Here is a 60,948-nt window from a genome sequence, read left to right on the forward strand (position 1 = left end):
GTCATCGACTATGGTCTTCTACCATCCGAAGCCTGCCCGGCTGGGCTGCAGGGGACTTGCACACGGCAGAAGCTGCTCGAGTTCCAGGCAGGCAGGCATGCGCCGCCAACATCGGCCCAGGCGGCGGCACGGGCAAGACCGCAAGACACAGGATGAACCTGCCAGCACCAGCACGAGACGGGATTGGACTTAGGCCCTGTTGGTTTGCTATTCTAGACTATTCTAGGAAAAGAATTTTACACGCATAGCGGGTTAAATGAATTCTATTTGCAAAATCCTCTTCAGAGATGGTGTAATTTTTCGCGACGAATTTAATGATAATAATTAATTCATAATTAAAAAATGATTATTGTAGCATTACTATAGCCAATCATGAATTAATTACCATCGTTAGATTCGTCGTGAAAAGTTACCCTATCTCTGAAAAGATTTTGCAAATATACTTAATTTAGTACTCCATATATACGATATTTTTTTTCTTCAGAAAATACGCGTGCTAATCACTAGTATGAACCAAACCACAAGGGCCCGCTCGGACTCTGAGGCGGCCGACATGGCGCGCCGCCACACGGCGACCAGGGCCGGGACACCCACCGCGGATCTTGGCCGCTCAAGTCCAATCGAACGGCTAATATATCACCTAGGGTGGACGATATTTGGTTTACCGTCCAGCCCGGACGGTATTTGATTTACCGTCCCCCGTTGGGTCAGTCCGCCTCGCGCCGTCGCCCACCTGGCCGCCACTCTCGACGCCGGCAACCACGCCGGCAAGTCCTCTGGAGTCTGGACCCGTATTGCGCCCCTCCATACAGTCCCTTCCGCCCGGCTCTGGAAGGCCATGCCCGCCAGGGCGGTCGCGCACCACACCTCGGCGCCATCCATTCGCGAGAACTGCGCAGAGCTCCAGAAGATGGGTTCAGGATGGCGCGTGGAGTGTTCTGCGTTCCCGCTCTCTCCTTGGTGTGTAATCTTCATCGACGCGGTGGCGCGGTTGCACGCCGACCACCACGAGATGCAGGGCGCGCCGGTGGTCGGTGGACTTGGCGGCGCAGCAAGATGGAACAAGCGCGGGCGAGGTCGTGATTCGTGAGGTGTGCTTCGAGGTGGCGGCGGGCGGGCACCATTGGTGACAAGAAGAAGCTTCAGCGGGTGCGTGGCGCCGTCGCCCGGAGGCCGGAGCGCCCTGCGCCGCCCTCGGCCCTCCTGACCTGTGCCGCGGGTGCTTCGTGCGTACGCGTCGTCCGCCTTGGCGCGGCACTGCGCGGCTGCCCGTGCGTGCGAGCACGGATCGCATCGCGCAAGCACTCTCGCCAACGGCGTCGTGCTGGTTCCTTCTGTATTTCCACCACGCGCGGGCGGAGGTGGACGGTGCCGGTGCTGTGTCGTTTCAGTCTTGGCAGAAGATCGATGATGATGCAAGCTGCCTATAGCCGACTTCAGTGGCTGGGATGGCACTACCTGTGATTGCTGTGTGTCTTGCTGAAACCTCTTCTCCTATCTCAGACCGATTTAATTTAATCTAGAAAAGAAAGTGCATCGATTAATTTAATTTCAATCTATGTAGTAACTAGCTGCTAAACTAGCGGTGCAAATTGAATAGCTGCTAACAAGTGATGCATCAGTACTGAATATAAGATGACTAAGTCAGATCAGATCAGATCAGAGACCTAGGATGCATGATGCATCCACGCGATGACTAAGTGATCAGCACTTCGTCCAAGCTAACGCTGAAAGCCTGAAACTCGGAATCCTTCAAGACCAGCCATGTCATATTATGTTGAATTCGGTTTTCCTCTGAATTTTCTTGCCACATCAGTTCTCGAACTTGTGTTGAGTCTGAGGTTTCTGATAGTGCAGTTACACAAGGTCATGTTGAATCCAATCATCGTTAGTTCTTAGTTCGATTCTCAATTTATGTTGAACTGCCAATGAACACGGAATTCGCCGCATGCGGCCAGCCAGCCTCGAAGCACAAAGCGGCGAACTCGGCGGCACTTGTCCCGTCTTGCCGCGCCGGCACACCGATAGGTCCTCCAGGGTGCACAACGCCGCAAGTCCGGCAGCGGGAAGCCGGGAACACCTCGGCGGCAGCGGCGCCTGGTCCGGCTGCAAGGTCAAGGTAGCCGGTTCGTCGCATACATGATCATCAGGCGCTCGTTGATCGCCTCGCTGTGGAACGCCTTCCAGGCCATCAGGTCCACCAGCACACGCTTCAGCTCGCGGTTGGCCGTCGGCGTCGAACCGCGCCATGGCGACGGCGGCTCGCAGTCGGCTGCCTCATCCGGAGTGGCAGGGGCACCGGGCCCGATGGACGGTCCATAGAAAGTAGAGGCCTCGCGGAGCTCCTGCCTCTGAGCGTTCACGTGGCGGAGCACACGAGTCACGACGGCGTGCCGGCGTTGTCGCCGTCGACGATGGTGGCGGACTGTCGGCTAGGGGGACGGTGTCGAGAGGCGGACCGAGACCAAGGGTGGACGGTAAATGAAATACCGTCCACCCCTGGATGCTGTCGTTGGATCTTACTTTTTTTTTTAGCGTACCGTTGGATCTTACTTGACCGGTCGAGATTGACTTGCTTTATCCACAACACCCCCCCCCCCCCCCCCCTCCTTTCCCCGCGCGCCACCCGCATGCCGGCAGCCGCGCAGCTCGCCGCGGCGATCATGGCGGGCGGATTCGTCCCGTGCCGCCTCAGAGCACGCCGCGCCTCTGCGGCGCGGCCATTCGTCCCGTGCCGTGCCGCCGGCTCCTCGAGGTCGACGTCGCGACGGGCACCTGGCGGATCGGAGCCGCTTCTGCCGCACGCGCGACCCCGGCAGGCAGCCGCCCGGTCGGCCGCAGGCGATGATCGCGTGCACGTTTTGCTCCTCGGTGTGATGGTGACGAACGCGGTCGAGGCAGCGCAAGTAGGTCCGCCAGTACGCGATGCACCTTGCGGCCGGCGTCGTACCGCGCCGCCACGGCGGCGTCCACACCTCCTTGGTGAATTGACCGCCGGCTTCAACCTGCCACCTGAATCTCAGTCTGGACATTGTTCACAAAGTCTGAAGCATTTTCAAGGAAGGTAGCACCTGTATGTAGTATGCCATTCAGATTCGATCATGTCTGATACAGAGCTGTAAGCGTATCGACAAGTAACCTTTGCTGTTATGAAATAGTCATACCAATCAAACAGCAATACCTGCTGCAATGGTTTCAAGCCTGTAGATGACTGTCAGTAACTCAGTGTATGAAAAGGCTGCATTTTGTTCGTAACTGGAGCCCAAATACCACCACTTTTACTTCCTCGCCACATTCTAAACACTGAAACTGAAGCTGGCACTAACACTAGGCTGCCCCACTTCCTTCGTAACTGTAAAGAGCAAGGCACAACCAGATCATAGCAGTTTCAACCGCCGTTTCAACGGACCAAAATGCATGGCCAACGTCAACACCCAACACACATCCCATGTTTATAAAATTCATAAGACTGACGAACTGCACAGAATCTAGCGTTTGGATGGAGTCGACGCGTTGCGCACGACTCACTTTTCGCTGCCATATTATTTCCTCAACGTGTGTGGATTCACTGCTTCTGATGGAACAACAGACCATGTTTTGAAATTGATCAAGACACATGGACACTAATTCAGTTTGGATTTATGAGACTGGCTGCTGAAGTGGACTAGGGAATGATGAGAATGGTCATGAGATGACTTGCAGAAACGCTGAATTGTGGGCAGTGATAGTGCATAACTACATGAAGAATTGAAGACTGTCCCGTTTGAAGTGCTCTGTTGCTAGAAATTCCTAAGTTTTCAATCGGCTCTGTTCTGCTAGCAACAAGCAGCAGTGCTTTTCTTTCACACCAAATCAGCACCAGCTACCAGTACTTTTCTCTCACAGTAAAACAGCTCCAGCCACCACCCACAGCCAGCCGAACAGAGAAATGTGATAGAACCATGTTTGTATGAACAGAATGGAATATGCATGTTTAGTGTTTGGTTAAAGTGATGAAACTACAAGCGAGCATTATTTTTTCACCATTGGATTGAGATCCCAAGGCACTTGGTCATCTTGCCCAAACCTATTTCCGTAGGGTGTATGCCTGGTCTGTTGAATATATATTCAAAATTATATATTGATTTTTGGTTTCAGGTCCTCTTTTTCGATTTGAAGTGATGGTTCAGAAAAATAAATAATCTAATTTGTAGAAAAGAAGAATACATTAAGCCGAGAAAAGTAACCCTTCAGGGCATGACCTTTGTTTTGTTTTTATCATGCTTGCACCACATCAAAATTGGGGTGAGATCCTTTCCAAAAAAAAAGAGGGGGTGGGGGTGGGGGGGGGGGGGGTGCAATCGTCAGGATAAACTTCACAGTTATTAGCCCTTCGTTTGTCCAAGGCCAAGCAACGAGTTTTGCTGCGTGCGGACCAATAGTTTCAGGAAATTGAATTCTCTTCTAGTCATCCCATTGTTCTGCTCGTTCTTCTATGCTGGGAGTGAGGTTATGGGCACGCAGACCACAATGTTTGTCTTAGGTTACAGCTAATGAGCTACACAACAAATATTCATGCTGCCTGGAAAATATACTGCATTCCAGATTTTGAGTTTACAGTTGCTCGAATCCCATGATTATTGATGTTGTCCAGTGTACAAAACCTCAAATCAAAAACAAAGCTTTACTCTTTTAACTGGGAGAAACTTGCAAGCATATTCGACCTTGAATTCGCCAGCTCTACAATCAATTCAAGCGCTGCATCAAAATAAGGGTACAGTTAAATCAAAACATATATGAGACTGGATAAGCTTCTGTAATAAAAATCAAACCTGTTTCAAATGAAATTTGGGCTGTTCGCAGTTTTGGAGAAACCAATGCTCCAAAGACTGATAGTGCTTTTGATCTCGCTTTTCGTACCTAAAGTACAAAATGGCCACAATGGGAATAGATAAATGTGAAAGTACAGGAAGTATAGTACAGCTTCCTTATTCACTATCCCAAAATGCAGCTTTATGATACCTCAGCAGCTATGTATTTAGTCTACTGAAATACATAATTTCTGTAGTATTGAAGTCATACCAACGACATCTTGAATCAAGCATACCAGGGGTGAAGTTCACCACTCAAGCACAAAAAACTTTTAGTTTTGGCATTTCCCATTACTAGCGATGTATCTTTTTGTTGCCTCCAAGCAACGTTTCACTATCTGATATCATAGCCTCAAGTTTCAAGAAATAGAGTTTTAGAAAAAAAACTTACATGACTGCTAGTGTCAGCACCAGTAGATGAATCTGATGTGGTTGCATCCCTTTCATGGTTTCCATCTTCATGACAAGAGGTTGAGTCAAGCAAATAGATTTAATCAGCGCATTTGCTACTTAACAGGGAGTAGAAATATGTCACACTCTAATACCCGGGGTAGTAGCTGATCCTCGATGCCTCAACTTTGGCTCAGTACTAGCTTGCTCAGTGACATCATAGGTGGAGTTACATTCTTCTTGCAAAGACAACTTCGATAGGGCAAAGTGTGGTTTCGACTCTGAAATATGATTGAAGAATATTTTACTAATTATGATTTAACAACTGTAGCAAACAGCTTGCACTTTATGTATCAATGTGCCCTTCTAGCTTTCTTTGAAGTAAACTTCAATGAAACAAACCAGGAACCAGATTCAAGAGAAAAGAAAAGTATTTCTAAAATCTAGTAGTGGTTCTTCAATGCTGATAGATAGTAATTTACCTGATGGTTCCAGGCCAGAATGATCAACAACTTGCAGCTTAGTGGCAGCAGACTGTTCTTTATGATCAAACAGTGTACTTGAAACACGTGATGGGCCCATAGAATGGCGAGCACTTGCCATATCGAGCCACCCCTAGGAACAAAAATATTCATGTTTAATCAGTACTGAAACAGCAAGATGACTTGGTGCATATTGATCTACAAGCCAAAAAAGCTAAAAATATGAAGGAGCACCACACAGATAGTGCCCAATGAACATCGCATAGAAGGAACTAGCTTTTGAATATTGTCGATAAAGATGTATGATTTGGATCTGGATTTCTTGCAGGGCACTACAATTAAGTAGGGATGCAGATGATAGTGCAACATATACACAATGCGAGGTAACTGAAAAAAAGGATAGAGCACTACGAATTCACACCAATCACAGAGTAACCACAGCTGATGTTAAAATGGTCTTACCAAAACATCATGAAACTATTGCTACATGCTAGGATGAGAGACATGTTCTACTTAAGGATTTGGCAATATTCATAAAAACACTTCTTTCTCGTTGAACTGATCGATTAGTACTTCACTGGAGTCAATGTATTTCGCTTAATCAACGATGCACCATAGATCGTGCAAGGCTGGACCGGACAACAATAGTAGCTAGTGGAGTACCTGACGAAGAGCGGAGGAGAGGGAGTCCATGAGGACGAGGTAGCCGTCCACCGAGTCCATGAATTGCAGGATCTCCTCGTCGTCGTCGCCTCGCGGCCGCCCGTGCTCCCCCATAGTGCCGTCGATCTCTCCCGCGCTTTCCACCCCAGGGGGGGATTCCACGAGCCGCAGATCCTCCGTTGCCGCCGCCATCCAGTCCCTGGATCCCGACGCACCAGAACCTAAACCCCTCGCACTGGCGAATCTAGGATCTGATGTTAGGGTGGTCCAACAAGGCAAAAAAAAAAAAATTAAATACCACAATGGCTTAGTAAAATGTCTTACAAATATCTTCAAACTCATAATTGCTAAACCTTTCTCTTAATTTAATGAGAGCCCCATTGAGTCTCACCAGACGTAGCCTTTCTCTTGATTTAACCCCTTTCCAGTTTGTAGTTCACCACATTCAATTGCTTTCAAGATATTTTGAAGATTAATATTTCGAATCATGTCACGACGCTTACTAGAAACCCCAACTATTAATTTTACCATGATTAATTGGGCTACCAATCTAGAAGACTAGAACTCGCAGGGCAACTGTGCAGGCAGCAAGATGGAAGCTAATTACCTTGCAGTCGCAGATCGCAGGCCGCGGCACGCGCTCCGCCTCCAGCCTCCGTGCGGCAGTGCCCTCCGCAGGCGCGGAGACGCCGCCCAGTCCTGACGCCGGCACGCCGCCGGCCGCCGCCCGCACCCGCGTGCTCCCGGTCCTGGGCGATGTGCGGGCGCCACCAGCCGCTAGCACCTAGCAGTAGCAGCTCGTAGCAGTCCTGGCTCGTAGCAGCGCTGCCCGGAACCTGCTGCCCGGCCGCCGCTCGCTGGCCGCTGGCCGCCGGCCGCCCGCAGCCCGCCCCCAAGCAGTGGCGGAGCCAGGCGGCTGGGTATGCCGAACATAAAAAAATTGAAGCTAATACATAATATAATGGACAAGTAAGTTATTACAACCATAATAAATTTATAATAATAATCTATGCCAACCTTTTTGGTGCTGGTGCTGGGGCGCTGGCGCTGGTGTGGCGAGGCACCTGTGGTCTGCCACTGCTGGAGTGCCGATTTGGGGGACAGGCCGAGGGCCGAGGGCCAAGAGCCGAGGGCTGGAGGTGCACTCGAGCGAACGCGGAGCCGGGGGACGAGGGCTCAGGGCGAGCCGTAAGCATAGAGACAGAGAGAGCAATTCTTTTGCATTTTAGACTTTTTAGATGGGCTTTGTTGACTTGGGACCGTAAGTTGTATATGATACTCTTTCCTTCTCAAAATAAGTGTAGTTTTTGGCTTTTAAATTTTATTCCACAAAGAGTACAATTTTAGCTTGTTACGAGATCCGTCTAATTAAAGCAATACCAAGTACCAAGAAAATATTGAATAAAAAAACATATAGAGCCAATCAGATATTACTTTTCTAGTTTTAATGTGTATACATTCATTGAGAATCCAGAAAACAAAATAAATAACATGATTTTCAATCACAATTAGTAGAAGTAATTAGGGATAACAAAGTCATTTCTTCGAATGAGTAATGCGTCTGAAATTTTCTAAAACTACACTCCTTGTAGGATGAAAGAGGTAGTATACATCTATGTATATGTATTAGTATTTTCCCCAAATCCTAGGTATGGCTACGCATACAGGGCATACCCTGGCGCCGCCACTGCCCCAAGGCCTAACCCTACGCGAGTCGAGTCGTGACTCGTGAGCAGCTCGCGAGGCCGCGAGGGAGCGGTCAGTCAGGTAAACGGCAAAACGAGGCTGATTGATTTGGCTTGGGCGCCAGAGCGGTGGGAGATCCCTTAAATTTCCAATCCAACTATCATATTAATATCATATTAAGAGAATACGTACTAGATAAGAAAAAAAGCTCCAACAATTTTTTAAAATCTTTTTTTTGTTCCCAATAATTATTAAGACAGCCTAATAATTTACTCCAACTCTCCCTAAATAAAAGGGAGTTGTGGCTCTTCCAATAAAATTGTTGGATTGAAAGAAGGTTATTAGGTGACTGCAAAAATAAGTCCCCCAACGATCTTAAAATTTTTATTGGGACATTTGCCAAAGGCCTGCTATCGTAGTGGTAGCATCGCTGGAGGCACTCCCCAGAGGTCCTGGGTTCGATCCCCTCGGGGGCGAATTTCAGCTCTGGGATTAAAAAAACTCCCTCGCTTGTCCCACGTCCAAAGCACTGTGGAGCCCGGTCTAACTCATAAGGCGACGGGCCCCCGTGTACGGGTGGGGCAGGGGTTCGGGGGTTTTCTTGGCCTGCTATGAGAAGGTCATTCTACCTCTCAAACAATGCCGTGGGGGCGGTCTCACCCCCGCAAGTCAAGTTTTTTTTATTGAGATATTTTCAATATCAATTATTAAAAAAGAATAATTGGGAAACTGCTAGCAATGCTCTTCGGTGCATCTCCAATTCTACGTGGACATAGTTGGACCTAAGGCCTCCTGCAGTGGCCGCACCTTCATCTCAGGTGGCAACGGAGGAATCGAGGCAACGACTGCAGCTAGCGCACCTTCGAGGAGAGAGAGAGGAACCACACGCAATCTTTGCACCGGTTCCTCACGACTAAAAAAGAACAGGCTTCACTGGTGGTGGCGCTGGATTGCCAGGGACGAGCGAGATGTGAGAGAAAAGAGTGGGGGAAGGTGCGCTGTGGGGTGCGGCCACCGGAGAAGGAGTCAGTTTTGGAAAAACCTACATGGCCCCGTGTTTCCTGGGTGCACCGCATCCACGACTGGAGAAGACCTAAGAAGAGTTACCTATTTAACCCCTAGGTGGGACCATAGATGTGCTGAGTGTTGACGCTTTAGATGAAAAAAAGCAATTGGGCCGTTTCATAGGGTGGGCTGGGCCCGCCCAGCCCACCCTCTAGATCTGCCTATGCTCGTAGCTCGGGTTAAATTGTCGTTGGGTACCCGGTACCCTTATTTAAATCCGTACCCGTAGTATTTGGGTAGGGTCTGGATTACCCATCTCAATTTAGATATGAGTAGGGTATATATAGATAATACACATTTCACCCACATATATACCAGTTAGTTAGTTTTTCTTTTCTATTCTAATGTGTTCCGCAGCTCCACTCTTGACGTGGGACCCACGTGTAAGTGTAGCTACACTGCTTTGCACAGAGTAGCTGTCGGTTATATTAAGTCATCTCCAACAAATCAATTTCGATAAAATTTTATAGTGTGAACGCTGTTTCAATTTTATAGTGTGAATAGCTATACTGTTTCAATTTCCATACTCGTTGGATAATTATCCACTCATTTGAAGATGGATTAATTAGGAATGAATAATTTATGGGTATGGACGTGGATAACCCATTACCTCTCCAAAAATAATGTGACTCGGACCGGCGGTTGTTGTTGGTGGTGGGTGGTGGTAGGGAGTGGTGCTGGCTGACCCATAGTCATAGGATTTGAGGTCGAGAATACCGTTGCTCGATCCGGAAATACCGATCCCGTTCCGAAAATGCGGGATCGTTTTCGTTTTCGTCTTGTAAAAACCTCTTACAAGGACCTTATCTCGTTACTCGACTCCGTACCTGTAACATCCTTGAAATTCACTAACCAAAATCTCTCGCTAAAAATCATTTTCAAAACATATTACAAAATTTATCTCTTGAGCTCGACTCTCTTACCATTTAAGCTCCATCTTATATCCATCTAATTATTTTCTCCCTTCAATCTATCAATGCACCAATCCTCTTCCTCCTAATACAATCTCTCTTGCTATCTCTCCTTCCTGTCTATTCCCACGTTCAGACCTCAAGCAAAATACACTTGAGAGCCAGCAAGCCAAGCAGCACGCACACACACACACTAGCATCAGAGTAATGCACGATTCAGCATGCAAGCGCGTTCATGCAAACCATATTGCTGCTGGTGCCTCCTCGCTAATTAACGGCAATGCTGCAATGCACAAACGCCACCTCCCTTTGTCACCTCTCATCTCCAAGCTCTAGCAGCACACACGAACACCGCATGCAAGCTCACACGCCATGCCTCGCCATGCACCACGAACGCTGCCAACACGAGGCCCCTGTACGCCCACGGCGCAGCACGCTCGGCACTGTTCCACGCGCTCCATGCGCCCCGGATGCCCGCCGCGCCGCTCGCGCCTGCCCGAGCCGTCCCGTCACCCAGATGCCGCCTCGCCGCTCGCGCCGCCGCTCCGCGACGCCGAGCTCCTTTAATGGCCGCGAGATGCTCGCCGGCCGGTCACAGCGTGCGCCCCTCCCCGCACTGCTCGCTCAGCTCCCAAGCACAGCAAGCTGAGGCACGCCTAGCCGCACATCAAGCTGCTCCACGTCGAGACCGTCGACGCGCACCACCCGCCCCTGCACGCCGTCGCCCTCGACGCCCGCGTCGCTCCGCGACGCCCGCAAGCAGCCGGAGCTGCCCCCACGCCATTGAAGGCGCACTGCAGAGCTGCCCGTCGGCCACCACCGCGGGCCCCCTCCTCCACCGCCTCGTTTCGTCTATAAAAGGCGCCCCAGTCTGCTCTCCGCCACCATCGCAAGCCCTCCGAGCCTCCCAGCTGCGCTGCCCGACTTCCTCCTCGCTCAAATTTCTCCTCTGTTTCTTCCCCAAAAGCAGAGCACTCCCGTCGATCTACTCGCCTAGGCCATCTTGGTTGGATTTCTTTCAAGGTGAGCACCTCCACACCTTCCTCTACCTGCCCCAACTCGCGGCAGCCCTTCTCGCTGCCCAAGCAGAGCTCCCCACGAGCTCCGGGACTCCATAGCCATGGCTGCCGCGGCTGCCATAGCCAACCTCCATTTCCCATGCCCGGAGTCACCAAAATAGAACCCCCTCGCCTTCCTCTCTCTCCCCATGCCCTTGGCTCCGAGAACGGAGGCCGGGAACGCCGTTCCAGCCAAGAGCCGGCGACTGCCCACGGCGGCGCCGCCTGAGGATGACGTCGTCCTCCTACCCCCTTTCCCGTGGGCAAATAAAAGCTCATGGGCTTTACGGTTCCATACGTCACCACCGGCCCAGAAAAACAAAAAGGCCCAACCAACACAAGCCAAGTCCTGCGATGCTGCCATAAACCGTGCAGCTCTCTCCCAATTATGTTAATCCATTTTCAAAATTATTTAAGCACCCAATCTTATACCTATATTATCTTACTCAATTCAACTCCGTTTCACCCAATTCTTCCTAAATTCCTAAAAACTCATACAATAGCTGTTGTACCTATTTTCTAGGGCAGTCTTGATATTTTCAGAAATTCTAATCAAGCCCTATCACTCCCAAAAATAATTACAGATAGGTTCTTAGATTCTAGTTTAGCCCGTAAACACTCTTTTAACTTATCATTTCATGCGCCAAAAATCCTTCGATCGTCCTGAAACTTTACCACACCGTTTCCTATATTATTCCGACCATGCTATAAAAAATCTCCCAAAAATATTCCTTCTACCATCGTTTCCTAATTTATTCCTGATTCGAGCTCAACGATAAAATCTTTATTTCTTTATTTCTTTTTCTTTATTGTGTGTTTGAATATGTGGGTCATAGATCACGGTGTGAACGAGGGAGAACCCGTCGACGAGCAGTACCGCGAGCAAGTGTGCGAGGACCAGTACCGCGACCCCGAACCCGAAGGACAGTACCTCGATCAGGACTTCCCGGAAGACTTTGAGAACGGCAAGTTCAATCTCATCCTTTGATGCATGTTTCGTCCCAATTTTATAAACACAACCTATTGACCTGTTTTACAAAATTGCATATGTTTTGACTGCTGAAAACATGGTTAGATAGCCACCCCTTGATTTGCTATAACCATTCCTTGACCACCTAGATTAATGTCTGAATGTGATTTGTTTGGACGTTAATCGCTGCTAGAACGCTTAGGACCTTAAACACGGTACAACTTGTTTTATAAAAGGAAAATGTGTGAGTGTGTGGGAAGGAAAAATGTAGAATTTTCGAAAGATGAGTTTAGACAGGATGGATGGCATTTCTGTGTGAATTGCCGAATGGTGTGCTCGTACCTATGTGGTTGAGCAAGGTTGGGAGATATCCATTTCATCACAATTAAGGACCGAGTTGGTGTGTCATCTTGCCTAACTCCACTATCGTGCAAACCACTCGACCGTTATATGGGCAACGACTTAGCATAAAACCCACTAATTAGTCTAATAGCAATCAGGAGAGCTGAGAGCAACGGGTGATCAAGGAGAAGGTATAAGCTCTGTGTGACTTATGCCCCGGTTAAACCTCGAAGATAGGTCAATGGCCCCTTGGTGGATCCCGTGGTGGCTAGTCAGGTCTAGCTAAGGTGGGTAATAATTTTGTTGGGATCTGCACCGACACTAAGGTGATCGTGCTGTGGTACCCCGCTTGTGGGTAAAGTTGCACACCTCTGTAGAGTTAAAATCTATTCGAATAGCCGTGCCCACGGTACTGGACGAGTTACGGTTTGGTCACACAACTAGTGTTTCTTCTGGGAATGGTTGGGTTGGCGTGAGTTGTTTTGGGAAAAGTGTCCGGCAGCTGTGCCATGTGCTACGGTGGATGAGGAGTCCGGTAGCAATTTAAAACTTGGATCCTGTGTGGATCAACCCTACGTGTTACTCGGTACGAGAAAATTGCTTTGAAAATCCTTTTCTTTCAAATGAACCCATGCATAAAAATTAGCTTTCCGCAAATTAAACTCTAGCCTTATCTTTGATTTACTCTGTGTATTATATTCTGTTTATACCCCCCGTGGGTGTGGTTGGACTTGCTGAGTATGTTTGTACTCACCCCCCTCTTCTAATTTTTACAGAGGAAGATCCAGACTTCGTTCCCGAAGACGTTGAGTAGGGGTTCTGTTCTGCACCCAACCTTGCCTGTGGATAGGGTCACCCGCAGGAGCTCCGTATGGCGCAAGACTCTGATGACCTCTTCGTAGTTAATATCGTTGTTTGGGTTTTAGTGGTTATCCTCGCGATAGTGGTGCTTCATTGCCCATTACCGCACATGGTTGTACAGTGATGTACCATCTGATATAATAAATATATTATCAGCCTCCTAGGACTGATATTTGTATCACATTTAAATCTTCTCTTATGAGGAGACGCTTCGGTACCTCGACCCCATCGAGCCTGAATCTTTGTGACTATGGGCTGACCCCGAGCCGGGTGAACGGAAAGCAGGCTCAGGTCCCTGCCACAAGGGGGTGCAGAGGTGCAGGGTGGCGTAGCTGCACGCACGGAGACAGACTGGTTAACCGTACCTGCCACGAGGTAAACGCCTAATTATATGCAATTAACAAAGGGTTTATTCGCTATAAGGCTATTCGCACTGTCGCCAGGCAAATGGACCTGCAGTACGCATATAGTGTGTAAAATACACCGAGGGACTGGGAGACGCCCGCTAAACAAGCATAGCTCCCAGATTCCTCTATTCCCAGTGCAGGTACAGAGCTCCGCTATAGGGCTGATGTGGTGCCGGTCCGCCTCCTAACGCTGCTTGCCCCCTTCCTCCTTCGTGTCGCGCCCCGCCCCGCCCCGCCTCGACGTCCGCTGCTGTGCGCCATGGTGGCCCGCCTCGATGTGCACCGTCGTCGCCAGCCCCGTCTCGCTGTGCGCCGGGTTGCCAGCTCCTCCGCTGCTGGCCTGTTGACCTCTACCCCACCATGTTGGCGGCCCCAAAGTGGAGCTCCTGCGCCATCAAGGACCGGCACAGGGAGCTCAGCCATCGAGGAGTGGGACGGTGTGGGGGAGCTCGGCCATCGAGGAGAGGGACGGTGCGGGGAGGAGGCCTGCCACCAGGGAGGAGGAAAGCCGGCGCGTGGAGGGCCGCCGGGGAGGAGGAGGACCGGCATGAGATGGGGAGGAGGCCCGCCGTCGGGATGGAGTAAGGACCGCCACGGGCCGAGAGAAAAAGGTAGGGGGGAGAGGGGTTGAGCCGGGTGGGTCCCACTCGTCAGCCGCTATAGATGGATTGGTAGAGTAGATCTGAATAAAGTATGTTGATGACTAGGATATAGAGTACGAGATATAGAGTATGATGAGTGCGAAAGAAATGAGTATAGAAGAAAGAATCTTAATGATTAGGACTGAATATTCCTTTTAGATGATAGAATTAGAATATGATGAATGCGGATAGTCTAATAATGCTCGTCTCTCTATGCTAAGCACCCACAATGAGAATCAGAGTTTGCGCAAACGACCCTCATCTGCGGACATTGTGATTGATTGCCTGGCTTATGGTTATGGGCCGTTTGGAAGGGAGCCAATTTTTTTTAGCTCCACCGCCTCCGCCTAGCGTCCAGCAAAAGTGCAAAACAGGCTCCGGCTTTTCCAGTGCGCCGCGCAGAAGCTTCACCAGAACGGGCGTTTGGTGCGGCTCCGCCCAGCCGGAGCTAACACCAAATGGACCCTTAGTCTAAGCTTGGCTAGTTTTGGCCCGGCTGTAGCTCAAGTTGTCATTGGGTACCCACTACCCTTATCCAAATTCATACCCGTTATATTTGGGTAGGATATGAGTTATTCATCTCAACTTGGATATAGGTAGAGTATATATGGATAATACCCGTTTTACCCACGTACCCATTAGTTAGTTCTTTTCTATTCTCTTATATATCCTCTTATGTTCCGTAGCTTCACTCTTGACATGGGCCCACGTGTATATGTAGCTATACTGTTTTGCACAGAGTAGCTGTCGGTTATATTGAGTCGTCTCCAACAAATTTCAGTCAATTTTGATAAAATTTTATAATGTGAACGCGATGTTTTATTTTTAGAGTCCAGCACTTGACGTAGGGCCCACATATAGGTCTAGCCACACTGCTTTGCACATAGTAGCTGCAGATCATACTGAGTCATCTTCGATAAATTTCAGTCAATTTCGATAAAATTTTATACTGTGAACGCGAGATTTTATTTTTAAGATCCGGCTCTTGATGTGAGATCCATTACAATCAACATGCTTATTGTCTACCCATTGGATTATCCATTTCCATTGGACAATTATCTACTCTTTTAATTATGGATTAATTAGGGATGGATAAGTTGTGGGTGTGGGTGTGGGTAACCCACTCCCTCCCCAACGGCAACGTGAGCTGTAGCAGCACTTGACGCTTGTGTTTGGTTACTGTCTTAGGATTAGCCTGGCTTGCGACTTGCGAAGCTAGTGTTTGGTTGATTGGCTTGCGTTGTTTAGTCACCTCTTCTTCTACATGGTGAGTTTACCATGCCATACATGACCATATCCCGATATCCGAGTGCTGCTGCTGCGTCCTCCTCGCCACTACATCGAAGGCCTTGAGTGCTGCATCATCATTAGTTCTTTTCGCAGCCCCGGCGGCATGGTGGGACATTCTCTCGAGCGTCTTGATGGCATCTGCCCCCACAGAGCCAGCAATTGATCGCCTCTTCCCTCTGCTCTTCTTTGTTCACCTGATCCTGCCCCAAAAATTCCCAAGCATCAGCACCTTCCTTCTGCTCCGATTGATACCTCCCTGTTCTCTCCAGACTCCAAAGAGGTGGGGCTCTTCTTACTGCAGTGGCGCAGGCTTGGATTTCGACCGGACTGGTGCCGACGCTTTGTGCGAGGGAGGTACGCACACTGGTGGTGATGGCAAGGCACTACTGGAGCCATCAAAGGCTTGTCCAAGCCTGGCCAAGCTAGCACGGCTGATTTTCACGTGCTAGCTAAGCCTGGCTAACTCAGGTACGACTCAGGCAACCAATACAGAAGCTGCACTACATAAGCCTGGCCAGATCCTAAGCCACCCAACTAAACACAATATGTACTTGTGGCGTATATGTTCTTCGCTCTGGAAAATTCTGATCCAAGCGGTCACACGGCAACATAACACAGTGTGAGCTGCGCATTTGTCAATTCATACATCTCTCAACAGAACGCATGTTCCCCGAGTCTACAAAGCATATCTTAACAAATAGATTTACATGGGGCCTATCTATGTAAGAAATATATATCGGCATATCTATGTAACTGGAGGCCACAGAAATCTGAAATGTTGCTATACACGAGTTTCATCTTTTGGTAGGTATCCAAGTTGCTTGAGGCACCACAGAGCCCCCTGGGCGGCATGCTCCTGCGCTGCTTTTTTCTGTTGTTTAGGATCGCTGAAGCACTCCAAGAGAGTCGCTGAAGGTCCCATGATCTGAACAAGGACCTTGCAAGTGAACCTGCAAGCGTCATTTCACATGTAAACAACAGTATGTAAGGATGTATCATGGGTCGACTTGGTTTGACATCATTTCCCATATGTAGAATGATGTGCGGTCACAAGGGATGAAATGTGAATGCCGCAAGCAATATAGCTCAAAACTACGCCTGCCTCCCATTCTAAAATGTTGATCGTTTTAACTTTATCCTAGGTAAACTTCTCTAACTTTGACCAGGTTTACAGGTACCTAGTAACTACCACTCCGTGGCGCTTTAAGTTGTATGCAGGTGTACAAGTGGCTTCGTATGCAGACAAACCTTTTAATGATACTGTAGAATAATAGAATTGGTGTAATGGATGATTGATATTGCATTGAGGCCTAAGCCAGTATATATTGGGGTACATGACTTGGAGGGCAAGCCTCCTACGGTATAGTAGAGTCCGGATACAATCCTAACCTACCTCTTGTAGAGATATCCCAAATATACTCTAATAGATACTAGAACAAATACAACATTCCAGTTTCAAGGACATAATTCTGATTGTAAAGGATACAAGTTAATAAATTCTCGCTCAACGATAGTCAGCAAGTTATAGATGAGCTTACTTTCGAAGGTGGCTTGGTCCTTCATCTTTGCATAACTCAAATTCGGGAGGTTTCCAATAGTTTGCAGCACATAGTTCATAAAGGAATGACCTTGCTGTTTTGTGTACCATATCACCTGCCAATGCCAATGTGCTTAATAGTATAGAGAAATTATCTCTAAAATTAATCAAAACAAAAATATGGTCGCGTGACTTGCTTATCATGTGGTGAAGACAAAATTTTTGATAGTTTTCACCAAAAATGTTTTTAAAATATAGTGTACACTTTGTGTGTAGGTGTGTATATTAGTCATGTCCCATGCAATAGATTGATTGAAGTGTACACTATGGATCTGTAGTTCTGTACAAAATATAAAATTTCCCTTTTTCCATGAACAATTTTGTTGTACCATTTTTCATATACTAAATTGTATTGCAAATACTTGCGGAGCTTGGCAAGCACTACAAACATCTAATTTCATAAGGATATAAAATATCAATAGACGATTGTTGCTGACCAACTGGTGCAGTAAATTTACAGATGTGAATAATTTAAGAGTGCTTTATAATTAGGTACGTGAAATTTGTAGCTGATACCTTGTGTGGTCGACTCTGTAGGAGAGAATAATGGCTTGTATTCCTCCAAACCCTAGAAGAGTGGGATATATAGTTCTTATACATGGGCCTCTAACACCCCCCACAGTCTGAACTACCGGCACAGCAGTGTTCAAGATTGGACAACAAGAAAGCCAACACCCCCCCAGTCGGAACTACCGTCGCAGCGGTGTTCAAGACTGTACAAGAAGAAAGTACAAATGGCAAATACCCCCCGCAGCCACAACTAGCCACCTGCTACATTGAGGCTGGAGCGAAACTCCGAGAAGGTCGAGGAGGGTAGTCCTTTGGTAAAGATGTCGGCAAACTGGGAGGTGGTCGGGACATGGAGTACCCGAACATCGCCGACGGCGACCCTGTCGCGCAGGAAGTGCAAGTCGATCTCCACATGCTTCGTCCGCTGATGCTGGACGGGGTTAGTGGAGAGATACACGGCGTTGACGTTGTCGCAGTAGACGAGCGTGCTCTTGGCGAGCGGGCTGTGGAGCTCCGCCAAGAGCTGTCGTAGCCAGAACGTCTCCGCCACGCCGTTAGCGACAGCACGGTACTCCGACTCGGCACTGGAGCGGGAGACAACCGGCTGTCGCTTGGACGACCAGGAGACCAGGTTGCCGCCCAGGAAGACGGCGTAGCCGGAAGTGGAGCGGCGAGAGTCCGGATAGCTAGCCCAATCAGCGTCGGTGTAGACAACCAGCTCAGCAGAGGACGAGCGGTGATGAACCAGGCCGAGGTCCACAGTGCCACGGACGTAGCGGAAGAGACTTCAGCGTAGCAAGGTGTGACTCCCGGGGATCATGCATATGAAACAGACCTGCTGAACAGCGTAGGTTAGGTCCGGTCTGGTGAAGGGGAGGTACTGCAAGGCACCGGCCAGACTCCGGTAGGCAGTAGGATCAGCCACAGGATCACCCAGATCAGCAGAGAGCTTTGACTGAGTGTCGACAGGAGTGGAGCAGGGCTTGCAATCAGTCATCTCAGCCCGCTCCAGAATATCGAGTGCGTACTGCCGCTGGTGAAGGAGAAGGCCAGACGTGCGAGGCTCAACAATGACGCCCAAGAAGTGGTGGAGCTGACCAAAATCCTTAATAGCAAACTCCTGCTGCAGAGAGGAGATGACACGCTGAAGCAACTGCTGACTGGAGGCTGTGAGCACAATATCATCGACATAGAGCAGCAGATAGGCAGTCTCATCCCCTCGGCGGTAGATGAAGAGAGACGTGTCAGACTTTTCGGTGAACCCCAATGTCAGCAAGAACGTGGCGAACCGAGAATACCAAGCCCGAGGAGCCTGCTTCAGACCATAGAGAGACTTGTTGAGCCGACAGACCATGTCTGGACGACTGGAGTTCACAAATCCCGCAGGTTGAGAGCAGTGGACTGTCTCCGACAGAGTGCCATGAAGAACTGCATTCACATCCAGCTGGTGCACAAGCCAAGAGCGAGCGAGTGCAAGCGAGAGGACCGTGCGCACAGTAGTAGGTTTCACCACTGGACTGAAGGTCTCATCATAGTCCACACCAGGCCGCTGGGTTAACCCCCGAAAAACCCAGCGAGCCTTGTAGCACTCCAGTGTACCATCCGCCCGACGCTTATGCGTCCAGATCCACTTGCCAGTGACCACATTGCAACCAGACGGACGCGGCACGAGGTCCCACGTCTGGTTGGCAAGAAGAGCCGTGTACTCCTCTTCCACCGCGCGACGCCAGTGAGGATCCGCCAAGGCGTCGCGGACAGAGGAGGGTACCGGAGAGACCCGCGGCTCTCCCTCGGGGGCGGAGAGAGTCGCGGCCTGAGACGCCATCCGCCGAGTCACCATGGGATGGATATGCCGAGGATCCTGATGCATGACTGGCGAGTGGTACACCGCCGGCGCGACTCGAGAGCGAGTCGGCGGAGGCGGCGGTGGTGGCGGCCCCGGTGTAGAAGGCGGCGGCGACGACTCCGGTGTGGGCGCCGCAGGAGCCCCCGGAGCCGGAGGCGGCGCCGGTGCCGGCGCTGAACGACGCCGGTACACTTGCACCGGCTAAGCGTACCGCGACGGCACCGGTGTCGGCGCCGAACGACGCCGGTACAACTGCACCGGCTGAGCGTACCGCACAGGTGTAGGGGGAGGCACCGGGGCCACGCGTGACGCAGCAGGAAACACCGGGTCCGCGCACGTCACGACCGGAGGTCCGAGGAGGTCCGAGGGCCGCGCGTGGCGCGACCGCGGGCACCGGGGCCGCTCTCGGTGCAGCAGGGATCACCGAAAGCGGTGCCGGTGAACCGGGAAAACCTGTAGGGAAAGGACGGACAGTTAAAGGTGGCTAAACCACCAGGTCAGTCGAAAACAGGGAATCCAACTTGGGGTCAGGAGAAGGTGTGGATGAGGTGGAGTAGGGTCCGACTCGTCAAAGATGACGTGTCGGGAGATCAGGACGTGGCGAGAGGTGAGGTCAAAGCATCGATACCCCTTGTGGTCAGGGGAGTAACCAAGAAACACACGAGTCGAGCGGGGCGCCAGCTTGTGAGAAGCAGTGGCGGAGATGTTAGGGTAACATGCACACCCGAAGACCCGAAGGTGGTCGTAGCGAGGAGGGGTACCGAAAAGAGCGTGGTGTGGAGTGGGAGCAGGAGAAGCAGTGGACGGAAGGCAGTTAAGCAAGTAGGTGGCGGTGTGGAGGCTTTCAACCCAGAAGCGCGGAGGCAGAGAGGCCAGGATCAGAAGGGTGCGCACGACGTCGTTCGTCGTGCGAATCATCCACTCAGCCTTGCCGTTCTGGAGAGGTATACAGACAAGACATACGCAGCTGAACACCTCGAGAGAGGAAGAAGAAACGGGAGGTGGAGTTATCGAACTCACGCCCGTTGTCACACTGGACGGCCTTAATGGTGAGGCTGAACTGAGTGGACACCTATGCAAAGAAGTGGAGGAGGGTGGAGAAGGTCTCAGACTTGGCGCGCAAAGGAAAAGTCCAAGAGTAAAAGAAAAATCATCAACCACCACCAGATAGTATTTATAACCAGACATGCTGAGTACATGAGATGTCCAAAGGTCACAGTAAACAAGATCAAAGGCATGCGCAGCATGCGAAGAAGAAGAAAAAGGAAGTCTGATATGACGACCTAACTGGCACGCATGACAGAGGTGCTCAGCAGGAGCCCTAGTACATAGAACATCGGTACTACGACTGAGCTGAGCCAAAACGTCGCGGCCAGGGTGACCAAGCCGGCGGTGCCAGGTGGTGAAAGGCGGCGTCACGGCAAAAGCAGCAGACGAAGAAGTCGAAGGCGGAGCAGCGGAAGCAGGAAGACGAAGGGTGTAAAGGGGCCCCGGGCTGTCATATCGGAGGAGCGGACGCCGGGAAGCCGAATCCTTCATAGTAAGACCAGAAGAGTCAAATACGATGGAACAATTCGATGGAATAGGACTTGTCAGCAGGAAACTGGCGAATGAAAAAAAGGTTGTGAACCATCTGAGGAGCAACAAGAACATTAGGAAAACGAAAAAAGCCAGGAGCAGAACCCACGGCGGTGACAGAAAGTCAAGACCCATCACTAACCATGATGGAAGAAGGACAAGAAGGGTGTGGGGGTCGGACAGAAGAGAGAATACCGGCATCAGAGGTGGTGTGGAAGGAGGCACCCGAGTCGGCGATCCACTCGGTGGTGACCGGCAGCGCCAGCCCCATGGTGCTGAAGGACTGCACCAGTGCGGCCTGGTCCCACCCCCCAGGCCAGGTCGGCTGCTGGCTGGGCTGAGCGCGCGGGGTCCAGGACGGCGCGAACAGGGGGGCAGCACCGGTGAACATGGCCGCCGGCTGGAGCTGAGAACGAGCCCCCCTGGAACGGCCACATCGAGATGCGCCCTGACCATGGGTTGCTGAAGGATGGCTAGGGCGTACCTCCAGGGGCAGGAGCGGGAGCGGAAGCCGGAGTCGGCGCGCCCCGACGGCCCCCACCGGTACTGGTACCCCAGAAACAGGGCCACCAGTACCACCCCCCCCCCCCCCCCCCCGCCCGGTCTGCCCGGTGGAAGCAGCACCAAGGAGGGAGGTGGCAGGAGCGGCGGAGGAAGCCGGTGGAGCAGCAACGAGCGCGGTGAGGGTGGACGAGGACGATCCGGGCGTGAGACCCCTGGTGATCTCGAGGGCGAGGTCGTCCCGGACCTGCAGGAAGGAGGGGAAGGGCCTCTCACGGGTGATCCATATCTTCAAGTGGTCATTGGTGCTGCTCAAGCCCCATAGGACATTGAGCACCAAAACCCGATCGGACACCGGACACCCGAGGTCGTGAAGAGCATCAGCCATGCCCTTCATGCTCCAGCAGAACTCACCAACAGAGAGGTCCCCCGCTCGAAGGTGCGGAAGGTGGTGTCGAGCTGGAGGGCGCGGAACTCGGCGTTGCCGAGGAACTGCCCCTCGAGCGCCAGCCAGGCCGGCGTAGCGGCTGAGAGCGAGGACCTGGTCCCGCCAGCGTCTGTAGGAGGAGGTGGGGTCGAGGAGGACGGTGACCAGGGTCCGTAGGTGGAGCTGGGCGACCATGGGGTCAGTCGGGTCGTGCCGGGGTCCAGATCCAGGGGGCGGGGCCTGGTGGGAGGAAGAGGCGCCGTGCTCGGGGACGACGGGCTGCAGGCCGGAGAAGACACGGAGGTAGTGCTCCGCCTCGGCGACCCGGAGGGCGAGAGCATCGGCCGTGGCGCGCTCGCGCTCCCAAGCGAGGGCAGCCACGTGGACCCGCTCCAGGGCCGCCGAAGCCTCCGACTTGGCGGCGAGGAGGGCCGCGGCGAGAGCGGCGTCGGCCTGCTGGCCACGGAGGGCGGCGGCGGCGAACGACGCATCCATGGGAGGCATCCCGAGTCCGGTCCACACGGGCGCGGGCGCAACCGGCGCGGTGGGGCCGTCAGGGAGAGCGGCGTCGACAGGGAGGGGCTGTTTGCCCGCTGCGACGGCGGCACGGTGGGCGGCGGCGGCGGAGGGCGCCTGCAGCGCTGGTGCCAGGGGGCCTGCGCCCCCTACACCCCCCGCGCCCCAGCAGGGGCGGCAGCTGGGTCAAGGGCAGCGGCTGGGTCAGGGAGGCGGGGCCAGGCGGCCGGGCCCGAGGCCCCCGCGCCCCCTGCGGCCCCCGCGCCTGCGGCGGTGGCAGGGCCGGGCAGGGACGCCGTGGCGGCGGCATCCGGGACGGGATCGAGGACCACCATCGCGGCAGAGGCGGCGGCAGCCGGTGTAGCAGGCCTGGGCGCGGCAGTGGAAGCGGCTGCAGGCGACCACGCGCCCAGAGCAGGGGCGGCGGCTACAGAGGAGGAAGGGGAGGGAAGGGAAGGAGAAGAGGGGAGGGGGCGCCGGCGGCCAACGGCCGGCCATGGCGCCGGTGGCGGCCGGGATGGGAGGGAGGAGAGGAGAGAGACCTAGGCTAATGATACCATGTAGGAGAGAATAATGACTTGTATTCCTCCAAACCCTAGAAGGATGGGATATATAGTTCCTATACATGGATCTCTAGATGGGCCTCTATACATGGGCTCAATATACACCAACAGACTCAAAATTCTAGATGGCAAGCATATTACAAGGGAAGAAATAGATTTGAAGTTTAGAAATCAGCATACCGTGATACTCCTTTTTATTTATTTTATCAGCTGCCCCTCTAAGTAGACAACCATTCTGTGTAACCACATTGGACTTATTCATCCTTCCATCATTAGTATCATTCTTGTCAACCGTGTTATCTCCTGTACTCTGAATGGAGGTTTCATACCTCCCAATGGAAGATGCTTCATTATTTTGGACAAAGATGTTTTCCTCTATTTCTCCATTCTCCTGTAGATTCTTAGTTTCTATAGATATGTCATCTTCAACTTTGATTGGTTCTTCATCATAGCCTATTAGTTCTGGTTCTTTTTTTGTGGCAACACGCAGAATTTCCTCCAGTGATTTGCTTTTATGCTTGTATCCATAATTCTGCATAAAACTGCTTTCATTATTGCCACCACTAAGTTGGCTTTGGCATGCCTTCTAAGTAATAAAATAAAGCAAAACTATAGAAAATGATGGTGCAAGAGAAACATGCAATTTCTGTTTCACAGCATATTGCCAAAACAAATATACCTTCAGTTTAGAAAGTGCGTCTTGTGCAGCCAACTTTCTAGCATCTTTCGAATTCCGGTTTGCTGCTGTACAACTAATCATTTTGCCATTTATGTTAACTTCTACTTTGACATGGAACTCTCCATCAGCCTTTGTAGGTTTGGGAAGGCCTAACTCAAAACGATTACACTGACAAAGTTCACGGAGTTCTCTCATAGGATTAATGTGCATGTCACAGAAGCTCAATATAGGCTTTAGAAGCATTAGCATTAGCTTCCAAACATGGTTCAGGTTGAAGCCAGAATCTAAAAGGACTGCACCAACACAAGATTCAACAATATCACCAAGAACCTGCATGGTAACAACAAAAGAAAACAAGCTTTGAGGACAAACAAAATATCTTGTTCTCACCTATAAATTATATTCAGTTGCTAAGGTTGGAGCTGGACAAAAGAGTTGAATATATACAATTCTACAAGGATTCCAATTATATGCAATTGATACACCTCTGTTTATCTTATAATAGCTATTCCTCTGAATCCTACTCTCTAATCTTGTATTGAATAATTTAAGAAGCACTATCCTTTGGCAGTAATCATTTATTGCTTTTCTTTCAACTCGAGGCAAAGAAAAAGGGTAATGAAAGAAGTGTAAAGAAATACATACTTTGGAGAAAGGGATCATCCACAAATTATATAGAAAGATAACTAGAGTTTTGCATCAAAAAAAATCAAGAAAAACGTTTACCTTTGGACATGCTGGTTCTTCTGAAAAGTCTTTCTCTGAATTGGAAAGATTAACATAATTCTCAAATTTATTTACCGCTGTCATAAGATATTTAGAATCCTTTATAAGATACTTATGCATAGATTTCTTAATTGCTACAAGAGCAAATGAATTATTATTGACAGCTAATGATTTCAGATCTGTGATATGGCCAGGCTTGAGATCTGGGTAAGCTGAGTAGAGGTATGAGGTCATCAAATATTCCAAAACAGCATCTCCAAGGAACTCCATCCTCTGATTAGAAATGTAATGAATAAGTTCAAGTGAGTGGATTCTTCACTATCAGAATTTTTCGTTGACAATGAGACAAAAGGAAAAAGGAAGGTCAGACCTGGTAGCATCCTCCAGAATGCTTATTGAATGAAGGGTGTACAAATGCTTGGATAAGCAGACCCTTGTGCTTGAATTTGTAACCTATCAATTCTTCAAGCTCAGAAACGTTGATGTAATTCATGAGAGACAAATTGGCAGAGCTTGCATCTAATACTCTATAGAGAGCTGAATCTTTAAAGTTAACTTTTATTCCTATCCAATGTAGAAATGCAAATGCAGCTTCGAATCCACTCTCGACAATAAATGCTCCAAGAAGTGATTCAACAACATCTGCAATTGTCTTCCTATGCAACCAATGATGTGACTTTGTACACCTCAAGTTACAGTTTTCTTGTTTATCGGGGTCGATATTCTTCGGGTGTAAACTCGCTTCTGTTTCAGGATTGCAAACAACTTTACATGGCCTCCCCAGTGCAAAGAACTGAGTAGGTTCAAACTGTTGATCCCGTATGTATACCTAAAGTTTACAATAAGATGCTTTAGATTTTGTGTAACACAGCGCAGAATATCATGGCATAACTTTATAGTAAGCTTAAATTACTGTCACCTATGGTGGATGTAAAAAACACGTACACAAAAGAGAGGGCCGGTGATTTCCTACTTAAATATTTGAAGACAGGTAACTATAATGTTAACAAGAAACCATGATAGAATAGATCAGAAACAGAAACAAACATGTTCAACAGCATTAGCAGGTTCTACCTCCTGTTATAAATATATGATGTTTAAGTCAAGCTAATTATCTAAAAAAGAACTGATTAGATTGTCTTAAACCTTATATATTGAAAAACAGAGGGACTAACTAAGAAAAAACCAACAGTACTGTAGCTCGTCTGGTGCTGTAGCATCGGAGCACTTTTCATCGCGGGGCACTGTAGCTCCGGACCGATGATCCCATACTGGGAACGGAGAAAGGGACAGACCAGCTTAAATAGCTAGTTAATTCCGGATCGATCCTTTTTGCGCGAAGCGAGGACGAAAGCGCAAGAGGATTAATTAGTAGGTGTGGTTTACTCAATTTGTAGAGTAGATCTTAGCCGTTATCCCGGGCCGGGTCGTTACAATAATGCACATCAAAGCTTAGTCGCACAAGGGCTGAGCAATCAAGGATGGATCTCCAATATAAGGGGGCTTTGATGGTACAAGCAATTGTTGAGTGTCTCCATATTTGGGATTTGATGATGGATGATATCACTCTTCAACAAAGTACAGGATCAGCATGTTTGGAAGCTCACTGAATCTGAGATCTAATCCTAAGTCGGCCAATAATTCTTTCTTCATTGGTACTATCAGGTTTACCCCTTGGAACGGGTTTGGGAATAGTGGGCACCACTGCGTAAGTTTTTCATGTATTGGCTATTATCAACTGATGCAGGATAGCTGATAGATTAGCTAAACACCCACTGATCTCTGTGTGATCAGGCTGCTGGATCAATGCAGCACCTCCTCATTTCTTGTGTGATCTCCAGGTAAGTCTGGTTCAGTATTCTCCAATAGGATGGCTTGCACATGGTGGCGCCATAGGTTGACACAATCAAGCTTTCGCCTTTGTTGAGCTAAGCACTTAAACAGGTCGGCAAGCAACTTAAAAAGCGATTTAGTTCCTTGAATTCTCTTTTGTTTGGTTGGCAATTCGAAATCGTTGCTGGACAGCGGACAGGCTGCAGAAAAGAGGCCTCCCTCATCCGGAGCGCTGTCCTCTTTGTGACCAAAATGGTGAGAATATATATTCAACACATCCTTACATCTTGTGTATTTGCACGACAATTTTGGTTTGCTGTCCTTCAGTCCTTGAACCTAACCCACTTGACACCCAGCAGCAGCAGTGTCTCCTTTGCTGATTGGTGGAGACGATCTTGGAAGAAACTACAGAAGCAACATAGGAAGGGGTTCAACTCCCTTTGTATTCTCGGAGCTTGGATCCTATGGAAACATAGGAATGCTTGTGTTTTTGATGGGATGTCTCCAAATCTGCAGCAGGCTCTCCAGGCTTTCAAGGATGAATCACTCATATGGAGGTTCTCTGGGGCCAAGGGCCTTGCTGCCTTGGACCCAGGAAGGATGGTAAAGCAAGTGTAGGCTGATAAGTGAGTTGTGGTCAGGTCCTAGTGTCATCCTTTTATGTAATAGCTCTAAGATGTTTCTGCGGCCCTCTCCCTGGTCCAAGGAGATGAGCTGGACTCTGAAATTTGGACCAACCCCTTTTCCTCTTAATACAAAGATACATAGCTCTCCTGCGTGTTCTAGAAAAAAAAAGTTCCTTGAATTCTGGTTGCTTGGGAATTATGGAAACACCGCAGTGAGCCCATCTTTAATGGTGCCTCTCTACATGTGAACAGGGCCGGTGCCTCTTTGTGGGGTACTGTAGGGGCAAAGGAGTTCCAGTGGCAGTTAGCAGTGGCAGAGCCAGCAAAAATTCCCGGGGGGGGGGGGGGGGGGGGGGGGGGGGGGGGGCGAGCGCGCGGTGGCGTCCCTGCCTCTGCATGCCTAGAATCGCCCTCCGCGACCCTCCAGCTCCCCGTCTCTGGGGCCTTCTTCAATCTGCTATGGATTTACTGGTTCACAACTGTAGGAGAGAATAATGGATGTGTTCCTCCAAACCCTAGAAGGGTGGGATATATAGTTCCTATACATGGGCCTCCAGATGAGCCTCTATACATGGGCTCACATATACACCAACACCCCCCGCAGTCTGAACTAGCGGCACAGCGGTGTTCAAGATTGGACAATAAGAAAGTACAAAGGGCAAATACCCCCCGCAGCCACAACTAGCCACCTGCTACGTTGAAGCTGGCGCGAAACTCCGAGAAGGTCGAGGAGGGTAGTCCCTTGGTGAAGATGTCGGCAAACTGGGAGGTGGTCGGAACATGGAGTACCCGAACATCGCCAACGGCGACTCTGTCGCGCATGAAGTGCAAGTCGATCTCCACGTGCTTCGTCCGCTGATGCTGAACAGGGTTGGTGGAGAGGTACACGGCGCTGACGTTGTCGCAGTAGACGAGCGTGCTCTTGACGAGCGGGCTGTGGAGCTCCGCCAAGAGCTGTCGGAGACAGGATGCCTCCGCCACGCCGTTAGCGACAGCCCGGTACTCCGCCTCAGCACTGGAGCGGGAGACAACCGGCTGCCGCTTGGACGACCAGGAGACAAAGTTGCCGCCCAGGAAGACGGCGTAGCCGGAAGTGGAGCGGCGAGTGTCCGGGCAGCCAGCCCAGTCAGCGTCGGTGTAGACCACCAGCTCAGAGGTGGGAGAGCGGTGAAGAACCAAACCGAAGCCAGCAGTGCCACAGACGTAGCGGAGGATACGCTTCAGTGCAGCAAGGTGAGACTCCCGGGGATCATGCATGTGAAGACAGACCTGCTGAACGGCATAGGTGAGATCCGGCCGGGTGAATGTGAGGTACTGCAAGGCACCGGCGAGGCTCCGGTAGGCAGGAGGATCAGCCACGGGATCACCCAGATCAGCAGACGGCTTCGCCTGAGTATCGACAGGAGTGGAGCATGACTTGCAATCAGTCATCCCAGCCCGCTCCAGAATGTCGAGTGCATACTACCGCTGGTGAAGGAACAGGCCAGACGGGCGAGTCTCAACAGTAACGCCCAAGAAGTGGTGGAGCTGACCGAGATCCTTCATAGCAAACTCCCGCTGCAGAGAGGAGATGACGCGCTCAATCAACTGCTGACTGGAGGCAGTGAGCACAATATCATCAACATAGAGCAGCAGGTAGGCAGTCTCATCCGCACGACGGTAGATGAACAGAAAAGTGTCGGCCTTGGCCTCGGTGAACCCCAAAGTCAGCAAGAACGTGGCGAACCGAGAGTACCAAGCCCGAGGAGCCTGCTTCAGACCATAGAGAAACTTGTTGAGCCGGCAGACCATATCCACACGACTCGAGTCCACAAATCCCACTGGCTGAGAGCAGTAGACAGTCTCTGACAGAGTGCCGTGAAGAAACGCATTCTTCACATCCAGCTGGTGCACAGGCCAAGAGCGCAAGCGAGAGGACCGTGCGCACCGTAGCGGGCTTCACCACTGTACTGAAGGTCTCATCATAGTCCACACCAGGCCGCTGGGTGAAACCCCGGAGAACCCAGCGAGCCTTGTTGCGCTCTAGTGTGCCGTCAGCCCGACGCTTATGCATCCAGATCCACTTACCTGTGACCACAATGCCACCAGACGGACGCGGCACGAGGTCCCACGTCTGGTTGGCGAGAAACGTCGCGTACTCATCTTCCATCGCGCGACGCCAGTGAGGGTCCGCCAAGGCGTCGCGGACAGAGGAGGGTACCATAGAGACCCGCGGCTCCCCCTCGGTGGCGGAGAGAGTCGCAGCCTGAGACGCCATCCGCTGAGTCACCATGGGATGGATATGCCGAGGATCTCGATGGACGACTGGCGGGTGGTACACCTCCGGCTCGACTCGAGAGCGAGTCGGCGGAGGCGGCGACGGCTCCGGTGTAGGCGTCGCAGGAGCCTCCGGAGCCGGAGGCGGCGCCGGTGTCGCGTCGAACGACGCCGGTACACCTGCACCGGCTGAGCGTACCGTGGCGGCGCCAGTGTCGGCGCCGAACGACGCTGGTACACCTACACCGGCTGAGCGTACCGCGCAGGTGCAGGAGGAGGCACCGGGGCTGCGCGTGGCACAGCAGGAGACTCCGGGGCCGCGCATGGCACGACAAGAGGTCCAGGGGCCACGCGTGGCGCGACGGCGGGCACCGGGGCCGCGCTCGGCGCAACAGGGGTCACCGAAAGCGGTGCCGGTGCACCGGGAAAACCTGCAGGGAAAGGACAGACAGGTAAAGGTGGCTGAACCACCAGGTCAGTCGGAAACAGCGACTCCAACTCGGGGTCAGATGAAGGTGTGGAGGTGGAGTAGGGGAAGTCCGACTCGTCAAACACGACGTGTCGGGAGATCAGGACGCGGTGAGATATGAGGTCAAAGCATCGGTACCCCTTGTGGTCAGGGGAGTACTCAAGAAACACACAACGAGTCGAGCGGGGCGCCAGATTGTGAGGAGCAGTGGCGGAGGTGTTAGGGTAACACGCACACCCGAAGACCCGAAGGTGGTCGTAGCGAGGAAGGGTACCGAAGAGAGCGTGGTGTGGAGTGGGAGCAGGAGAAGCAGTGGACGGAAGACGGTTAATCAAGTAGGTGGCGGTGTGGAGGCCCTCGGCCCAGAAGCGCGGGGGCAGAGAGGCCTGGATCAGTAGGGTGCGCACGACGTCGTTCGTCGTGCGAATCATCCGCTCAGCCTTGCCGTTCTGGGGAGAGGTATACGGACAAGATATACGCAGCTGGACATCCCGAGAGAGGAAGAAAGAACGGAAGGTGGAGTTGTCGAACTCACGCCCATTGTCACACTGGACGGCTTTAATGGTGAGGCCGAACTGAGTGGACACCCAAGCAAAGAAGTGGAGGAGGGTGGGGAAGGTCTCAGACTTGGCGCACAAAGAGAAAGTCCAAGAGTAGTGTGAAAAATCATCGACCACCACCAGATAGTATTTGTAGCCAGAGGCTGAGAACAAGAGAGGTCCATAGGTCACAGTGAACAAGATCGAAGGCATGCGTCGCATGCGAAGAAGAGGAAAAAGGAAGCCGAACATGACAACCAAGCTGGCACGCATGGCAGAGGTGCTCAGCAGGAGCCTTAGTACCAGGAACATCGGTCCTACGACTGAGCTGAGCTAGAACGTCACGGCCAGGGTGACCAAGACGGCGGTGCCAGGTGGTGTAAGACGGCGTCACGGCAAAAGCGGCAGACGAAGAAGGCGAGAGTGGTGCAGCGGAAGACGCAAGGCGAAGGGTGTAAAGGGGTCCCGTGCTGTCACACCAGAGGAGCGGACGCCGGAAGGCCGAATCCTTTACAGTGAGGCCAGAAGTCAAACTCGATGGAACAAGAGTTGTCAGCTGTGAACTGACGAATGGAAAGAAGGTTATGAACCATCCGAGGAGAAACAAGGACATTGGGAAGACGAAAAGAACCAGGAGCAGAACCGACGGCGGTGACAGAAATGCAAGACCCATCACCAACCATGATGGAAGAAGGACAAGAGGGGTGTGGGGGTCGGACAGAAGAGAGGATACCGGCATCAGGGGTGGTGTGGAAAGAGGCACCCGAGTCGGCGATCCACTCGGTGCTAACCGGCGGCGTCCGCCCCATGGCGCTGAAGGACTGCGCCAGTGCGGCCTGGTCCCACCCCCCAGGCCAGGTCGGCTGCTGGCTGAGCTGAGCGGGTGGTGTCCAGAACGGCGCAAACAGGGGAGCAGCACCAATGAACATGGCCGCCGGCTGGGGCTGAGGACGAGGCCCCCCCCCCTCCCGACCCTGAAACGACCACAGCGGGATGTGCCCTAACCATGGGGCGCTGAAGGATGGCCAGGGCGAACCTCCAGGGGCAGGAGCAGGAGTGGGAGCCGGAGTCGGGTCCGGAGTGCCCCGACGGCCTCCACCAACACAACCCGGAGCCGGAGTAGTGCCGTCAGCACCACTACCCCCCCCCCCCCCCCGACGACGCCCGCGGCCTCCCCCACCCCCGGTTTGGCCGGTGAGAGGAGGACCAAGGAGGGGGTCCAGATCCAGAGGGCGGAGTCTGGTGAGAGGACGAAGCGCCGTGCTCGGGAAGGGGGGCGGGGGGTACAAGGAAGTAGTGGCGACGAGTGAGAGCGTCGGCCGCGGAGCGCTCGCGCTCCCAAGCGAGGGCAGCCGCGCGGATCCCCTCCTGAGCCGCCGCAGCCTCGGACTTGGCGGCGAGGAGGGCCGCGGCGAGAGCAGCTTCGGCCGTAGCAGCGTCGGCGGCGGTCTTCTGCCCGCGGAAGGCGGCGGCGGCGAACAGCGCATCCGCAGGGGGCATACCGAACCCAGGCCACGCGGTCAGGGGCGTCGTCGTGGGCGAGTGCAGGGACGCGGGCACCGCGGCCGGCGTGGGCTCGGACACGCGCGCCATGGCCAGCCCGGCCGTCCAGGGCGCAAGATGGGGCCACATGCGCGGCGCGGCCAGGGAGGCCGGCGGCACCGGCACGGCTGCGGCTCGCGCGGCGCCCAAGCCCGGCCCACCCGCAGCAGCGGCGAGGGCGGCCGTGGGATGGTGCCACGTGCGCGACGCGGCCTCGCTCGCCCAGCGCACGGCGACTGGATCCGGCGGCACTGGCACAGCGGCGGCCAGGGAGGCCGGCGGCGCGGCGACGGGATCCGTCAGCACCAGCACTTCATGGGAGGCGGGAGGCGCGGCCAGGGAGCCGGAGTGTGCAGCGGCGGCGGCGGCGACGGCGGCGGGATCGGGCGCCGGGGCCTGCAGCAGGGCCTGCTGGGCGGCAGGATCGGCTCCTGCGCCCGCGGCTCCTGCGCCCCCTCCAGGAGCGGCGGCGGCAACAGCAGGAGCACGCTGCTGGGCGGCGCTGGCGGCGGCCGGCAGGGGCCCCTGCACCGGCGGCGGGCCTTGCCCAGGCGGCAGCACCTGCAGCGGCCCCCGACGCCGGCTCGATCGCAACCAGCGCGGCAGCAGGGGCGCGCCAGACCGCAGCGGCGCTTGCAGGGGACGCTCTGACCTGCGCGGCGGGACGGGAAATAGGCCACGGCGCAGGGGCGGCGGCTGCAGACGTGGCGACCTGCGCGACGGGACGGGAAGCAGGCCACGGCGCAGGGGCGGCGGCAGAGGAGGGGAGGGAAGTTGGAGAGAGGTGGTGGCGTTGGCGGCCGGTGGCCGGCCATGGCTGCCGGCGGCCGGCCATGGCTGCCGGCGGCCGGCCATGGCTGCCGGCGGCGGCGGCGGCTGGGAGGGGAGGGAGGAGAGAAGAGAAAACTTAACCCTAGGCTAATGATACCTTGTAGGAGAGAATAATGAATGTATTCCTCCAAACCCTAGAAGGGTGGGATATATAGTTCCTATACATGGGCCTCTAGATGGGCCTCTATACATGGGCTCACGTATACACCAACAACAACAACTGGACTTTGGACTAATACATTGCCTGTTGGGCCTGCGACGCTACCTAAGTGTGGGCTGTGCCTCAGTGCCTGCCCGATAGATGAAGGGGTCCTAAAATTTTGTTGCGGTATTGGGGGGTGCCATGGCCCCTGCTAGCCCCTCCCTGGCTCCGCCGTTGGCTGTTAGTATGATAGACAATGAGCTTTAAGGCCTTTTTTTTGTTTCTTTTCATTCTCAATTAGTAGTGCATATGTTCTAACTTGTTTTGTGTGGGATGTTTGGTATTACTTATACTATTCTTCTATATAGTAAATCATGCAGCTATCCTGCTCGTTTGAGAGACAAAAAAAAAGGGTTACATATTGCATTTATGTAGAATGTGACAGGAAAAAAAAATGCACCATTATGTCCTAAGTCACAAAATGAATTTGTATATGAGTAGTCTTGAATGGGAACAAAATCATGATTTAAACTTTTCTCTGGTGCTTGAGGTTCTACCTTGTCATCAGCACAAGGATGAGTACATCTGATCTGTTCTATAATAAGATAAGGTGAAATAACTGCTACAAATACATAAAGTAAGCATAAAATAAATACTGGGATATTAGTACAATGAACTCACCTGCAAATTTCTTCTAATTGATAAGTCGTATAAATTTGAATTATTCACTATATCAGAACGTCTCCTAGTCAACTGGCCTTCATCAAGTCCTTCATACGAAATAAAGCTATGGCGCCCAACTACATACTTCAAGAAAGCATCGCCTAGGACTTCAAAGCGCTCCAACGAGAACCTCTCCAAACACCTCTCAGTAGTCAGCGCTTCAAGGATCTGTATTTTATTTGTTATAAATCATAATTATTTCGAGCATAGATAGCAAAATCAAACTAGCAGTTTCATCAACATTGCAAAATTATAAGTATGACTTACCCCCGAAGCACTAATTTGAGAAGCCTCTGGGAAATAAGATAGCATGAGATCCTTCAACTCAACGGCCACCAACAAATTCTCCAAGCGACACATTAAAGACGGCAGCAAGGACAAAGAACTACCCATATCTTTTGAAAACCCAATTATCTTCAAAGAGCATAGCTCTGGAGGTAACTCCACGAAGTGCTCCATCAATTCACGACCCTCAGATTCTAATAAGAAATAGTAAAGGAAAAAAATCAATATCAAAAGTACTGTACAAGCATAGCAGGCTCAGAACAATCAAAGAATAGCAGTATTCAATATTCTAATAGGAACATGTCATGGCTTGCATACAAAACAGTCATCTCATTGCTTAAAAGCCATAAAAGCAGGAAGAATTACTAGATCAAATACATTCACTTACAGTTCATGAATTTGATTGAAATCAACGAGCAGTTTGAGAATTTTGAAAGAAAAATAAAATAAAAATAAATGGTTGAAGGACCTTATTCTAATTCATGTATAACTCTACATGAGCCATCCATGAGTTGACAATCAAATGGATGAGATCTTTTGGTACCAGGACTTGCTCAATGACGGAATGACCTGTCAGTGGCAATACCGAATTTGGCTGGTTCCAACACCGATAACCTTATAATTGTGTTCTTGTTCATTCTGATTTGAAAGGAAAACCCTATTAGGCTCAAACTGCAGAAGTGGCCATATAACAACATTAATATACTTTTGCCTGGCTTGTCGGCAATGGCATTTTAGCACTTTTGTCATGTCTCTGCAGTCATCGTTTATTTTAGCATTTCTATCATGACTCTGCAGTTGTCCAGCTTAGAGACATCAATGTTGACGTCAGGACAGTGGACATTGATAATCATCTATGTCATAAGTTGGCCGTTACAACAATATTGTATAGAGGGAGATCATCAAATAAATAGACGATCATTGCGACACACCATGTTATCTAGTCGTCCGACTAATCGCGATTAGTCGCGATTAGTCGGGCTTATCGGTCCGGTGACCCCGATAAGGGACACCGAGTAGGTCTGGGCGACTAGTTTTCTAGTCGTCCGACTAGTCGTCGACTAGTCGCGATTAGTCGCACGATCAGGTTGGAAAACGATGAGACTTGAGATTGTTTTGTGGGCTGTTTGAGTTGTGGGCCTCGGCCGGTGATGGGCTGGCAAGGTGGCCCATTAGGTTTCTGGTATATAGAGGCTGAGAGACAGGAATATGGACTATGGGACAGGAATACAGAGTTCTGGACAGTTCACAAATCATCTCTCACAAATAAGTGAAAAATTGACCATTATTGTTGCCTTCATACTTGCTTTTTATTAAGTAATATGTAGTACATGTATCATATCGGTCCTGGGACACATAGGACGACTAGGCAGACGACTAGGACCGACTAAGCTCGACTAATCGGCCTGATCGACGACTAATCGCGACTAGTCGTCTGATCGGTCCCATGGCGACTAGGTTCGACTAGACGATTTGAAAACATGGGCGACACATTGCATTAAAAGTATCAGAGCTGTTAAAGAAAAAGGCCACATATGACACAAACGTGCTTAAATATAGGAACTTAAATTGCAGACTGCGATAACTAATATTTCACCTTCAGACAAGTTGAACACGAGTACTGTGGTCAAACAGTGATGATATCAAACAACAGTGGCTGTTTTAAAAGAGCAATATACTAACCTGTGCTCTCTAGTTGTCGGTTATGCAGCAGATTGCGCAGATTGAAGAGCTGTTTAACTTTCAAAAGTGGCTGTTCAGGATGGGATAGCTCGATACTAAACCTGGTTTAAATAAGGCATAACATTATGAAGCAGTTGACAGATGCATCATTTTATTTTGGGGGGCCAGAAATGATGCAGAAGTAAAGATACATGACTAGTGTAAGTTCAAAGTAGATAATGAATACTATGATACAATTCTAGAAGTATGGATAAATTAATAAACAAATAAATCTACACACGCATTTCTGCTTATACTTCTTAAATGGTACCCATAACTCGAAATTTTAGAGCTTAGTGATGTATATTTTCCCTGATGGGTGCTTACTATGTTATATGAATATTTTTCAATATTTGTCAAGAAATAAAATTATACTAAGAATGGGCGTGTAAAAAATAATTCAGCTTATTACTTTTCCATAAAATATTCTTCATAAGTTGCACCATTGAGTTCACTTTTAGCATTTACTTCATCCAGAATGACATCAACGAAGAAAAACAGGTTGTTGTGGGGACTGAAGATCAAACTGCCAATCACATCAGCTTTACTGTATGTTCCATCAAGAAGTTTCAGAGACTCATTTGGGAAATATGAGTCATGCAGAGATAAATCCCTTGGATCTTGGAATACAGGTGATGATAAACACCGCTTCACTGCTGGCCAATCAATCATAAACTTATCACCATAGAATTTCTGCTTGATGGGAAGCAAAAGGTAAAATGTTGAACCCATTTGTAATGCAGCATCATTCCCCAACATAACATAAGATGAAGTGAACTCAGATCTGTCCAGGAGAACCTTCAAACACATTTCTTGGAAATTGCGTGCGAGCATCATCTGGAAAACAAAACCATAAACATGTGAAGCAATGTCCCATGAAAAATTGTGTATTAAAGTTTGGAAAGATACGAAAGACAGTGCCTCTTCATTGTTAAATGTAATCATTCCCAAATATTTAATTCCTGCTTTCACAATCCTCGCACGAGCAAGATGCAATTCAACGTCCAACTTTTCAGCTTCCTTCGGAAGGGCATCGATCACAAAAAGACCAAACATCTGATATCGTCTATCTGCTGGTTTGGGAATAAATTCTATGTAGTAGAAATGCAAGTTCAACAAGCAGTCCAGTTTGTATCTTGAAGGTCTTAGAATCGCAGGAATCAACATCTCATGAAGCTCTTCCCTAAAACTTTCATCTGAAAAATGGAAAAAAATATTTAACCCAAATTTCCAATGTTTCCCACATTATATTCTGAATAATGGACCATGACCATACCCTCAGCTTTGTTGATTTCTGAAATATCTATTGTTGACACCTTAGTCTTTCTAGAGCCTTGCCCTGGCAGAAGAAAATCTGTCAAAGCACCCAGTTCGTGAAGTCTTATGCATGCTTTCAAGCATGCATCTCTCTTAGCTTCATCTTTTGATGGACAGGGTTGACTGTTCACTTGACGAAAAGCAGCATTTGGTGGAAGAATTAGTCTGCAGACTATTCCTTCAACATCATCAACATAGAAGAATGCTGGGGAAGGAATAAAAAACCTGCAACAAGGGGTGTCAAATTTTCTAGCAAAGCGTTACATGACACAATGGGTAGAATAATTATTGGTCCTTGCATACATATCTCTAGGAAGGTTGTCACAATAGCAATGTAATAGAGATACACTGCAAGCGGTGCTAATGGAAGCACCAGTGCCGTTCACTCGATAGATATTCTCCTCAAGGCAATCGAACATATCATTTGACGTTCTCAAGTTAATCTCTTTATCCATAATGCTTTCGCCAGTAATATAATCACCAACCAACTTCTTATGAGACTGATTTCCCCTGGTACATGTTGAAATGGAGACCTTCAAGTTCTAGAATGAAAACATGAACTAAATTCAAGGAAATATTAAGAATTACGATAGATTAGTGCAAATTAACCAGACCTCTCCAGGAGGAAAATGTATTTAGATTTGTTCATCCGTGCACGTCCCCTTGACTGGATAAAGCTAGAAACAGTTTCTGGGAGATCAAACCGCACAACAAGGCAGCAAGTCTGGATGTCAAGTCCCTCCTCACCTACACTAGTAGCGACCAAAAGGTTGACCTGCAAAAAAGTAAAGAAAATGGACTGTAACACAAGAAACGTAAACATATATACTGGTGCTGGCAGAGATAATAAAAAACTAACAAGAACTATTAAGAATGGGACAACTTCAGACTATACCTCACCCGAAGAGAACTTTTCAATGATCGAACCCATCTTGTTCCTTGACATGTTCTTGAATACTGAGTGGCATCCCACAAGAAACTCACATTTCCAGAAATCAAGGCACTTCAGATTTTGGAGAATATGCGCGACTACTCTTGCGACAATTATTCTTTTCACAAAAACAATACACTTCATGTTTTCCTCTAGCCTGCTTGTTGAAGAAACCAAAGAAAAAAAATAACCAGGATGATGACAATAGAATCAGAGGAAATTATTTTGAAGTGGTTGCAGCTAAGACATTGAAATTGCTTCATTTCCAGTTGGGTTTTCGACACATTTAGGTCGAACTGCAAAGCAATGGAATATTATTTGAACAAAGCAGAAAGCAGCATGTGCATCTACTCGAGCATTATACACATTTATCAAGCGAGTAAGTCTCAATGTGGCTGTACTAGCAGTTACGAATGGGATTAAGGCTGGGTTTTTTTAGCAATGATAGGTCCCAAGGAAAAAATAGATGATTGGGCTTCCCTGTGGCAGGTGCATATCCAATTATTATATGGATTTGTCATATCGGAGCAGAGTTCGCAGGTTGTGTAAATAGTTACAAGCCCTAGTTATCCTGACTCCCACCAAAGTTGTTAACTTGTGAATTATAAAGTATGCCATGCTTTCAGCTAATGAATGTTAGCAAGTACTTTAGGCAGGCCCTATGGACCGTGGGTAGCAGGCAGCGCGGCCCCCCTGGCCGTGCGCCTCCCCCTTCAATGGATGTAGAGTTGGATATGGATTAGGCAAGGATCTCCATCGGTTAGGTATTCTTTCCTAAACCCTATGTCATCCTTGCCTATAAATGTACACGAACTTTGTCTCTCCACAATCAATCTATTATTCCCGAGCCATATTTGCTTTCAATGAAGTTGTGTTAGTAGGTGTTTACAAATTCATCGCATAAATAGTCTTTCTGGTATATCAAATACTACTTAGTTACCAGGTTGTCGGCACCATCTTCAATATGGAACCCCAGAAATAAGTTGTATCCCTTTCAATTGAGAAAATATTATACCCTGACATGCACTTTCTATAAATAGTATTTGATAATTTGAGATCAACCAACAACCTTTCCATCCTGAATACCTTCATATTTGTTCACATACATTGTAACTTGCTGGTTACCATAGTAATAAGACAGGCTCCAAAAATCTTCAGTGGACACATATGAAGCTGAGTAACCTTCAACTTCAAGGGAGAGATTTATGTCCAACTTGAAGATATATTTTAGTCATTTTTAGGCCCAGTCTATCCTATAAAATTTCTAGCCGCTTGTTTGTGTAGTAATGTAAGATGACTAAAATTAGTGAATGCCGGCAGGCTATTAGACCATTACCTTTAGTTTATACAGTAATGTGTTTTTCAAAGTAAGGCAAAGGTGGACATTTTCTGATTATATACATAGCTGATACAGTAACATATTTGATTGAAAGAATGTGGTGTCAGAGAGATCAAAGTCAGGCACCCAGCAGAATTGTAGCTTATATTGCCTTAAGGTACATGACTGGAAATCAAAGATATGTTTCTAAGAAATGATAGTAGCACAAATGATCAGGCTTACCTGTATCTTGACAGAACGTCAATAAGGACTGCAAATTTTTTGGAGAAGAAAGGTTCCTCCAGCGTCTCTAGATCAACTGAATCAGCATCAGCACCTAAAAACAAGTCTTGTCAGATTTTTGAATTTATATTTTTTGCCAATAAAATGTCATTCTAAAATGCATCCATCCAGTACAGGCCATGCTACATGACATATGCAGATAACCTATCCTTCTTGAACAACACATCTGAAACTAAGAAAAGATGCATACCAGCCAAGGGTACTAGAGAAAGGGCACGTTCACCATCTAATATGTCGCAGCTTAGAAGAGAAATTGCTTTGTTTAGATAATGCTGTACAAAACTGGCATGATTGTCATCAATGTCAACCCCCTTTCTGTCTAGACTACCACCACTGGAAGATAGAAAGGTCCTTGCAGCCTGCACTACAGTCAAAAAAATAATATTAGATATTTGGTGTTCCACAAAAAAAATGTGGCAGCTGAAATGGATGCCACAAGTGTGGAAAATTTCTAGCAGAAAATGGTTCTATGACATGTATGGCACAGGCTGACTTTCGTCCCAAACCAAATAAATAATTTCTAGTAGAAAATGGTGTACTTTGCCTGTTTGGTAAGCAACAACCATGGCATCAAACCGAAGATACGCATCAAGAAGTATGGCATGACAAGGTTTTCGTCCCAAACCAAACAGGCAAATCAAGAAGTATGGCAGGGGAAGCCCCCGCTGCGGTAATCTAGAAGTTTCTTTATAAGAAACAAAATGCATTCCATTTCTCTCTGTTTGTCTAAAGGGGGAAACAGCCAAGGATATAAAATTTTCAATTGTGAATAAAGCATTTTCTAACTTGAAACTGCAAATAAAGAATTTTGAAACTAAATGAACAATCACATGAAACCATAAAAAAAAGAAACCTAAACTCAGCCAGAGGGAAAGACGTCCCTCTGATTGTCCTAAAGAAACTGGTACCAAGATCCAAACCTGGTCTGGCAACAGGGGTTTCATCGACCCCCCAGGAGTTCAACGCTCTAACCGATACGCCACAAGAATATTCTTTAATGAATCCTTACTCCTGACAGTGCATAATGCTAAGTGCCCAAGCAGTATATAATATTATAAACAGAAAAGAGTCTAAGAGAAGACTCATGCAAACATAATATCAGTCGCTTCTTTCAGAATAAGCAGATTTTAACTGTGGGTTCTAAGGTCTAACATATTTCTCAATTGGGTTCAAATCATCACTTGCCAGCAAAATACACAATTATGTATGTACCAAAGTCCTACATTATGCAATGTGGCAGTAACACTACATGATCTAGTACAAGAAAAAATAAGGCAAACGTATTGTATATGTTGTTGCACTAAGATTGCAAAACTAAACTTTTGGGGAACTAATTGGGCCTGTCAACTTTTCAAAACCACTCCCTTTGAGTTCAATGAATCTTGCATTTATCTTAGACAGAAGAAAAAGGCAAAGCCAGACGTACAAAATAATTGTAATGAAAAAAAAGAGTTCTTGCAATAATGTAAGTTATTTGGGATCTGTAAGCCTAAAACATCTTTATCATAGTGAGGAGCTTTGCCTAATGAACATAATCACAAATGTCGGCGAAAGATGCAAAGAAGTACACTATAGTCAGTTTAAACACAAAAATAAGCAAAAAATGGTGTCTATAAAAAAAAATGGAAGCTTTATACACATGCGAGCAGCAAGCTACAGGTGGTTACCATAGTAAGGAAAAATGGTGTCTGTAAAAAAATAGTTCTACATTCCTACTACCACTTGCTGGTGAGCACACCAAAGTACAAGTTAGGAATAGCCATCAAGATTGTAAAGATCTTAAACATCAGTTGAATAAACTGTGCCAACTCACTTGCAGAGCTCCAAAAAGACCAATTTCTTGCAAACAGAAAATCAAATTTTCATGCAACCTCTGTAAAGACTTCAGTTTCTTCAGAGACTCCTTGAAATCGCATAGGCTCTCTCTTAGCCTGCATTCAGACTGTTCAAAGCTCAACAGAAGTAGTTGAAGGACAAAGAAAAGAGAAAGTAACACATAAGCTCATGTCCACTGGACCAAAGATAAATCTGGTATAACAAGAGAACAAAATTCCACCTGGAGCTTATAGTCATCAAGCCCTTTTCTGTAAGTTGCAATCAAGTTAGACTGACCAACAGGGCCATAAAAGTACACTTCAATCTCAGGAGAAGCAACCACACTTTCAAGTTCTACATTATCAACTGAACAAACCTATGCACCATGGGAATTACAGGGTTATTAAAATCATAATCCCTTAAGCTGAGCAGATTTGTGGAGAACACTGATGGTATGTACCTTTGCATTAAGTAGTTCCTCAAGACTGTTGATACATTTAGTGTAGATAAGCTTGTTAGACCCACCTGTCAAATAAAGCATAGGTATGATAATTACCCAGCATAGGGAAGAAATAATTTCTTTTTGAAAAGATGGGAAAGAAATATAATTAAATTTGATAATACAACTGTAGAGGAAGAACACCATATTACAGTATCAGTAAGCAACACTATCTGATGAGCTCTTCTGCTGCAACAAATAATAGAGTAGTACAATAATCCTTCAGTCACCTTACTTTCACCTTTTCGTATCCACAATGTTTTGGAGCAAAAGGATGAGAGATTGGTATCGGTTATCCATCTTATTCCACTCCAATAAGAAAAACCTTTCTGCAACTTGACCATCAGGAATGGCCAGACTAAGGGGAAACCCCTGACACTTACAGGACTTCAAGGCACAATGCAAGAGTTCAGAAGATGGCCCTCAAGTGTAATTCTATTTAATTTGCTTCCAATTTTGTAATACGATCGGAAAGTTTATATTTGAGCAGATATCCATTCAGTCTTCAACAATACGAGTTGATCATCTCTCTCCCTCCCTCCCTCCCTCTCCCTCTCCTTCTCCCTCTCCATCACCCCCACCCCCCCCCCCCCCCCTCCTCTCTCCCCCCTCCCTCTATCCCTCTCCCCCTCTCCCTCTCTTCAACTGCCTGATAAATTAACCCTTTGGTACATTATCCTTGCTTTCAGTTGAACCTTAATTTAGCTTGGAAAAGGATATCTCCGCCACCTAGATTCAAGCCCTCTTCAACTCAAATTTGGATGACTATTTCTTCTTAATGCAAAGCTCCTTAGATCCTTCTTGATTGGTCTAGTTTTTCTTTTAAAAACTTGAAGAATATGATGCACCACCATGAAAGAATTTCTAAAAACAAATTTACTAATTTCACATTTGTCTACTCGATGTTAATCATTTTACCAAGTACTTATTAAACAATGGCATATATTGCACGAAGGCAAAGAAAAAAGAATGGAGTACACAATTTGAAAGTTAGGCATAAAGGGAAAGAAACTAAAATTCAATCACTGATAATATGTGAAAAGGGCAAGACTATATTCTGACTCCTAGATAATTTGAAATATGATAGAAAAGCTGGAAGTTAGTACAGTTGCTAGCAGCAGAGATTAACACAGAACATTAACCTGGCTGTCCTGGAACGAAACATTTATGGCAGAACACCATTACCTTTTCCAATAATCGGTGAAGCCGTCATGCCAAAAACACGAGGAGGTTTATCAAGGTTGTTGTAGAATTCCTGAAATATATAAATACTGAGACGTCTGCAGTTCATTTAATTTTTTAAATAATATTGCGAAAGAGATATAGCATCTCCAACTTCTTCCACTGATTCAAGGCAATAAAATTTCCTAAATTGGTCATTCCGACTACGTGATCAAGGCATCAAGCCCTCATAAAAGTACAAGATTGTCTGACATGATGAGCTCAATGGTATTGTACAATTGGTAAATGTTGAAGGAAAAAGGAAAGAAGTAGCCTGAATATCACCAGGTTGCGGCTTAAAGCAACAATACCATGCAACATGAAGGATACAATGGCATATTTGTAAGAACAGCAAATGCCATAAAACATCAAGTGCCAGAAGCGTGATAAGAAATTATATCTGGAGCATCTAGCACCCATATCCATTAGAAAATAGGGTTATAGGGAACTGAGTGCTCAGTTGGTGGGAGGTGTGGGTGTACACGCCCAACACCCATGTTTTAGTCCTCTTAAGCTCGAATACGGGTTCTTGATTCTTCTTATTTACAAAGCCACATAGTTCCGCGCACGTTGGTTGAAAAGTATATGATTATGAAGATTTAACATGTAACTATATTCCGACACAAATACGGATGCCAGATACAGATTTGAATAAACTTAAAATAAACATATATGCATATTAGAATGTTGGGATAATTTGTATCTTAGGGTGTCAATGGGACCATTGCAGAAATCCATGAATCCTTTGCATGCATTTATATAGGTATAAATGTATGATCACAGGCATAATCACATAAGTCCCCAGCATGCCCAATATTGTCCGCATATTGTTTTCAACCCGAAAACATTTGAACAAGGACATCCATCAGCAAAAAGGATTGTATGCCCAATCTGTTTCAACCTCTAGAGTCTAGAGGCTGGAATTTACCCACCAACATGTTTCATGTACCAAAAGAAAATCTACAGTCCAATAGTTTCTTTTTTATTTTTTTATTTTCCTTTTTGATAAGTCACTACATCAAAATCCTGTCCAAAAAGGAAGGCACTTCCTGTCATCAAGAGAAAATCGCAGAAATGAAAGATTTAATGATGCGCGGGTACAGGAGGAAGCTCAGTGCTCAATATAAAATTTCCCGAACCTCCAATAAATGTGGATAGTACAAGCATTGACATTGTACTGCAAACGATTATTTATACCTTCATAATTTGTGCATATGGATGCCTTTTTGGTGCTTGAGCATGATGGCATTCATCAAATACCAAAAGTGCCACTGAGTCCATCTTGATGAAACAATGCCGCAAATTACGCAAAAATATTTGAGGAGTCATTACAAGGACCTGAAGTGGCAGAGAAAGCAGCACAAGTTAGGCAGAAAAACCTTTTGCATGGAGAAGGGAAAAAATGATGTAAATAGATTATATTCCGCCTAAAATTTTGTGTAGAAGTTGATATAACGGTTTATTTTTCATGTTACTCAAGAGTCCGAACTCTGTTTTTCAAAAAAAAAATGATCACAGGTACACACCTATGTCTATGTCTGAATTCTTTCAAAAAAAATGATCACAGGTACACGCCTATGTCTGAATTCTTTCTCCAAATATTTCCAAGGACTACGGCTTTATTCATTTATGCTAAATATTGAAAATATTCAAAACCAGTGACCACTTGGCAGATGCCAGCAAAGAGAGCATAGAGCAAACCATACCTCATACTCAGCCATCTCATTCTCCCATGCCTTGTGGTCTCTTAAGCTTTTACCACTTCCATAGTAACGTTGAACTTTAAAATTGGTGGAATCCGCAATCACCATTGCTTGCTACAAAACATATTGAATACAGAAAAAATAGCACTGAATAAGCATGTAGAGTTGCACCTGGTACTGAAAGATGCAGCTAAAAACATTCATGAATAATTGAGGTAATCTAGTAAAACTTTTAGAGCCCACGCCTTCATTCGTTACCCAAAAAATATAGATAATAGTGAGCGGAGCAAGGAGCTATGCTACCTGGCGGACAAGAGGAATGGTTGGTGCTAGGAAGATGCACACCTCCCGGCTGGGCTTGCGGATGAGGTGTCCAAGCTCATACATGAGTAACACGGCAATGTGTGTCTTCCCACATCCCGTGCCAAGGTACACTATGATGTTCTCCTGGACTGCCCTCTTGCAAAGATCCAGCTGATACCTGACTACCAAAAACTAGCAAACCATTAGTGTTGTTTCTGAACCTCAGGTATCATTTAAAGGAAACAGGGGGAATCCTTGATTAATTAAAGCAGAGTGTCCTTATTTTTTCTGTCAATATACATTTAAAAAAAATACACTCAAGGTGTCACTCAAGGAGTACATGCAACATTAACTGAGGTAATTGCGTAGGCAGGTGAAGGATCACACATGCTTTTAATGTCAAGCAACAGCTATCAACGGGAAACCTGATGCGCATACACACAAGCCAACTGGAATAAAGGGGTATCGCGTTCTCGAACTTCGTAACAGGGGAGCATTAAAGATTCTCAAAAAATCTTTCAAAAAAAAATCCTCACAAAAAAAAGGGGAGCATTAAACATCCATATAGATGCAACCGTACTGCCGAAACTAATGCTAAAAAAAACTCCTAAAACACTGCCCCGAAACGGAGCTTCGATCAAACCGTTCTGAAAAAATACGGAGAAAATCGAAACTAGAGTGCCCGGCATGAAGTGCTAAGCGGAAAAACAGGTCGGGGGCGCACCGCAAAACCTGCCAAAAACCGGCGTCGCACGAGAGATTGATCAAACAAAAACCACCAGCGCCTCTCGCCTCGAGGCTTCGAGCACACTGCCGCTCCACTACTCCCCCTCAGAACTAGAAACCACGCAGCGAAAATCTAAGAGCGAATCGGGAGAGGAGTACTACGAGAGGGGGGGCTCTTACTTGCGCGCGATCGTTCTCGGGTCCTTGGGGGCGGCCGCGACCGTAGCGGCGGCGCCCGCCGCCGCGCCCGAGCTCGAGGCCTCGTCCTCTCCCTCGCCCATGGCGGAAGCTTCGAGCCGAAGCAGCAGGGAGGGTCGGGGCGAAAGCCGAAAGGGGGCAGAAAAAGAAGGTGGAATCTCCTCGCGGCGTGTGTAGCGGCCGTGCGCGTACTGGGGGGAGGGCCGGAGGGAGGAGGAGGCTGCAGAGTGGGGCGGGATGTGCTAGCTGGAGCCCGGAGGCTGGAGCCTGGAGGGGATGGATGCGTTGCGTGGGTTAAATGAGGTAAGCACGGAGCACGAGAGCAGGGGGGGGCCGACCGGCAGAGGCAACTCCCCGCTGGGCCCCTTTGGCGGCGTAGGCCCGAGGCCCGCCGGGCCCACAGGGTACCAATCCGAACGAAATGTCGCGCCGGGTTTGATGCGGTAGGCGCGGGGCGGTGACGCGAACCGCGATCTAGTAGCCCATGGGCCGAGGTGCGCCGGGGTACTGACTGGCTTTTTGCTTTGCGTCATCGGTGACGGTTGACCGGGGTCCCCTGACATGTGGGCCTGAAGAATCCAGTGACATAACTTGCATGATACTCCCTGCGTTTTAAATTATAAGACATTCCAATAATCTTGGAGAGTCAAAATTTTTCATGTTTGATCAAATTTATATAATAGAATAATGACATTTATTATATAAACTAAGTACCATTAGATTCTTTATTAGTTATATTTTCATAGTACATCAATTTGATATCATAAATCTTTATATTTCTCTCTATAATCTTAGTCAAACTTGAAATTATTTTAACTCTCCAAGATTTTTGGGATGTCTTATAGTTTGGAACGGAGGGAGTATGATATCTTTAGCATCCAAAAGGCCATGGACCCGTCAAATTCAAGCAGAACTGGTGCTCCATTTATCTACGCACATGGTGTCCTAATGAAAAATATTGTGGGAAGGACAGAGTAATGGAAATCAAAGAACTTGCTTTTCTCTTTATGTCTCCGTCCAGTGTACCCCTTACCTGATGGAGAAGCGATTCTTTCTGTGTCGTTTATAGCTTTGATGAGTGCATGATACCAGAAATCTTTTCATGTCAGTCATAAATTACTTGGCATTGTATTTGGTAATCCATTCGTCGGCAAAAGGACTATATGGGTTATAAAATATTTTCGATCTATAAATTTTACCCAGATCAACAACTTACTAGCTCCAGACAAGAGACATAGATGTGAACCCATTTATATTTTTGTCTTAATTCAAATTGTTTAATTTTGGACATCAATACTCATGAATTTCTATGGATGGCCAACATAAATTTTATTTTCTCTGAGCACATTGCAGACGTAAAGTTCATAGTAGAAAATTCATCATGGAAACTGTTTTCAATGCCTATAACTCTTTTCTATTTAAAACAACAATTTTTCAATTATATTTTTGTTTATTTACATAGTACTAGTCTCTTTTTTTTTTGAGACCATACATAGTACTAGTCACAGTACAGACCTTGTGCTAGACAACATTAAGGATCCAAGGGAGTATATTCCATTGCCACCTACTGCGACACGCTCACTCACTTAAGACCAAAAATAGCTTGTCCGGGCTGTGGACACCTTCGATCGGCTAGGGTTAATCATCCAAAAAACCAAAGTAGTACTATACGAGATCCATGTTTATAAAAATTGAGCACTGCAGCAGGATTCAAATCTTAATGAGCAAAATCGTATCGTGACATTCATGCACTCGCCACTGGGAATCTGGGACGCAGGATGCTGCGGTGAAAGGGCACGAAAATGCGGAGAGATTCGTGTGCCTCCGGCCGCTAGCTCCAAGTGCGCTTGGCGCTCCCCCATACCCGAGCGATCCAACTGGTCGCGTCCCTCTTTATATGCCTCTACTAGGCTCTAGCTATTGCCGGCCGGCTAGGACCGGTGGCACACACCACTCACTACTGTCCACTGCGCCTTCTATATCTTCGTAGTCAAAGAGGAGGTAGCTCACATGGGGACGGCCTCGACAGGCCCGGACACCATGGAGGCAACAAGGGCCCCCGGCCTCTCCATCACCGTCGAGAAGAACCCGCCGGAGGCGCGCTTGCTTCAGCTCGGCGTCAAGTCCTGGCCAAAGTAGTACTCTTCTTCTACTACTTCTCTCTCTCCGGTCTCCATGTTCTTTCGTTGGGCAACTCATCCGTTTCTGCCTTGTTTCCTAAGAAAGTTTTTTTCCCCCTGCGCGTATGGCAGATGGGGCTGTCCGCCGGGGAGGTTCCCGCTCAAGTTCGACGCGGCGCTGACGTGCTACCTCGTGAAGGGCAGGGTGAGGGCCGCCGTGAAGGGCTCCCGCGAGTGCGTCGAGTTCGGCGCCGGCGACCTCGTCGTCTTCCCCAAGGGCCTCAGCTGCACCTGGGACGTCGTCGTCGGCGTCGACAAGCACTACAATTTCGACCCCTCCTGAATTATGAGCGCCACACGCATCATCTCGTTCTCATTAGTCATTTCTCACTCTTCCTTTTTTTTCTGACGCCCCAAATTCCTCTCTCCTCTTTACTGCAACGACAACTACCTACCATGGTTTAGCTAGCAAGGATTTGTGTGTTAGCCCTAGCCACAAGCTCTCTCTCTCTCTCTCTCTCTCTCTCTCTCTCTCTCTCTCTCTCTCTCTCTCTCTCTCTCTCTCTCTCTCTCTCTCAGAAGCTGCGAGTCAACAGAGAAATTTGATGGCTTGGTCCACAGTTTGATAGCTTGCAATATACTACGGCCATACTATTGCACAGATATACTATATCGTCAGTGACAGCAATATAATGCAGAGAGATGATGTTCTTGATTGGACGCTTTTCTTTCCTTGACCGTCGATCGGTCTGCCGGTTAATCTATGAGCAAAGGCAGGTCCAAAGGAGGCAGCCCTGTCTTTAGTGCCGTGACACCTGTGCGGTGCCGGCGTCACTATAGTGGCGCCTGCTTTGGGCTTAATGATGGATGGTCACTCACCGGTAGCTTTTGGTATTGCGCTTCTCCTTTTCTTGTTCGCCTTCCTCGCTTTCAACTTAAGTGGCTGGCTTCGGCCACCCCTGCCGGCTTTGGGGTGTGTGAAAAGACGTGGACGACGACGACGACGACGCTATCCTTGATTCCTTGCTGATCGGGCAATGCAAGTCCGGTCCAGAAAGCGATGGTCCTCGCCGTGGCGACCTGACCTTCCTCGCAGTTCACACTCCTCGCTCTCTTGCCTTGGTGACCTCCGTCGGTCCTTGCACGGCGCATGGCGCAGGACACCGCTGCACCGGGAGCTGAAATGGCAGGGCAGAAACGTTTGCATGGCCCTTCCGGCGATCCGGTAAGCTGTGCGAAAATTTTCGAGATCTGAATGGACTTGGACGCAAACTGATTCGTGGTAGAAGCAACCAGTTTTTTTTTTTGAGATTGGTCCATAAAGGCAAAGCCCAGCTTATACTATACTCCTGGACACCCCCTCACCACCCCCCCCCCCCCCCAAAAAAAACAATGCCAAATGGGCCAGAGAGGCCTTGGCAACAGAGTCCGAAAGGGCAAGCAATGTCATAGGAAAAAGTCTTTTTTGCCTCCCTGAATTTTGGGCCGAGTTCACTTTTCCTCCCTGAACTTTCAAACCGGTTGACCAGCCTCCTCGAACTCCCAAAACTGGTCGCAGGACCTCCTTGAACGGGTTTGATGGCAATTTTACTATTTTTCTTTTATGTTTATTTTAATTGAATCTTTGAAAAAATATAGTAAATCACAAAAAAATTATAAAATACAAAACCAAATTTTGTTGGACTTCACATAAGTAGGTATACATAGTGAATATATTATATGGTATACTTTAGTACAATTTTTTTGCTATATCTTTATATATACACTTTTCTATAATTAATTTATAGCTACAGTTTTCGTCATCCAATTATTGTGAAATTTTTACGGTGGATATATCATTATATGATTGAGCTATAGTAAAATATTTATAATTATTAGATAATGTTTGACTGATCTATAGATTTATCTATATAAACTAGATAAATCTATAGAAAAATCTAGACGAATCTATAGATAAATCTATAACTCAGTCATACATAATTAAATAATCATAAAAAATTTACTACAGCTCAATCATATAATGATTAGCCCACCATAAAAATTTCACAATAATTGGATGACGAAAACTGTAGCTATAAATTAATTATAAAAAAGTATATATGTAAAGATATTGCAAAAAAATTGTATTAAAGTATAACATATAATATATTCACTACGTATACCTACTCATGTGGAGTCCAACAAAATTGGATTTTCTATTTTATTATTTTTTGTAATTTATTATGATTTTTAAAAGATTCAGTTAAAACAAACATAAAAGAAAAATAATAAAACCGCCCTCAAACCCACTCAAGGAGGTCCTGCGACCGATTTTGGGAGTTCGAGGAGGCTGGTCAACCGGTTTCAAAGTTCAGAAAGAAAAAGCGGACTCGGCCCAAAGTTCAGGGAGGCAAAAAGGATTTTTTTTCCTATGCCATATGGGCCAGAGAATGCCAAAAGAGTCTAAAAGTTGTAACAGATTAAGAATCTCAATGTGGGCCTACTCCAGGCCACAGACCACACATTTTTTTTGATTGCCTCAACCTTCCGTACAAGCTGTAGTATCTGAATTCACGCACCAACGCACACCACACGCACACCGCTAACCCACTCACACCCCTAGTGCGCAAGCTAGAACTACAACATATACGGATATACCTAGGCTATACCACAGCTGAGAGATATGACAGTTGGGGCACATCCGTGTGAGGCATCGAAATTTATTTTGGGGACACAGCCCGGTGAGACACCTAGGCCGATCCTGGGATGGAACCTGGGCGGGCAGGAAGCCACCCACCGGCTTCTACCACCTACACGCGGTTCTCCACAGACCACACATCTAGAACCACAAACTGGGGCTTACTCTGGCCTCTGGGCTTTCCACTTGACTAAAGTTAGTTAAAACAAAAAAAAATGTGGAAAGTAGTAAAAGCAGTGGCTTTGGATGTGTTTAGATCCTGTAAAAATTTAGACGAAATTCTGTAACAATTTTCAACCAAAAATTAAAAGGACTAAACATGATCTAATTATAAAACTAATTACACGGATGGACGAGAAATCACGAGACGAATCTATTAAACTAATTAATCTGTCATTAGAGGTTATTTACTGTAGCACAACATTGTCTATTCATGGTCCAATTAGGCTTAAAAGATTTATTTCGCAATTACACCCGGGGTTGTGGAATGAATTTTGTCAGTTATCCACATTTAATACTTCTAATTAGTAGTCAGACGTTTGAAGTTACTGCAGCACTGTAAAAAATTAGGGATCTAAACAAGGCCTTTGTGTCGAACTGGCAATACCAACCAGAGTCACAATTCACGTTAGCAGAAGCGGAACGTCCGGTACTTGCTGAAGTACTCAACAACTCAGGGTCGCTGCTTGACCGCTTCCATCAAGTCTGAACACCGATGATCAAAAAAAAAAAAAGTCTGAACACCTACTATCTACTACCTAGAAAAGCCAGTACGCCTGCGATAGCTGCTTCTGCAAGGTCAGAACATTAGCGTTCTCAGGAAACAGGGAGGCCGGCAACAGGTCAGGCTCGCTATCAAGATCCTCCCTTTCTTGACTAGCAAATATCTGCACTAACGCGCTGCATCTGCGATTCAGTCTCCAACCATTGCTCCCGTGACAAGAAGGTCAACTCTTTAAGCTGCCGGAGTATCAATGGCAACTTGCAAAAAACTTTTGCAGGACCAGCCCGACACGACAACAATGACATTTACGCTTCCTTGCTCTATTGGTCAGGTCAGCTAATTGACCGTGGTTTCCAAGTAATACGCGTAGGGATTACGGCGCATCTCTGTCACCATGGAGAGACAGTACATTGGGCACCCTCATCCTCGTTGAATACTGGGAACCAGATGCACTGATTGAGCTGCTGGATTTACTTAGCGAAAACAAAACAGAGGATAATGCGGGTAATCGAAGCACAGAACAAAAACTAATTTGGCCAGCGAGAGGTAGAATTTACCATTGTTAAGCATACTTCAGCATTCCGTCAAATGGAGAAGGCCATGTCGCACAAGCTAGGTACTTCGCCATGTAGCGGGCGCTGACTTTGCATCTCAATATACAATTGCTGCTGTCCCTTTGCATAGCTGAATCTATATTGGTATTTCAGCAGCTACAGGCTACAGCGACATGGCTCCGAAATGGAAACAATAGCTGGCCAGTGGGCTGAGAGCAAAATTGCGCATTGTTTTCTTGGCTAAACAGCTCAGCTATGAATATTTTTACATGGAATCTACCACAAAATGTCGCCTAGATGAACCGCATCTGGATCGAGCAATGTCACCGTTCCACGATGGGGAGATAACTGGGTCTGCCTAGATTCCTCTACTATAATCGGAAGCTTATTCTTCCATGTCAAACATTTTAAAATGTGATTCTTGAGGTATCTGTATCGCCTTGCTGCACCACATGTATCTGTTTTCTGAGGAATCTCAATCAGTCATGACTTCACTTCTTGTATCCTGATCAATCCCAAACGCAGAAGGGGCCAGGGTGGACTTCGCGGCATCATCTAGTTATCATACCAGCACTTTTCCCAGTCACAGCATCAGCAGCGGGCGATACTAATTAAGAAATCAACTTGGCGAAGTCGAGCCTCCAAGTTGCAGATCATTCGCAGGATTTTTTAACATATATAGCATAAAAAAATAGGGATTAATATAAGGCGAACCGGGGAATACTTGCAATCGGTCCCGACAAGCACAATGTGCTCAACTGCTCATATCATTCAGTACCAGACAGAACAGGAAATCGGCCGGCCATGCAATGCAACTGCAACCAGATGAATGCGTGCAAGTGCAGTGGTAATCCCACATCAGAGTAGGTATAATGGAGCCCGTCACCAAAGGGGGACTAATGTTTGATAAAGACTAAATAAGTGTAAGGCACCCCCTTTCTTCAGTCTGAACTCTGAAATCTGAAGGGATAAAGCTGTCTCCTGTACATTCAGAACTGAAGTACCACAAAAACTTGGGCACTCTCAGGCAAATAGTACAAGATGTGGAGTTATGGGCCTTATGGCCCTAAGTTCAAACCTCCTATAACCTAAAACAAGATCGTGACACCACTACATTAGGGCAATGCAAATTAAGTTGCATGATGTACAGATCATGATCCAGTTAGATTCCAGTCAGCATGAACTTGATGAGCCCATGGGATTCCGAATTCCCAAATGGCAGGCGAACATGTCCAATGTCAATGCTACTCTCGCAATCTAGGGATCATACAAGATACAACGGTATGTAGACATGCTTGCAGGAATGTAATGCACATATACAGAGTCAAAATACATTTTCCGCTCGCATGACGCGTTGTCTGTCAGAGGATGAACAGCTACACCGGCATTTGATACGAGCCTCCGGCGAATGGATGTGGAGGCCAACTGCAAGAGGAACTCAACCAGCAGCATAATCTAAACGGCAGGCAGATCAGAACACCAGATGACATCGCATTACTCCATTGTTAAAAACAGAAACCCGGTTAGTTAAACCAGGGTCAGAGATCCCAACCTCAGAAACAGCTCTTCGGGCCAAGAAGGAACGTTTCCACACACACCCATGCAGGATTTCTAATAAACGAGCAGGCGAAGAGGAATTTGGCTTCCACGGATGCGACAAGTGGGCGCGGCCTTGCTCTGAATATTCAGAGGCTGGTAAGACGACTCGGATGTGCCAGGATAATTTGCTGTCGCCAAACCGACAGGTTAGTCTACTCATCGCAGGCGATCTGGCGGCGTCAGCGTGGTGATAAACAGTCGGCCGCTGACCTTGATCGCCCGAACCTGATTGGGTGGCCCGATCGATGGCGATGCGATCCAGTTGCGTCGGGTCTCCGCAGGAGTTTGCTTGTGCCGTTTGGGGATCCGTTGTTTACAGCGAACGTGAACACTGTGATGCCGTTGGGATGTAATCTAGTGAGCAGGTTAGTTCTCTCGATGCAGATGTTTGAAAAGTTTCACTAGTTTACTGGTGGTTGCTTGGGGTATCTTCTCAGCTTGGGGTTTAAAAGTAGACAATTTGCTAAATTTTATTGGAGTAGTTAATTGTGAGCAATGGGGACTAGATGATTGGTGGTACATGTTTGCGGCTTGAATCTTGAGTAAATATTCTCTGAACTCTTATAACTTATATACCAGCATGGAGAAAAATGAAATGCAAACACTGAGGGTTTCTTTTTTTCCCCCAAAAAAGATGAGATAGAGATAAACTGAAATTAGGAGCTGACTCTTTCGAAGTCTTAAGATTCGTACATGAAAACATATCCGTAGTTCGTAGAAACGGAAATCAGGTACGTATATTTCTCACGATACCAAAAAAAAAAAATCATGTGGTTGTCGGCTTTGCACGTCGCCCATTACGGATGTGTACCTTAATTTTACGAAATCAGAGAAATCGTCATGCTGACCGGAGCAAAAACAAGAAAACTCTGCTTATTATTAAACAAAACTTGATAGGTACGCGCTTGCAGGTTCCGTTTCTTGGCATACTTGGTGTCAATTTATTCACGCAAACGTCCTGCTCCATGACGTTGCCTATTTGAATCTTCACAGTTGACATCGCTCTGCAAAGCGCATCCAAATGACTGATGCGTATCTGGCCGTTGGTATATATAGTCTAGTAGCACATCGGTACAATGGTTTGGCATGCCATAGAGATTCAAGGGGCGTAAGGCTATCTGATCCGGGTTAGTTTTGGTTTATATTGGGTGATGAAAGTAAACTGCTCGCATGACACATGAGCAAGATTTGTCTCGAAGTTAAAAATGGCGGCAAGTGACACAGAATCTTGTGAGAATTCTTCATCTGAGCACAAAAAGGATAGCACTGTCCATTTCTGGCCTAGCAAGTTTTGGCAAAAAGTTAAACGCACGCATATGTACTGTAGTCTTACTGCCTTACCACAAGTGCACCGTTTCTCAATTCGTCATCTTTAAAGAGGGCCTATGTGGTTGCTGTGTCCTTAAATGCTACATGGTGTGAAACCAGACTTGCTAGCTAATAGCAGTGCTTTTCAAAAAAAAATAGCAGTGCTAATTTTTTTTCCTAAAAGAAATCCGGAAAATGGATCTCGCAGTTTGGGTAAGATATTAGCACACAGTTTGACTGATTGACTGGCAAAAAAAAAGTTAGAAAAAGAGTTTGAGTAAGTGAATCTGTCCTTAAAATTGGGCTGAAGGAGCTGTTCGCGGACCGCTGGTTTCCAGGCCTTCAACTGCGTAGTATACAGCTAGGCTGATTTGATCTGAATAACCACAGTGACAACTGAACCTGCGAGATTTTATCACAAAATCCTCAGAAAAACAAATCACTGGATGAGGATTCCTTGCCACGTAGACACGAACCCGCCCCGGCCATTTGATTGAGCGCACCACAACCAGAAACCGGAACACAACAAACAAACACGCACACAAAGTGAATCAAGGCAGTTTGGAGAATCACAAAAAAAAAGAAACAATTAGTTTGGAGCCAATGCCAACTCACACGTTACACGGCGTAATGCCGTAATGTACACCTCAATGTACAGGGACAGTATGGGCACCTGGCTAATTGGCTGGCAGTGGCCGGGCATCCGCCGAGACCCGAGAGGCGCGGAGGCGGGTCACTTCCCCTCCGCCTCCAGATTCCGCAGCGGCCCGGGAGATCCCGGCCACCACGGGCCCCCGGAGATTCACTGCCAGTGGGCCCCCGAACCCCTGCCCATGAATCCCATCTTGCGAAAGAAAAAACTGCAATTTGTTATTCCAGAAATCAAAACTGCAATTTGCTCTTTGTTTTTCCTCCCTCTCCCCCTCTTTCTATCTCCACCGGCGGCACCCCGCCCGCCGCCCTCCTATAAATCCGATCGACGCCACCGCCCGTTCGTCGTCCCCCATCCTCACATCCCACGCCACACCCTCCCATCCCCTCGCATCCCCAACGACCGCGCCGCAGCAGTACGTGTGCGATTCGTTAGGGGGGCGGGCGAGCGAGCGAGCGCGCAAAGATGTCGACGTGCGCGGCGGACCTCGCGCCGCTGCTGGGCCCGGCGGCGGCGAACGCCACGGACTACCTCTGCAGCCAGTTCGCGGACACGGCGTCGGCGGTGGACGCCACGTACCTGCTCTTCTCGGCGTACCTCGTCTTCGCCATGCAGCTCGGCTTCGCCATGCTCTGCGCGGGCTCCGTTCGCGCCAAGAACACCATGAACATCATGCTCACCAACGTGCTCGACGCCGCCGCGGGGGCGCTCTTCTACTACCTCTTCGGCTTCGCCTTCGCCTTCGGCACGCCCTCCAACGGCTTCATCGGGAAGCAGTTCTTCGGCCTCAAGCACCTGCCCAGGACCGGCTTCGACTACGACTTCTTCCTCTACCAGTGGGCCTTCGCCATCGCCGCCGCGGGCATCACGTCGGGCTCCATCGCCGAGAGGACGCAGTTCGTCGCCTACCTCATCTACTCCGCCTTCCTCACGGGCTTCGTGTACCCGGTCGTGTCGCACTGGTTCTGGTCCGCCGACGGGTGGGCCGCCGCGAGCCGCACGTCCGGCCCGCTCCTCTTCGGCTCCGGCGTCATCGACTTTGCCGGCTCCGGGGTCGTCCACATGGTCGGCGGCGTCGCCGGGCTCTGGGGCGCGCTCATCGAGGGCCCCCGCATCGGCCGCTTCGACCACGCCGGCCGCTCCGTGGCGCTCAAGGGCCACAGCGCGTCGCTCGTCGTGCTCGGCACCTTCCTCCTGTGGTTCGGCTGGTACGGCTTCAACCCGGGCTCCTTCACCACCATCCTCAAGACCTACGGCCCCGCCGGGACCGTCCACGGGCAGTGGTCGGCCGTGGGCCGCACCGCCGTGACCACCACCCTCGCCGGCAGCGTCGCCGCGCTCACCACGCTGTTCGGGAAGCGGCTCCAGACGGGCCACTGGAACGTGGTGGACGTCTGCAACGGGCTCCTCGGCGGGTTCGCGGCCATCACCGCCGGCTGCAGCGTCGTCGACCCGTGGGCCGCCTTGATCTGCGGGTTCGTGTCCGCGTGGGTGCTCATCGGGGCCAACGCGCTCGCCGCGCGCCTCAAGTTCGACGACCCGCTGGAGGCCGCGCAGCTCCACGGCGGGTGCGGTGCGTGGGGGATCCTCTTCACCGCGCTCTTCGCCAGGCAGAAGTACGTGGAGGAGATCTACGGCGCGGGGAGGCCGTACGGGCTGTTCATGGGCGGTGGCGGGCGCCTCCTCGCCGCGCACATCATCCAGATCCTGGTCATCGCCGGGTGGGTGAGCTGCACCATGGGCCCGCTCTTCTACGCGCTCAAGAAGCTGGACCTGCTGCGCATCTCGGCCGACGACGAGATGGCCGGCATGGACCTGACCCGTCACGGCGGCTTCGCCTACGTCTACCACGACGAGGACCCCGGCGACAAGGCCGGGGTTGGTGGGTTCATGCTCAGGTCCGCGCAGAACCGTATCGAGCCGGCGGCGGCGGCGGCGGCGGCGACGACCGGCACCCAGGTGTAAAAATCAGGAACGAAAACCAGAAGGAATTGCGTGCTTGCCTTTTTCTGTTTATATCGCGTCATATTTTGATGATCTCGATCGCATCTGCGGCTGCTGGTACCGTTTTGGCCAAATGCTTGGCCAATTTGGTCGCAAAAAAGAAGAAGAGTAAAACAAGACTAGGGTGACGATCGAAGCACGTTCGAGTGAGAGTGTGTGTTTTGGTTGGGATTTTCTCTAATTTGTACATGTGTGTTTTATTAAGAAAGCCCATATATGGATGCGATGGAACGGGTAGGAGCTAGTAGGGTTTATCTGTAATTCGGCTAATAATGCGGTCATTTTTGTGGTGGAATCTCATGATCGGAGCTCGGAAGGTGTGGCGGGCTGCTGGTCGAGATAGGTGGCTCGCGACGATTGGAGGGCTCCGTCCTGTGGTCTCCGTAGCCAGTCTCTACCCATCCATCGAAACTTTGGCGTGTTCCTTTGAATCTTGTGGCTTTGGGGTGTGCCCTTCTACATGGAGTATGTTTATGTGCATAATATTATGCCCAAAACAGCATATCATAATAATAAACTCCCAATTTCCCTGCAGTAGTCTTGTACCTGAAGAAAACATTCTCAAAATACGTGTGCCGCGGAAGCAAGCGTACAGTACAACCCTCTCACTTTCGCTACTCCTGCCAACTGTGCCCGAGTAGTGCCGAGTGAGACGGAAAGAGATTGCACAGCATGGTGGAGGGCCACATATAGCTTGCTCCCCTGGCTCTCTGACCAAGTTGCTGCCCGCGTCGTGACAACCGTGCATGCGCCCGTTTGAAAACAACGCGCCGCGCGCATAAACAAAAGGCAGGCCTATATAGTATGTGTCACGTATACTACCGCACGGGAAAACAACAACGGAGCTATCAATCTCTCTCTCTTTCTTTTTTTTTGAACGATTGAGCTATCAATCTCTCTCTGTGACGTTCCACTAGGCCTCCGCTGAGTGCTGACGGAGACGAGAGTAATAGCCGGGAATAAGCTTTGACTATTTTGTCCACGTTTACGCGTGAGGAATTATCGCCCTCGACCAGCTTCTGCTCCTAGTACCGCTGCATGCTCATCATCTTTTTCCTGTAATCCTGTCTTCTTTATCCGTTTTCTTTTTTGATAGGATGTCTACTTTATCCATTGGAGAAGAAAAAAAAAATCCCACCGAGACTGATATGTGTATTCGCAGAGAGCCATCTTTATTTCGTCAGGCTAATGTGCGTGGGCTTGTGGACCCGGGAACCGTGATAGAGGAATTAGCGCAAGTTCATTGGTGCGCCGCTGTTTAGCCACCAGTGTGAAGAGCCTTTCAAAGTTTTTTTTTTAAAAAAAGCCAGTGGCCCTTTTTCTAATGTGTAAACGTGCCGGGGTACGGAAAAGGACAGGGGAAGATGCACTTCCTTCGTCGCAGGAGGCGGCCGCCTCCCTTTGTGATGTCACGAAGCACAGGCGCCGCCTCGAAAGGCAGAGCCCAGGAGCACCGCGCCGCTGCCTTTTCCGACGACTGATGTGATGAGGCCGCCAATCGGCGGCTGCCGTGGTGCGCCATCGCGGGTTGGCGTCCGTGCCAGGGAGCAGACGGGGTGTCCACGGGGAGGCGACCCGGAAAGCTCGGGCGCTCTGCATGGCCTGCTGGCCTGCTGAGCGCCTCGTTTCTGTGGATCACGGGGATCCCACCGTCATCCCAGCCGAAAGAGGCGACGAGCCGACGACGACACGGGCACACCGCACACGATCCACGCGCGACGGGGCGGAGCACAAAAATACCTGGAATCCCGGACCCCCTCGAGCGCAGTCCCAAATGTCACATGCTGCGTGCGTGCCTGCAGCTAATAACGGGGTCAGGGCGTCCGTCCGATCCGTTCCGTTCCGTTCCAGCAGATACGCCTCGATAACGTCCGTTGGCCCTGCGTATCACGTAGGCGCGCGTTGGTTGGTTCGGTGGGTCCAAAAGATTCGCGTGCATGCTCAACGAGAAAATGCTGCACAAGCGCACATGAGTCCGGTGTTGCACATTGACGCGGTCTCCGAACAGGAGTCTAATGATATTCCATTTCCGGCGTCCATCTCAAAGATGCGTCGTATTTGTTTACTGTTACAATAAGACTTCCTATCGGCAGTTACCTATCAGCATGTAATTTTCGTGACACAAAATTGGTGTGGCTATACTCATAATACCCCCCCCCCCCCCCCCGCGAACAATATATTGGGGGAGGATCACCGTTGTTATATTCACATTTTTTTCCTCGAACAAAATCCGAGGGAGGATCCCTGTCGTGTATTCCTAACAAAAAGTATTTGTTCATTGTTTACGATTTTCCTTACACGATGTTGACGTCAATATTGTTGGGCAAAGATAAAACAGAGCGGCAGCGCTTAGCCCAGTAGGTTTTGACGTACGTTTTGTAGGTACTGTACCATTTCTTTTTTTAAAGAAAAGCACTGTAGTACCTTTTTGATGCGAAGCTGCGTAAAGTTTGCACCTCTTGCTATAAACAACTCACGGGATCCAGGACATGAATTGAACAATTCACATGGCGTTTCTTCTGCAGCAGTAGTGAAAGTCGGAGCACTGGTTTATAGTTTAATCGTGCCCCGAGCAATCCCGGTATCACTCTGTCTCGCGATAACGTTGGTCACCGTAAACAACTCCACCATCGTAGCCAGTAATCAAAGTACACTCCACGCAGGGTGGGTTGGTGAAGGCGGGCAGGCAGCAGCAAGGCCCCCCGCCCCCGCTGCTCGAGAGCCCGCGGAATCTCCCTGTGTCGTCTCTTCCGGTGCTCATGCTTGCCCTGTCCCCTGTATCCATTGCATGGAACCACCAGATCATCCTGGTCAGATTCTGGATCCAGCCGCTCATGCATGCGACCAACACCGACCGCGTCGGAACCCATCCGCGCGAACCACCGGCCTTGATTCGCATGCAGCGCGAGCGCTTTGTTTAGTCCTCGTCTCTTTATTTCCAAAAAAAAATCCTCGTCTCGCGCCCGTGCCAATGATTCCAGTGGCAGTGTGGAATGCATGTGCAGCTAGCTGCTCCAAAAGGAATAAAGGATCCAGGGTTTAATTAATTTCAAACAAAAAAAATATCTTGTCTGCTGCTCGGCATGAACTGACCGTCCAATTGTACGGCTGCCGTGCCAGCAGACGAGTTCTGCTAGCTTTGGAAAAGGACTAGCTAATCGACTACGGCTGTGTTATTCGTAAAATAGTGGTCAAAAAGTCACATCAGATACTGTGTCATATTGTAGCATTTTTTGTTTGTTTGTATTAATTGTTGTCCTATCATGACCTAACTAAACTTAAAAGATTCGTCTCGTCGTGTACATCAAAAGTATGCAATTAATTTTTTTTATTTATCTACATTTAATATTCCATACATGAGGTAAAAGATTTGATGTGATAGGTGAATAATGAAGTTTGAAGAGAGAAAATTTTGGAAGTGAACACAGCCGTAGAGATCCCGGAATCAG

At 48.6% G+C, this 60,948-nt stretch overlaps 4 protein-coding genes across 11 annotated transcripts; 2 read left to right on the forward strand and 2 right to left on the reverse strand.

Moving 5' to 3' along the window:
• Window positions 1-4,538: 4,538 nt before the first annotated feature.
• On the reverse strand, window positions 4,539-7,313 carry LOC120642544 (coiled-coil domain-containing protein 115-like). Of its 3 annotated transcripts, none has more exons than XM_039919119.1 (7): window positions 6,993-7,313; window positions 6,386-6,636; window positions 5,723-5,855; window positions 5,396-5,521; window positions 5,242-5,306; window positions 4,812-4,899; window positions 4,539-4,737 (listed from the first exon to the last, which is right to left on the reverse strand). In XM_039919119.1, exons 2-7 carry the CDS (start codon window positions 6,575-6,577, stop codon window positions 4,664-4,666), a joined length of 678 nt encoding a protein of 225 aa, XP_039775053.1. In that variant the 5' UTR covers window positions 6,578-6,636; window positions 6,993-7,313; the 3' UTR covers window positions 4,539-4,663. The 3 variants fall into 3 exon arrangements, with proteins under 3 accessions (XP_039775053.1, XP_039775055.1, XP_039775054.1); XM_039919121.1 differs by having other exon boundaries at window positions 6,386-6,606; window positions 6,993-7,273; XM_039919120.1 differs by having other exon boundaries at window positions 6,386-6,629; window positions 6,993-7,273.
• Window positions 7,314-16,170: 8,857 nt separating this feature from the next.
• On the reverse strand, window positions 16,171-46,130 carry LOC120642360 (endoribonuclease Dicer homolog 4). 6 transcript variants are annotated; one of them, XM_039918834.1, is made up of 25 exons: window positions 45,844-46,130; window positions 44,938-45,115; window positions 44,638-44,748; window positions 44,129-44,269; window positions 42,896-42,965; window positions 41,672-41,736; window positions 41,453-41,587; window positions 41,210-41,327; window positions 39,587-39,755; window positions 39,337-39,430; window positions 37,740-37,932; window positions 37,459-37,619; window positions 37,148-37,354; window positions 36,804-37,069; window positions 36,449-36,723; window positions 35,940-36,364; window positions 35,489-35,589; window positions 33,788-33,999; window positions 33,479-33,688; window positions 24,930-25,388; window positions 24,560-24,832; window positions 23,834-24,163; window positions 23,335-23,686; window positions 17,155-17,269; window positions 16,171-16,566 (listed from the first exon to the last, which is right to left on the reverse strand). In XM_039918834.1, exons 7-25 carry the CDS (start codon window positions 41,467-41,469, stop codon window positions 16,398-16,400), a joined length of 4,146 nt encoding a protein of 1,381 aa, XP_039774768.1. In that variant the 5' UTR covers window positions 41,470-41,587; window positions 41,672-41,736; window positions 42,896-42,965; window positions 44,129-44,269; window positions 44,638-44,748; window positions 44,938-45,115; window positions 45,844-46,130; the 3' UTR covers window positions 16,171-16,397. The 6 variants fall into 6 exon arrangements, with proteins under 6 accessions (XP_039774768.1, XP_039774767.1, XP_039774765.1 ...); XM_039918833.1 differs by having other exon boundaries at window positions 41,210-41,338; window positions 44,938-45,119; window positions 45,844-46,119; XM_039918832.1 differs by having other exon boundaries at window positions 16,178-16,566; window positions 41,210-41,338.
• Window positions 46,131-47,769: 1,639 nt separating this feature from the next.
• LOC120642590 lies at window positions 47,770-48,701 on the forward strand. The gene is made up of 2 exons (XM_039919183.1): window positions 47,770-47,996; window positions 48,114-48,701. The coding sequence occupies exons 1-2, from the start codon at window positions 47,872-47,874 to the stop codon at window positions 48,322-48,324; spliced, it is 336 nt and encodes a 111-aa protein (XP_039775117.1). The 5' UTR covers window positions 47,770-47,871; the 3' UTR covers window positions 48,325-48,701.
• A 7,009-nt stretch (window positions 48,702-55,710) lies between these two features.
• Window positions 55,711-58,033, forward strand: LOC120642435 (ammonium transporter 1 member 1). The gene has a single exon (XM_039918950.1). It carries the CDS (start codon window positions 55,961-55,963, stop codon window positions 57,458-57,460), a length of 1,500 nt encoding a protein of 499 aa, XP_039774884.1. The 5' UTR covers window positions 55,711-55,960; the 3' UTR covers window positions 57,461-58,033.
• The last annotated feature ends 2,915 nt before the right edge of the window (window positions 58,034-60,948 follow it).

The sequence above is a fragment of the Panicum virgatum genome, chromosome 7K (genome assembly GCF_016808335.1).
Source record: "Panicum virgatum strain AP13 chromosome 7K, P.virgatum_v5, whole genome shotgun sequence".
Taxonomy (NCBI): Eukaryota; Viridiplantae; Streptophyta; class Magnoliopsida; order Poales; family Poaceae; genus Panicum; species Panicum virgatum.

Coding starts and splice junctions, on each gene's coding strand:
- LOC120642360 (XM_039918831.1), bottom strand. CDS start 45,944: ATGGGCGAGGGAGAGGACGAGGCCTCGAGCTCGGGCGCGGCGGCGGGC. Junction 45,116..45,843: donor CCGAGAACGATCGCGCGCAA/GTAAGAGCCCCC, acceptor TTTGGTAGTCAG/GTATCAGCTGGATCTTTGCA. Junction 33,689..33,787: donor CTCAAATTAGTGCTTCGGGG/GTAAGTCATACT, acceptor AATAAAATACAG/ATCCTTGAAGCGCTGACTAC.
- LOC120642544 (XM_039919119.1), bottom strand. CDS start 6,577: ATGGCGGCGGCAACGGAGGATCTGCGGCTCGTGGAATCCCCCCCTGGG. Junction 5,522..5,722: donor TTCTGGCCTGGAACCATCAG/GTAAATTACTAT, acceptor ATCATATTTCAG/AGTCGAAACCACACTTTGCC. Junction 5,307..5,395: donor AGGATCAGCTACTACCCCGG/GTATTAGAGTGT, acceptor CTTGTCATGAAG/ATGGAAACCATGAAAGGGAT.
- LOC120642435 (XM_039918950.1), top strand. CDS start 55,961: ATGTCGACGTGCGCGGCGGACCTCGCGCCGCTGCTGGGCCCGGCGGCG.
- LOC120642590 (XM_039919183.1), top strand. CDS start 47,872: ATGGGGACGGCCTCGACAGGCCCGGACACCATGGAGGCAACAAGGGCC. Junction 47,997..48,113: donor GGCGTCAAGTCCTGGCCAAA/GTAGTACTCTTC, acceptor CGCGTATGGCAG/ATGGGGCTGTCCGCCGGGGA.